This window comes from Cnephaeus nilssonii (assembly GCF_951640355.1).
Source record: "Cnephaeus nilssonii genome assembly, chromosome: 4".
Classification (NCBI taxonomy): domain Eukaryota; kingdom Metazoa; phylum Chordata; class Mammalia; order Chiroptera; family Vespertilionidae; genus Cnephaeus; species Cnephaeus nilssonii.
Genome location: NC_137075.1, coordinates 100,902,682 through 100,972,870, shown reverse-complemented (window position 1 = coordinate 100,972,870; position 70,189 = coordinate 100,902,682). Strand labels below are relative to the sequence as shown.

General features: G+C 52.5%; 2 protein-coding genes and 1 long non-coding RNA gene across 3 annotated transcripts; all 3 read right to left on the bottom strand.

The window, feature by feature from the left end:
- Positions 1–4,633: 4,633 nt before the first annotated feature.
- LOC307098317 (uncharacterized protein) lies at positions 4,634–24,429 on the bottom strand (the record flags this gene model as incomplete). The annotated part of the gene is made up of 10 exons (XM_079769007.1): positions 4,634–5,939; positions 9,316–9,491; positions 9,794–9,883; positions 11,780–11,901; positions 13,029–13,215; positions 19,931–20,074; positions 22,138–22,373; positions 23,072–23,206; positions 23,830–23,967; positions 24,415–24,429. The coding sequence occupies 10 exons, from the start codon at positions 24,427–24,429 to the stop codon at positions 5,821–5,823; spliced, it is 1,362 nt and encodes a 453-aa protein (XP_079625133.1). The 3' UTR covers positions 4,634–5,820.
- Positions 24,430–24,463: 34 nt separating this feature from the next.
- LOC307098893 lies at positions 24,464–30,418 on the bottom strand. Its single transcript, XR_013813479.1, has 3 exons — positions 30,331–30,418; positions 27,643–27,772; positions 24,464–24,560 (listed from the first exon to the last, which is right to left on the bottom strand). It is a non-coding gene; the product is annotated as an uncharacterized lncRNA (long non-coding RNA).
- A 19,994-nt stretch (positions 30,419–50,412) lies between these two features.
- Positions 50,413–69,128, bottom strand: LOC307098316 (uncharacterized protein; the record flags this gene model as incomplete). The annotated part of the gene is made up of 12 exons (XM_079769006.1): positions 50,413–51,702; positions 55,077–55,252; positions 55,556–55,645; positions 57,542–57,663; positions 58,791–58,977; positions 61,180–61,323; positions 63,386–63,621; positions 64,334–64,468; positions 65,081–65,218; positions 65,666–65,811; positions 68,873–69,002; positions 69,117–69,128. The coding sequence occupies 12 exons, from the start codon at positions 69,126–69,128 to the stop codon at positions 51,584–51,586; spliced, it is 1,635 nt and encodes a 544-aa protein (XP_079625132.1). The 3' UTR covers positions 50,413–51,583.
- Positions 69,129–70,189: the final 1,061 nt, after the last annotated feature.

Here is a 70,189-nt window from a genome sequence, read left to right as displayed (position 1 = left end):
CTCGTGCAGTTGCATCTGGTCCTCTTGGTTACCTCACCCTGTGATGCTCACCCGCGTGGCTGCCTCAGGAAGGTCCCAGAGCTGGGCCCTGTGACAGGCGAGGCTTGTCTGACTTTGGATTTCTACAAACAGGTCACTCGGGAGGTTGCTTGGGGCTGGAAAGAGAACTCTAGAGTTGGGGAGTCAGTCAGCCCCAAGTACAAGCATCACTGTGACTTCTAACTGGCTACGTGACCTTGGGCCAGTGAGCCGCTCATAGGAGCTGAGCCCCAATCCAGAGTGCCTTAGGCTGTGACTGGCTGGAGGAGTTGCATGAGGCAGGCAGACCAGTTCACAAGCCCCGGCCAAGACCCAGGGACAGGGATGTCGGGGGTCGTGGGATGAGCACAGTCAGCTAAGGTGGCCGGACAGATTCCAGACCCATTCCCAGGTTCAGGGGAGCTACCACCTGTGGCAAGTGGAGAGAGGAGGAGTCCAGCCCGCACCACAGGCTTTTGGCTTCGGTGATTGACAGCTGGTGTGCTTAGATAAGTAGGGAGCCCAAAGGAGCCAGGGAGAGTGGAGGAAGCCTGCCGCCCGGGCAGAAGGTCTAAGGCAGCCGACCTCAGGTCTGAAGCTCAGGAGTGGGCAGTGCTAGGGGAGCAGGTGGTCAGCCCTGCAGAGGCGGCCTGGAGGGCGCTGCCTCCACGGTGGAACCTGGGAGTGAGCACACAGGAGCGGTCAATGAGTGTTTGTGGAAGGAATGAGTGAGTGACAGAGCGACTGGCAAGTGTGAGCCCTGAAGGGCTGTCCCAGAAGGGAGAGAGTCAGGGGACAGAGGCTGGGAGCTCCGAGGGGTGACTGGCCAGTGTCAGATCCTGCAAAAGCCAAAGGCGCAGGGGAGGAGGCCTAAGGTGCCGCTGCTCAGTTTGGTTCAAAGCACTGGGGAGGGCAGCTCGCTGAGTGGGCGGCTCCCACAGCGGCAGGACCTGGGGAAAGAATGGAAAGGAGGGAGAGGAGGCTCCTTACAGGACAGGTTTGGTGAGGAAGGAAGGGCACATGCAGGCGGCCACTGCACAGAACACCACTAGGTCAGGCCAGGAGGGGATTGCTACATGCCTCCCTCCTTCTTCTGACACTTCCTGGTTGAGCAGCCTTGGGAAAATCCAATGGAGCTCTGTAAGCTGAGCTCCTGTTTGAGATAAATCCCAAATCAAAATGGGATTCAACTAATAGGAGCTTAAAATAAACGCTGTTGCCTGGTAAACAGGAAACCTCGCTTTCCATGCTCTGACCTTTGGCAAAGGGAGCTGGTGGATTCTGGGGGCTGGGAAGACTGGGGTGCTGATGCAGGGAGCCCAGAGAACCTACACCCCAAAAACGCCACCAGTGACGAGCGGTGAGGAAAACTAGGACTCAATTCTACATCTCATTTTATTACAAACCCATCCTTGTGTTCCAGAATCAATGGCCATTTAACATACAACCCAAAGCACTTTGACAATTGACCATGTTAACACTTCTTTCTCAGTATTTTAGCTCAAACGGAGAAAATCTTTGTAAAACCCCAATCTCCAAGTTTAGTCCAACCCACGATGAGCACCTTTAGTAGCAAGAGGAAACAACTGTGTCAGGAACCCGGCCGAACACACAGCAGCAGGTGAGACTCCCGACGCAAACAAATGACTCCCTATAGAACATAAACGTGGAGTGTCCCCCAAGAAAGGTACACAGAGGTCAGACTCCTGACAAACATGAATGACGCCCTATGGCAGTGATGGCGAACCTATGACACGCGTGTCAGCACTGACACCCGTAGCCATTTTTGATGACACGCGGCCGCTGAGGCGGCCACATGCCGAGGATGAAACATTTGCTGCTCCTGAGGATGAAACATTTGCGACTAGAGTTTTGGAGTTAGACTCTAACTCCAAGACTATATTCGCAAATGAGACTCTAGTCGCAAATGTTTCATCCTCTCCTATTAGACACTCTGTGCCGGAGGTCTGTAGGGCAATACAACAGAAGTCTGGCACAGAGCGTCTACTTCTGGGACTTCTGGTTAAGCTGGGATCTTTGCCCTACTTCTATGAGCAGAGCAGGGAGCAGCGGAACGCAGCGGGTGACGCATCTCTGGGGGCCCTGCCATTACCAGTAACCAAATAACAGTTAACCACAGCAACCATTATCTACTGTTCTGGGGTGTCATGGATTTCTAATCCATCATTACTGAGATAAGTGAGGGGGAGGCTGGGAGAGGCGAGGGTTTGTGGTGTGCTATGGGTGCCGTTTCCCGCCATTAGAAATAGCGGCAGCTATTTTAATTCACATAAGGAACACTATCTTGCTCCATAGTGCAGACGCCATTTCACCACTATTACTGTTGTGCATCCTTATTAACCCCTATTTCTGCTTATTAACCCTGCCCTTTCCTAAAAGACAGTTCTATGCACCATTTTGTGGTTAGTTAGGCTAGTTAACCCCTAATTGCCTGCAGGCCTAACAAGCTATCTATAATTCTATCTTCTGTCACTGCCCCCCTGATGGAGAACCCAAAAAATAAAAAGCTAAGGTTAAGTAAAGGAAGTGGTAGTAGCAGTGGCTGACCCTTTCAAGAGACATGGACCAAGATGTATGGCTTTATAGAAAAAAATGGCAGATCATTTTGCGTTCTATGTACTGAAATGGTAGTAAGCAGAACGTGGAATATAAATAGACATTTCGAAAACTAATCATACTCAGTTCTTGGAAAAAAGTGAGGATGAAAGGAAGGAATACATTTCCAGGCAGCTACACCTTTATAAGAGCCAATCTAATTCCATCCTTAAATTTATGAAAGGCTCTACAAATTTAACATCTGCAAGTTTGAGCATTGCTCACTCTACAGGTCAGCATGGAAAAGTGCTCAGTGAGGGAGAATTTATTAAAGAAACTCTCCTAAGATGTGCACCAGTTCTATTTCACGATATGCAGAATAAAGATGCAATTATTAAGAGAATATCTGAGTTACCACTCAGTACAAATATCATAAAAGAGCGAATAATGAAACTGAACACAAACGTACAACATCAATTAAAGAGAGACATAGGGAAGTGTAAATATTTTTCGATCTCTCTTGATGAAACTACTGATGTCACATCACATGCTCAGTTGGCCATTATTGGTCGATATTCTGATGGTCTCACAATGAGAGAAGAGTTGATAAAGTTAGTATCAGTGTCAACAAGTAAATCAGGAAGCGAAATATGTAAGGTTGTTATACAAACATTTTGTGACCTAAGCATTGATATCTCTAAAGTGTGACAGTGACGACAGATGGGGCACCAAATATGGTGGGGGGAAAAGTCGGATTTGTCAAATTGTTTACAGAAGCTATTGGACATCCGCTTGTGCCTTTTCATTGTATTATCCATCAGGAGGCTTTATGTGTCAAGGTAGGATTCACCGACTTAAATGACTTAATGTCAGTTGTTACATAAATAGTTAATTTAATAGCTGCTCGCCCCCTTCACAAGTGAGAATTTTCAGCACTTTTGCTGGAGGTTGATTCCACCTACAGTGGACTGCTGATGTACAATAATGTAAGATGGCTGAGCCGAGGCAAAGTTCTTGAGTGCTTTGTGGAGTGCTTTGAAGAAATTAAGGTATTTCTTGACCATAAGGATCTGGGAAACTTTCCTCAGCTTAATGATGATAAGTGGGTCAACACCCTGATGCTTTTTACAGATCTCTCTGTTCATATTAATGAACTGAATTTAAAGTTACAAGGTTTTGGCAAAAGTATTGACGTTATGTTTGGATACATAAAAGCTTTTGAGAGTAAAGTTAAAATTTTCAAGTGAGATGTAGAAACTAAAACTTTTAAGTATTTTCCTCAAGTAACAAAGTATTTTGAGAAGGCCAGTGCAGCTGTACAAAATGAAATGGAACTCTTGCATATGAAGTACCAGCATGTTTTAGACTCGTTACTTGAGCAGTTTAGTGATAGATTTAGTCAATTTAGAAGTCTAGAACAGACCATGAAAATAATTAAGTATCCTGATGTAGTAATCTACAGTAGTTTGGAATTAAATGGTTTCCAATGGATGCAAATTGATGATTTGGAGATGCAACTTGCAGAATTTCAAGACAGTATCTGGGCTCAGGTGTTTGTCGACTTGAGGTCAAAGCTTGAGAATCTGGAAAGGTGCCGCTTGGAGAATCAAGAGGAGTGCCACTACGAACAGGAAATTTGGAGTGCCTGGAACCGACTACCAGACACTTTTAGCACCCTGAAAAATATAGCAATGGCTTTACTCACAATTTTTCCCTCTACATACTTTTGTGAGGCCTTATTCTCAGCGTTAAATAATATCAAAATTAACAAAAGAAACAGATTGACAGATGAAGTTAGTAGCGCTTGCTTGGGCCTGAAGTGTACAAAATACCAACCTTTAATTGAAGATTTAGCCAATGAAATTCAGCAACAAAAAAGTCACTAATAGGCAGGTTAGTTAAAGAATTCCCCCTCCTCCTCACTTTTCTTAGTTCATGGCACCCCCACACAAGCTAAATAATATCGAAAGAAACCGACTGACGGATGAACAAAGAAGTCACTAAGCAGGTAAGTTAAATATTTAGGTTTTGGTTTATTAAATACAATTATAACCCTGAAATGGAGTGAAAATTGAGTTATCAGCTGTGAAAGTGTGCTTACATTTGGGGGACACCCTGTAGTACATATATTTGGGGGACACCTCAAAGCACATATTTCACGAGGCTGAACACATGTATGTAATATATTAAATGTGGTTTCTACCCCAGGAAGTCACTCAGAAACAATAAATAAAAGTCTCATCTCCATGGGGCACACTGGGGCACTGCAGCCACTTCCCAATCAGGCTGCACCAGCCTCTTGCACACGCTCCCTCTGCACACTGTGGCCACTTGCTGGGAGGGGGCGGGCAGGGCTTTTCTCTGCCCCATCACCCAGGCCGGGCAGACCCAGTGTTTATAGAAAAGTGAGCAGGGGAGGCAGGTCCCCCTGTGGCCCCAGGAGCCAGCTGGAGAGAGGCAAAGCCTGAGGCCACCTGCCTGGAAGACCACCCTGGCCTGCAGGACGTGGGGCCCAGGCCTGGCTTGGCAACGCTCTGGGTTAACAGTGAGCCTGACTCCAGGGTCCACCCAGGACCTCAAGGTCTTTGGAGTCTGGCTGGTCTGGGCTTCCCCTGGGATCACCAGGCTTCTGGGAAAGGGAGTCGAGTTTCCGGACCACGAGGGCCCAGCCCTGAGAGAGTGCGTGCGTGTGTGTATCTGCTCACCCGCACCCGCACACACACACACTTTAATGGAGGTGATGTAGCTAACACGCGTTCTAAGGGGCATGCTCACATAGTGTCTGCCTCTGGGAAGTCGGTTTGTCACTGCATTGTGAGCATCCACAGGCCACAGTGGGTTTGTTCGAATGATACCAGTGGCTGGAGGACCAGACGGAGTTCCACATGTGGTGTGTGACCCTTAGGGCTGGCGCAGCGTTGTCACTAACAGAACAAATGGAAGCAGCCCGGGAACCTCTTTCCTCGTTCTACAGCCGCTGCAGGCACCGGAAGCAGACAGGAGAGGAGGCCGTTGTCCTCAGAAGGCACGCTGGTAGTTTGAAGGCTCGGGAGCTGCTTTGGGGTCAGGAGGAGGGGGCCACTACGGGTCCTCTGGCTTTTCGGTACGGGTCACCGGTGGTTTTTTATGGGTGTTTGTTGTTTTTTTGGATGATTTTTTTGTTTGTTTGTTTGATAAATTAGGGAGGGTATTTGGTGAGGAAGTGGTAAAGGGAAAGGAATATCTAGTGCTTGGAAGAGGGAGAGCCTATTTGGAAGGGGATGGGATGTCAGAGGATGACCAGAACTGAAGGTGCTGCAACCAAGCCAGGCGGGCCGCTGGTGACTTGTCTTTTTTCTTCTTTCTGTTCTTTTTGGGCGGAGCAGCTAAAGTGTTATCCCCAGATAACCCAAGAGAAGAAGGGAAAAAGAAAACAACACAAAACAGCCAATCAATGAACTGAATAATAACAAATGACGCTACATTGGCTAAACGTACTTGGTAATCAGAATCCTGCCCAGCCCAGGAGAGATGGAAACAATACCCACGGCACAACCAAAATCAGGACTCGGTGAATCATTTAGGCTCCGACTCCGTTTTGTTAATTCAGTGGCACCCTTGTGCCAATGCTTTACTTAGCACGTGAGGAGAAGTCTCTATTGCTCTAGGAGCTGATGGGGTGGACGATTTTTCAGTTTCAATGTGTTAAATTATTAAATAAGGCTGTTTGTTAACTTAGGACTTGGCTTTTCTCACTCATCCTTTTTTAAAAATATGTTTTTATTGATTTCAGAGAGAGGAAGGGAGAGGGAGAGAGAAACGGAAAGATCAATGATGTTTCTATCATGGATTGGCTGCCTCCTGAATCGAGCCCGCAACCCACGCACGTGCCCTGACCAGGAAGTGAACCGTGACATCCCGGTTCATGGGACGATACTCAGCAAACTGAGCTACACCAGCTGGGCTTACTCATCCACTTTAATGACCGGCTCCCTGACACCTAGGCTCACACACAACTAACTCCTGCTCCTCTTCAAAGAGCTTGGAACACTTCATGGTATGTTTCTGTAGTAAAATTGTCTACCTCCACTATTCACTAATAATTTTTTCTTAAATCCTCACTGGAGGATATTTTTTCCGTTGATCTTTAGAGAGAATGTGGAAGAGGTGGGAGGAGAGAGAGAGACAGAGAAAGAGAGAGGGCGAGAGACACAGAGAGAGAGACACACACAGAGAGAAACATCCATGTGAGAGAGACACATGCACTGGTTGCTTCTCGCATGAATCCCAACTGGGGCCTGGGATCAAACCTGCACCCGAGGTACATGTCCTGGACCAGGATTCAAACCTGTGCCCCTTCGTTCCGTGCGTCGGCGCTCTAACCACTGAGCTAAAACCGGCCAGGGCTCGCTAATAATTCTTATACATCTAACATAACCTCTTAGAGAGGATAAGTTTGAAAATAATGAGAGTACCTACCTCTGCCAAAACAGATAAGGCTCTACCTCTTTTGGATGCCCAAACACCCTCAACATCAAGAATTATTCCTATTTAGCCCTAGCTGGTTTCGTTCCGTGGATAGAGCATAGGCCTGTGGACTACAGGGTCCCAGGTTTCATTTCGGCCAAGGGCACATGCCTGGGATGCAGCTCAAACCCCAGAACGGGGAGTGCAGGAGGCAGCCAATCAATATTTATTTCTCATTATTGATGTTTCTCTCTCTCCCTCTTCCTTCCTCTCTGAAATCAATAAAAAATATATTTTGAAAAAAATATTCCTGTTTAGATCCCTACACATCCTCTACTCTAAACCTACCCTTCATGACCTTTAAATTATAGTCTTATCAGAGCAGACAATTGGTCTAACTTTCTGAACATGTCATGTACATGGACATGAACATAACTGATTGACCCGATGATTTCTGATTGAGGGTTCAAGTCCATAGAGGAACCTCTGTTACTTCTTTCCTCACAGCGCCACCTGCTGACCACAGCTCACACCACAGGATAAGACTGACTACTCAATGCAGGGGCCCAGGCTGGTTCAGCATCTTCAGGGACCAAAGCAGCTTGAAGTGCAGGCAGTGCTCACAGGGGTTAAAGTTCAAGCCCCATAATCCGTCAGACCTGGGTTTGAAACCCAGCTCCACCACTTATTCTCTGGGCCAGTGCTTAACCCTGTCAAACCTCCCTTTCCCAGCTCTGAAAAGGGGATAGGAATCATGCCTACCTCACCTGGCAGTTAGACCTAAAGGCGATAGATAAAGCAGGTCAACTACCTAAAGGGTGCTGAGCCCAGGAAGCACCATTGCACGGCTGCTGTTACTAATATTTACCACTGACCGCTCATTCATGGGGCCAAACGACCGTTTGGATCAGTCAAGCATTTTTTCTCTGAAAGGTTTGCTAACTCAATTAGGCTGATTATATTCATTAAGTCAATTTAACACAAGTTGAGGTGATAAATGTCACAACATTTAAGGAGCCTGTATGAAATCCTGAGGCAACAGAACCCCTCTAGATAAAACAAATGTTAGCAAGCTTCACTATTTGCACGTAAGCATTTCACCTGCTGTAAAGAATGGGAATGCACGCATCAGTCCCCACACAGTGGGCATGCGTGTGCACACTTCACTTTTGCATCTTGAGTGCCACACCAGGACTTGAAGTGGTGAATGCTACCCGAAGAGGCTTGTGCACATGTCACACTCAGAAGGCGGCTTGTCAGAGGCCCTGGGTCCTGTCAGGTGGTGTAACGCCCGCCTCTGAGAGCACACGAGTCTCAGGCACGGCCCTGCTCCCCAGAAAGCCCTAGTGTCCTTCATAACATTTTGCTTTCTCAGGGGGCATGCTTGGCAGGTTTACAGGCAAATAATGTACACAATGATATTTAAAAGTGAATTAAAAGGAAGCCACCTTTAAGATGAGGGCTTTGTTTAATCGATTGCAAGATGCACATTTTCACCCCCAAACCTCACATCTCTGAAATCAGGATGCAGGTTCAAGCATCTCTCACAGTCACTGTCGGCTAGGTGGCACTTCTGACAAAATCGTCACTGCCACCACCCATTCATTTCTTTTTATGGGCACATAATCGTGCAGCTTCTAACTGACAGCTCTCAGATCTGATGAAACACATGCAGCACATGCAACTAGAAATCCATTGTGGAACCTCTGGCTCATGCCCATCCACAGCCCTAAATTGACAGGTACAGCGCCCTCTGGTGGGCGTACTCAAGGCCAGGAAGGTGGGAGAAGAGAACCGCACCTGCTATTCAGAGGGTCGGAAAGATCAGAGCCCCCGAGACCTTGCTGAAGACCTTGCACATGTCCACTACATGCTAAATGCACTAGGATCTCCCTCCAGAAGTGGCTTATCCTAGGCCTGGAAGATACAAGGAACCCCAAAAATATACACTCTTGAGCCCTCTCTGTGGTGACTGTATGGAGATCTGCTATGAACATTCCAGGACACACCACCTGTATGTGATGGGTGAGGGTCTCATGCTAAAGGAACTAAATTGTTCTGGGATGAAACTGCCCCAACACTGACTTTGGGCTTATATTTGCAGTGGGCTTAAGTTGCAGTGGGCTTATATTTTCTATCTGGTTGTTCACATATCTAAGGCGGGGAGCACACCCCTTCAGGCTCCTACACACGTGTGCACACCCAGCACGCCATCTGGTTGGTGCTGCCCTGTCCACGAAGGAGACCTGAGGCCTCCCCTTCATTTCCCGCCTGCGGCCAAGTCAGCCCTCCTACCTTTTCCCACAGGCACACTGTGGGTGTCTCGCTCTTCCAACCACTTCGAGCATGATGGCGTGGCCTCCATGGGCTCGGGAGGACTGTCGGGGTTCGGCTTGACTGGTTTTCTAGAATCGCTGTTTTTGCGTTTGAAGAATTTGACGATTGCTCTAGCTCGCATCCAGCGCTTTTTCCTATTAGAAGTAGAGGTTTAGGACACTGCCAACCTCACTGTCCCTCCAGTCGGGCAAGTGGCTATTAATTTGGGGTTCAGAAGGATGGAGCTCTTCACTAGCACCATGATCTTCGTATGTGGGGCGCATGGATAGAACACAACTTGCAGTGAATTCACACAGAGCCCACTCTGGACCTGCCATAGAGGGGAAGGTGCGGGCCAACAAACGGGTCCCGGATCTAGATGGCCACAGCTTTCCCCACTCATGAAAGGGCAAGCTCTCTGTTCTGGGCTTAAGTTACTGCCATTAAATCAACTCACTTCTTGTGAACCGGAGCCTGGGACTTGCGGGAATCCACTACTGTTCCCTCCTCCTCCACTTTTACTGTTGGTGAGAAATTTACTTTTTCTCTGTAAATAGAGGAGAAAGAAAAACAATCTGGTTTTTAAAATAAAACATGCAAATTGCCTCATCGGCCCAGCCTGGGACCTGGCCCAGAAGGACCGGCACTTTTCCTGGGACTCGGACATCACGGTGCTCATGGCCTTTATGATCGCGGAGTCGGGACTGTGAGGATGGAAGCATGTGACGTGGGTCCGGGCACCCTAACAGGTGAGGAGACCCGAAGCACCGAGGATCAGGCTGAACGTCATCTCAGGAGAGCAAGCCCCGAACCATGTGAAACTCAGGGTCGGAAACTGTGGTCCTTGACAGCTCAGACCCTAGTTTCCTCGCTAGAAAATGAGTCCTCTGGATCGAGGCAGCTGCTCAGACTCCGTCAGCACAAGGACATTTCTGCGAGTTCACCGTGAAGTAAACATCGCATGAGAAGTGATGGCTCCCAAACCACTAGACCACCCTGCTCTGCTCCCAGCGCCCTTGGCACTGTTCTTCTAGTCTGTGTTCTGCTCTTCCCACAGCCATGCTGCTTGGCCTTATGCTAGAGCGTTTCCCATATGGCTCTGACCAACCCTCCACCCCTAGGCGCACAAACTCACGCAGGGCAGCACCACAACCCTCCCAGGACTGGGGAACACTCTGCTCAGAGCAGGCTCAGCAAGTCTGACAACTCCCTGGCCTCCTACAGACACTGTCTAATGAAAAACCATTGGGCACCAGGCCCGGATCCTTCTAGCTGGCACCTGCCCAACCTCTGCTGGTCATTTTTACCCGCTGCATTACAGAGAGCCAACTTCAGGCCACAGTCATTTCTACCCCAAAACTACAGTGTGGCTTTCCATGTAAGCATCCTGGGTAGGTGGCCAACCACCTGTAGATGAGCAGAAGAATCTGAGAGAATAGTAAAGCAGCACCGTGACCCCGGGGAGCTGGGACAGTGCCCCCGTGGTCACTGTGACCATGTCCCTCTGTCCCACATGGCCAGCCATTCCTGACCTCAAGGAAGGACAGTCCAGCAGCACGGCACTGAGTGGGGAAGACCACCCTGGACCCACAAGATGCATCTCGGGTTACCTGACTTCCAACCACAAGGCTTCCATCACCAAGGCTCTTCCTCCTGCCCTCCTTTCTGGCAGCTCCTGGGCCTATAGGCCAGCTTCCCATCAACACTCACTTCCCTGTGAACCCGACTGCTTAGCCGGGCATGGACGCCTTCCACAGCTGGCTACCACCTGCTGCCGCCTTCCCTCCTGCCACTGCCTGCACCTTCCCTGCACCCAGGCCACCGGTGCTCCACCTTCACGTCCCCCCACTGGCCAGCCCTGTCCCCATCCGGGTCAGCAGCAGCACCCCAACTCCCACCACCATGTTTCCTTCTAGGCTTCTATGAAGCTCCTCAACATCTGTCTGCTGTTGCACACAGCTCTGCTCACATCCCATCATGCCTACTAGTTCCTGGCCACCAGGACACTGGCTCTGTGCACCTCGCAGGCCTATGCCAAAGCCAGGAATGTGTCCTGTTGGCAGAGGGAGGACAAACCACGGTGCAAAAATAACCCTCTCTCCAGCCTGTTAAGGGAAAACACACAGAAACGGCTCAGCCCACCATCTGAATTCCTCCCCTAGGCACCTCGCTTTACCGCTGTCATAGTTTTTAAATTGAATGAAATTCAAAAGCGGATGAAGAACCGTCTGGCAGTGGACAGTATCTTTGAAAAGCCAACCACCCCTACTTACAGAAATCGAGAACCATTCCAGGAAAACGAGAGGAGGATGCACTGGGAAGATGGTCTGTCCCTTGTCCTTGGGACACCAGTGTGCCCGCGGCTCTGCCCAGAAGGCCAAGGCCTAGGCGTGGAGCTGGAAGCCAGGACCCCTTTGTTGACAGGTCAGCCCACACCACTTACATGAGCCGAGCCTGGTCCTCATTCTCTGATAGAAGCTTCCTGTTCCTGTCCGTCAGTGTCTCAATCTGGCTTCTCAGGTTATCTTGTGCTTCTTCTAAGTTCTCCTTCTCAGAGGACAGCATCTAAAACACAGGGCAACAATGTCTCCCACACCATGCGCCCCTGTGATTCCACTGCTGGGAATCTGTTCCCCAAAGAAGAAACAGGCCACGTGCTCAAAGAGGCCACTGCGGTATGATCTACGCCAGTGGGAATGACCAACACAGCCAATGACATGGGGACAACCAAGTGCACTGTCCAATCAGCCAACCACGGCCCTCCTGTGGCCACCGAGCACTGAAAACCCAGCCGGTCTGAGCGGAGATGTGCCGCAAGTGCAAAATAGACAAAAGATTCTGAGGCCTTAATCACAATCTTAAAAAACAATGTAGAACATCTTATTAATAAGCTGCCCGACTTTATGGCTCAGTTGGTGGAGGATCCTGCCAGGCACCATGAGGTCCCTGGTGAGATGCTCGGTCAAGGACCTGCCCAGGTTGTGGGGTTGATCCCCAGTAGGGGTCTGCAGGAGGCAGCCCATCAGTGATCCTCTCTCATTATGGATGTTTCCATCCCTCTCGCCCTCAACCTTCCTCTCGCTGATATCAATAAAATTAAATATATATATATCTATATCTATATATCTATATCTATATCTATATAGATATAGATATATAGATAGATAGATATATAGATATATATTATATTAAAAATATTCTTTTTTCACAGACATAGAAACACATGGGGTAGGGGCTGGAAATGAATTTTGGGCTGAGGTTGGTCTGCTCCTGTTCTAGAATAGCAACTTTTGGCTTCAGACAAACTGGGTTGCAACCCACTACTTAAGAGGGACGAAGATGGGTACCCCAGCTCACAACATCATTGCAAGGATTAAATGAGAGGACACGGGGGAGCACAGAGCAAGGTGCTAGGCTGAGGGTTCGGAAATAAAACAGTACTTGGCTGTTTCCATGCACCACCCCGACCCTGCAAAAACCAAAGGTCAGGTGAAAGGTGTTTCTAACGCAACCCCACCAGTCATGGGGTTTGTCCCCTTTAATTGCCCCTGGCTTCCTCTCGGCCTCGGTGTGACATTCACACACAGTCTTTGAGCACAGACGCCAGTGAGGACCCATTCCGACCTGGCTGAGCCAAGGCTGTCGCCCAGGGCACAGGCCCGGTGTCCTGAGCCCACCAGCCCGGGCCTCACCTCGCACTGGCTGTGGAGCTTCCTCAGGGAGCCTTCCATTCTCTGCAGGTCCTCCTGGGCCCCTTCGTAGCGGGCCTGCCAGAGCCGCACTTCTTGCTGCAGCTGCTCCAGGGATGCCTGCATGTCTTTGCTCTTACTGCGCAGCTCCTTCTGCTCCCCCTCCACCAGCCGGTTCAAAAACTGGACTCTGGGGGTGGAGAGCCACAGGACCAAAGCTGAGGAGCACTCCCAGCCTCCGTCCCCGGTGTGCACCTTAATCAAAACCACAACCTCTCTGGGCCTCCGTTTTTCCCGTGTGTAAATGAGGATTGAAATCAGCGGTTTTCAAACTGTGTCCATTGGGGTTCTAGGAGGCTAGCCCAGCTGCCCACTGTGGGCTGGGGGAGGCAGGACAGGCAGGCTCGGACACCACTTCAATCCTTCCCATAGAGCACCCTGTGAGAGTCCTTCCCATGGAGGCTTGGGCACACCTGCCGACTTGGAACAAAGGGTTCTTTCGCTGAAATGCCTTTGAAATACGTGGAATCAGAACGGTTTTGCTCTAAATCTATATAAAACATGCCCAGCTCTTCTCCCCAATTCCAAGTCCCTTTCTTTTTTTTTTTTTTTTTTTAATTTCTTTATTGATTAAGGTGTCACATATTTGTCCTCATCCCCCCATTCCCATCCCACACCCCTCCCCTTGGATGCCCCAACCCTCTGTTGAGCTTAAGCATTGGTTAGGCTCATATGCATGCACACAAGACCTTTGGTTGATCTCTCCCCCCTCCCCCCACCCTCCCCTATCCTCCCTCTGAGGCCCGATAGTCCGATCGATGCCTCCTTGTTTCTGGTTCTGTTCTTGTTCATCAGTCTATGTTGTTCATCATTTCCCCTAGATGAGCGAAATCATGTGTCACTAGAGATATACTTATAAGAATTGAATGTGCGACGAGCAATAATAGTTATGCTGACAGGCAAATGAATCAGTCTGTAGTGAGTTTCTTTCTGGACCAACAGTTCTTTTGAGACCCAATATCAATGTCCACCAGTTCCCTGTGAGTACATGTCGGCACTGACCCCTCAGCTCTGGATGGTGGACAAATGGTGGTAATGCAGGTCCGACTCCCTCTGGTTTGGTCTCGGCCGGACCCAGGGGCACTGATTCACCCGGATCCAGGGGCCCACGGCCTCACCCGGACCCGGGGCCAGGCTCACCCGGATCCAGGGGCCCGCGGTCTCACCCGGACCCGGGGCCAGGCTCACCCGGATCCAGGGGCCCACGGACTCACCCGGACCCGGGGCCAGGCTCACCCGGATCCAGGGGCCCACGGCCTCACCCGGACCCGGGGCCAGGCTCACCCGGACCCGGGACCCAAGCTCACCCGGAGCCAGGGGCCCACGGCCTCACCCGGACCCGGGGCCAGGCTCACCCGGATCCAGGTGCCCGCGGCCTCACCCGGACCCGGGGCCAGGCCCACCCGGATCCAGGGGCCCGCGGCCTCACCCGGACCCGGGGCCAGGCCCACCCGGATCCAGGGGCCCGCGGCCCCACCCGGACCCAGGGCCAGGCCCACCTGGATCCAGGGGCCCGCGGCCTCACCCGGACCCGGGACCCAGGCTCACTCGGATCCAGGGGCCCACGGCCTCGCCCGGACCCGGGACCCAGGCTCACCCGGATCCAGGGGCCCGCGGTCAAACCCGGACCCGGGGCCAGGCTCACCCGGATCCAGGGGCCCACGGACTCACCCAGACCCGGGACCCAGGCTCACCCGGATCCAGGGGCCCACGGCCTCACCCGGACCCGGGACCCAGGCTCACCCGGATCCAGGGGCCCACGGCCTCACCCGGACCCGGGGCCAGGCTCACCCGGATCCAGGGGCCCACGGCCTCACCCGGACCCGGGGCCAGGCTCACCCGGACCCGGGACCCAAGCTCACCCGGAGCCAGGGGCCCACGGCCTCACCCGGACCCGGGGCCAGGCTCACCCGGATCCAGGGGCCCGCGGCCTCACCCGGACCCGGGACCCAGGCTCACCCGGATCCAGGGGCCCACGGCCTCACCCGGACCCGGGACCCAGGCTCACCCGGATCCAGGGGCCCGCGGTCTCACACGGACCCGGGGCCAGGCTCACCCGGATCCAGGGGCCCACGGACTCACCCAGACCCGGGACCCAGGCTCACCCGGATCCAGGGGCCCACGGCCTCACCCGGACCCGGGACCCAGGCTCACCCGGATCCAGGGGCCCACGGCCTCACCCGGACCCGGGACCCAGGCTCACCCGGAGCCAGGGGCCCGCGGCCTCACCCGGACCCGGGGCCAGGCTCACCCGGATCCAGGGGCCCGCGGCCTCACCCGGACCCGGGGCCAGGCTCACCCGGATCCAGGGGCCCGCGGCCTCACCCGGACCCGGGACCCAGGCTCACCCGGATCCAGGGGCCCGCGGCCTCACCCGGACCCGGGGCCCAGGCTCACCCGGATCCAGGGGCCCGCGGCCTCACCCGGACCCGGGGCCCAGGCTCACCCGGATCCAGGGGCCCGCGGCCTCACCCGGACCCGGGGCCCAGGCTCACCCGGATCCAGGGGCCCGCGGCCTCACCCGGACCCGGGGCCCAGGCTCACCCGGATCCAGGGGCCCGCGGCCTCACCCGGACCCGGGGCCCAGGCTCACCCGGATCCAGGGGCCCGCGGCCTCACCCGGACCCGGGGCCCAGGCTCACCCGGATCCAGGGGCCCGCGGCCTCACCCGGACCCGGGGCCCAGGCTCACCCTGATCCTGGGGCCCGCGGTCTCACCCGGACCCGGGACCCAGGCTCACCCGGATCCAGGGGCGCATGGCCTCGCCCGGACCCAGGGGCACGTGGCCTCACCCGGACCCGGGGCCCAGCCTCACCCTGACCCAGTTCCCAGCCTCACCCGGACCCAGGGGCACGCGGCTTCACCCGGATCCGGGACCCAGCGGAGTTTCGTCTTCTTGATCCCAATTCCTGTTGGTTAATTCCCTCTCAGCAATTCCTTCGGCCATTTTCTCAGAGTTCCAGGGCAGCCACCGCAGAACTCGTTGGGCGGCGGGCTCGGCAAAGCTCCGGTGTGCCCGGTGCGCGGCGGCGGGCTGGTCCGGGGTGGCTGCGTCGGCCCTTGGGTCTGCAGCGGTGGCCGGTCGCCGAGCGTGCGCACCTGGCCGCTTCCGGGGCGTTGAGATTCTTGAAGGACTCGGAGGTCAGCAAGCGCGTAGTCTCCCGCCCCATGTCTCCCAGGGGCTCATCTGTCCGTGCTCGGCAGCGAGTGAAGCCTTCCCCTCAGCCGGAGACCGCTGGGGGAACTGCGCCGAGCACGTTCCAGGCCGCCATTGTGTCGCCTGAGCCGTAGTTTTTAAAGTGTGGTCTTTGGGTCACCGGCATCAGCTTCATCCCGCGTACCCCTCTCTTTTATTCTAGTTGTATAGCATCCGCTCAGTTAGCCCTCCGGTGGTTCTGGATGGTGTCCGCTCCACTCTCCCGTTGTAGTCTCAAAACGGTTGTGGTAGGCAGCAATCAGGCTTCTGCCCTATGCCTCCATCTTGGTCCTTGTTTGTATAGTTAAGTCTTGATTGTTGTTGGTGTCACTGGGAGGAATTGTCCTCCAGGCCTATTGGCCGTGCGGACCCTCTGTGTCTATAAAGGAAGAGTTGCTGTGCGGGAGACACGCCTATGTGCCGGGTCTTGGTGCAGCAAGGCTTCGGCGCTCACTGCGTCTGCCTCTTGAATGTGTCCCTTATGGGAGTGGTCGAAATCTGATGTCATCTCACACCGACCACTAGATGCCTTCGTTTCTGGGTCTCCAATGGAGTGTAGGTCAGCTACTGCCTGTGGCCCCTCAGCAGGAATTACAGCATCCCTTATATTCGTGACCTGTTTCGGTGTCTTCCCCTTTTGGCTGCCTCCCTATCGCTCAGCTTCCCCAATCTCCCTAGGTGGTCGCTCTTGATACCCCCCTTTGTGGGCTGAGTGCAAAGTCTTGGTGTTGTTAAGCCTTGATTGCTGTTGGTACACTGGGAGGATGTGACCTCCAGTCCAATTGGCTGTGAGGATCAGCTGTGTCTATGCCGGGAGACAGCCCCATTCAACCAGACTTGCAAAATTGTAAAAGCCTCTGTGTTCAGCTTGGATGGGGCGGAGTTACAGGGCGGAGCCTACCGCCTTGGCTTCCCGTCAGCCCCGCCCTATGAGGTTCCTGTGTCTCAGTGTCCCTCTGTACTCCCAGCAAACACCTCTGAGAGAAAAGCGCCCTGGAGTTTCGCGCGCTGCCAAACAGTCTAGTTTCTCCCCCAATGAATCTGGATTCCCAGATTCTCTCCCGGAACTGGGTTTCCGTGTAGTCAGAATTGGGGCTCACCTCAGTCTGGCGCTTTTGTCTCCTTCCCTCCAGGGCGACTCAGCGGCACAGTCAACAGCCCATCCTCCGCGCACAATCCTGTGTGCGCCTCCGGTGCTCTGCTCTTCGCCGCCTCTCTGCATCTCTGCCTTACAGCCCAGCTTTCCCCAGTATGAGCATGGCTTCCCCGGGTCTTTCCCGGAACTGGGGTTCAGTGCAGTTGGAACTGGGGGTTCAGCACAGTCCGGAGCTTTTGTCTCCTTCCCGCTAGGGCAATCCAGCGGCACAGGCAACAGACCCTCCTCTGCGCACATTCCCGTGCGCGGCTCTGGCGCAACTCCTCTGTGTCTCCGCCCCACAGCCCAGACTCCCCCAGCATGAGCCCGGCTTCCCAGGGTTTCGCCGGGCACTGGGGTTCAGTGCAGTCGGAGCTGGGGTTCAGCACAATCTGGCGCTTTTATCTCCTTCCCGCCAGAGAACGCCAGCCAGGCGGCCAGCCGCCCCTTCCTCTCCGGCTCCGGCTTCCCCGCACGCGCGCGGGCTCGTGTCTCCGCCTGTGTCTCCATACCTCAAGCTTTTACGGCTTCTCTGATTTTCCTTGTGGTCCTCTCTTTCCTTCTAATTGTGGGCATTTCAGTCAGCCAGCTTTCCTGTGGTTCTGGATGATGTCCGTTTTGACTTTTAGTTGTGTTTTTGATATTGTTGTGCCCGGCTGTAGGTTAGGTGTTTAACCTATGCCGCCATCTTGGTTTCCCCAAGTCCCTTTCTAATTCCAACTCCTGAGACAAGTAAAATATGAGATTCAGGAGTGTTATGTAAATCCACTGAAATCATCATCATCATCATCATCATCATCATCGTCGTCGTCATCATAACTGCCCGACTGGATTCCAGGGAAAGATTTATACCAGAACACTCACATGACCATAGGCTCATGGACTCAATTTGAACACAGATGTGTCCTGTTTGGCCCACATCACCTGTCTTTTTCAATGTAAATTAATTAGTTCATTAATATTTAAAAATGTTTAAGTTTCACATCCACATTCAAATATCTAGCTTCTCAGAGGGTGGGGAGAAAGCATAAACAAAAGGCCCTGGCAGGTGTGGCTCAGCCGTTCCAGCATCAGCCCATGTACAGAAGGGTCATGGGTTCAAGTCTCAGTCCAGGGAACAGACCTGGGTTGCGGGTTTGTTCCCCAGTGTACTTGGGTTGTGTGCTGTAGATATCCAAGAGATGTGACACTCTCACATCGATGTTTCTCTCTCTCTCTCCCCCTCTCCTTCCCTCCCTTTAACTCTCCCTAAAAGTCAATGGAAAAATTATCCTGGGGTAAGGATTAAAATAAGAAAAATTAAAAAAAGGATGACCTGGCATCCCGGGTTTGACTCTCAGCTCACAGCCCTCAGAGGGTGTGTATTCTCCACGAGGGTCTGCTCTCATGCTGACACTCCTTCCCCACCTGCTGGACCTGCCTGGCCACTGGAGGCACCTGAGCTTGTAGCCCCGATACATGTTAAAACAAGGCTGTGGGAAGGAAGGCTTCATATGGTCATGCCTCTGGGTTGAGACAAGACCTGGATTTGAATCCTGACAAGGCCACTAACTAGGAGCATGAACTTGAACAAGTTACTTAATCTCTCTGAGCCTCTTTCCTCATCTGTTTTGTGTTTTTTTTTTAAGAAAGGAATAACAATAGTGCAGTCAATTCTCATGATTCACGGTATAATGTCCTATCAAGCCACCGAGAACACTCATTTAGTGGATACTGAATCTGTCCCCGCTGGTTCCTGTGAGTCTCTGGCCACATTTTGGTCAATGCATCAAGTCGTCAAGACGCCTTGTGTAATATACTCACAGCCAAGAGCACCACATTCGGGCCCAAAATGAGCCTCATGTGCCGCTGCTTTATTCCCCATGAGGCCCAGCGCAGCCTTGCACTTGGGGACACTAGACAGCACTTCAGCACTCCATTTGGGGGCCATTTCAAACAGCGATGTCACCACCAAAAAGACAAAAATAGAACTCCATGGCACTCAATGGACCACTGAAGGGACACTGGTTTGCAGTGTGAGAGCTGAAACAAGGCAGGAGCCAAAGGTCTTGTTCAACTTCATCTGCAAACGTGCCCATCAGGCGACTCCAGTATCTCACAGTCTGGACTGGCCCATGAAAGGCCACGGCTACCGATTTGGGGGTTCAAGTGCATTTCAGCGAGGAGGTGAATTCACCAGTAGGGAATGCATGAATGCCGAGGACCGAGCGTCTCTCCCTCACGGGATGGCTGCTGGTAGAGGATGAAGGGGCCCATGCCCAATACAGTCATCACCATCATCAAGGTGGGAGGGGAGGCCATCCAAGCCTAGACAATGCAGCATCCCAGTGTTGCTATCCTTCCATCCAGGCAGCTGGCGTGCCTTTACCTTGTGACCGTCCAGCTGTGACCATGACAGGGATGGGAAAGATACACCATTACCAGGAGACTCGCTTGAGCTTAGCTCAGTGGGTGCTGAGTGAGCTGATCTGAATGAAACCTGGCAGATGCCACAGCAGGGGCAGAGGCGGTTACCTATGGACCTCCTGCTGCAGCCTCTGCTTCTCTTGAGCAGCCTGGGCGTTCACCTCCTGCTGCTGTTTCAGAGCCTCCCTCTCGGTGCTCAGGAGGTTCCTCAGCTCCTGCAGTGCTGTCTCGTGCTGGAGCTGGTCCTGTTCCCTGAGGAGGGAAACACACCCGCTAGGCACCCACAGACAGGAGACTGCACAGCCTCTGTGAGCGGCTTCTCTCTGCAGAGCTGAGGGAGGCGGGGATGGACACGGGTCTCCTCCAGCCCGGGAGCTGAGTGTCCCTCCTCCCACACGACCCTTCTCCAGGGTCCCTTCCAGTCCCAGTCTAAGCAGCCTCTCTCCGTTAGCCCGCTAGGAACACCAACACTGTTTTCTGAACTCGCACGTCTCAAAGAAACTAGCACATATTCAGGGAATTCTACCCACGTGACAGCTGACCCCCCCTCACCAGGGCCAGATGAGCCCACCACCCACCTCGTGAACAGAGTCTCCCTGTGCTGAGCCAGGCAGCATGGGGGCCAGAGGCTTGCCTGCTGGGGCCCCAGCAGCTGCCAGGGGCCAGTGGCACACAGGCACGTGCAAACTCACACCCTGCTCCTCCAGGCACCCCAGTCCACACTTTCACTCTTCCTCAGATCCCCCTCAGCTCAAGGCTTTTATTTTCTCCCTGCCTCAGTATTTATAGGGTCCCGCACAGCCTCTCTGGAGGGCTGCAGAGAACAAGGGGGAGTCCCTGACCAGCCCATGGCTGTCCCTCCCACCTGCTGGATCCTCCCCTGTTCAGGGTGACTCGGCAGCTCCTCGTGAGTCATCCCCTTTCACTCATCCCACACAGATAAATCCGTATCCAGACCACCTTCCTGACTTTTCCACATCCAGACACAGGCTGACAGAGACCACCCAGGGTTCCAGGGTTTGCAGCCTCTGTCTGCAGCCCTCCGCCTCCACTCTACCACCCCCATCAACTGTACTAGTACCATCCACCTGGAGCCAAGACTTGGGGGGACTCAGACTTGGAAACCGGCAGTGACAGTTGCTGAAAGACAAGCGTCCTGTGGCCTTTAGCCACAGGTGGAGGCTGCCCCGACGTGGGTAGTGGCAAGTGGGGGTGGGGGATCTGCCTGGCTTTCAAGGCAGTGATCTTTCTCATCCAGGTTAACGATTCTGGAAAAAGTCATCCAGGGTTGACAAATCGGGCATGGACCATTAGGGTTCCCAACTCCTGCTTCCCTGTTGTGTCCTAGAAAGCACACGGATCAAGCACATTCCAAACGTTGGTAACCACCCTACAGCAAGGCAGAAACTGTGAGTCTCACTCCCCACTGAGTCTCCGGGACGAGGCTTGACACCCAGGAAATGTGTGCTGGGAACAAAGTAGTGAGGGTGCCAGTCAGGCGTCAAGTGAAATGAACACAGGGTCAGCAGCATGGGCTCCAGGCACATCCACCTCCCACACTGCAGCCCTGCTGCAGACAGACCAAGGGCTCCAGCTATCTGTGCAACCAGCAAAACCACTGAGTAACACAGGAGGTCTACCAAGCAAGGAGCTACCGGCAGAAGGACAATGAACTCTTCCTTCAGAGCCAGTCAGATTCCACTTGCACAAACCTTCCACATGTGAGCAGACATTAAGTATATCACGAGAGGCCCGGTGCACGAAATTTGTGAAGGGGGAGGAGGCGGAGGGGTCCCTCAGCCCAGCCTGGAACCTCTCCAATCTCAGACCCCTCGGACATCCCTCTCGCAATCCAGGACTGCTGGCTCCTAACCGCTCCCCTCCTCCCTGCCTGATCGCCCCTAAATACTCTGCCTGTCTGCCTGATTGCCCCTAATCACCTCTGCCTGCCTGCCTGATTGTCCCTAACCACCTCTGCCTGCTTGGCTTATTGCCCCTAACTGCTCCCTGGCTGGTCTGATTGCCCCTAACTCCTCCCCTGCCTGCCTGAATGCCCCTAAAAGTCTTTGCCTCAGCTACCGCACCCAGGATCCAGGCTTCCCTCCTCCAGCGAGCCGCAGGAGCCCAGAACCCTGGTTTCCATCCCTCTGGGCAGCTGCAGGCACCCGGGACCCCGGCGGCTTTGCTCAGGCCCCGGCTTTGTCAGGACATCCGGGAGGATGTCTGGTTGGACTAATTAGCATATTACCCTTCTAGGGCCTGAAGCATAAGGCCTGCAGAGCTCGCTAGTCACCCCAACAGTGGACGGCACCCACCTGAGTCTGAACGCCTTGCTCTCCATTGCTAGGGAACCACGCAGCAGGGTCTTGTGGCGGCTGTGCTCCTCCATGAGGGCCTGGTACTGCCCACACAGGTGCTCATGGAGCGCCCCCAGGCTCCCGTGGTCCTGCAGCAGGGCCTCATGGGCTTCAATCAGCTGCCCCAGCAGCTCGTACAGCTCCTCCAGCTCCCTGTCCTTGGCCTCCTGCTGGTTCTTGGAGGAAGGATCCACCTGCCGGGACGGAAAAGGTGATGATGCCTCATCGGGTGCAGGTCCTGGGAGTCAAAGACTCTGCATCCCCACACCCCCAAAAGCAGTGAGGGGCCAAGAGCAGGGCAAGTTGAAGGCACCAAAATAGCAGGGACCCTCAGGGCAGGCAAAACCCAGCTGTGCTGAAGACAGTTCTGCCAGCACTTAAGGAACTGTGCTGGGAAGGGCCCAGAGCATAGACGGACTATCACATGGTGCTACACTGACACCTGTGCCCCCTCCATACACGTGACCTTTTTTGGGAAACTTGTGCCCTGTCTCTGCATAAACTCATCGGGTGCCCTCTCTGACTACTTTGAAAAGCCTATTGGAAAAGAGAAGAATAGATAATGAGTAAGGATATAGAATATCTGAACAACATTACCAACCAATTTACCCAGATATTTACACAACAACCATGCACCCAAGACAGCCAGGAGCACCGCCCTTCCCCTCTCCCAAATCCTGCCAATCAAAACCAAGATGGCCAGTGTTCCTGGGAGGCAACACCTGTCCCTATCCCCTTGCCACGGCTGAGAAATGCTGGTCTGAGCTGCAGCTGAATGAGGAAACCAGTCACGCAGGAATCACTGATCAATGACCAGGACACACCTGTGATCCTGGACGCTCCCCCTTGCAGCCAGGGGTACCAGGGGAGGCATGTGCTCTGGAGGGCCTACCTGTGAGGCCTCCATCTTCAGGGTGACTACAGTGTCGAGCACCTGCTTTAGATCTTTCAACAGCTCTTTATTGATGGCTTCCAAGTTCTGGCCATTTTCCTTTTCGATCTGGAGTTGCATCTCCAACTCTGCCATCTGCAGAGCCAAAGACCCAGCCCGTGTCAAAGTCCATTTCATGGAGCGAACTTTAAAGCAAAGACCAAACGTGTCACCCCACAGAACACTTTCACAGGCCTTTTCTCAAGGAAAAACCTTCCTGCCCACTTGGGGAGGTACAACAGTCACTGCCAAGGCTGGCAGAGCGGGAAGAGGGAAGCCTGGCCCCTGCCTGATGTCACGGAGCCACTGCCCCAGAACTGGGCTCCCTTCCATGGCACTTGTTGTAGTGCCAGGCAGATCCACCCTGGAGGTGTGCCAGGGTTCTCAGGGGGACCCTGGACACATGGAGCGGGATCCTTGTTTGTCCCCGGGGCTGTCCCAGGTGCTGCAGGACATTTAGCAGCATCCCTGGCCTCACTGCACCACAGCCAGGAGCACCTCCCCTGTCTTCCCCCAAGTCCTGTCAATCAAACACAAGATGGCCAGTGTCCCTGGGAGGTGATACCTGTCCCCATCCCCCTGCTGCAGCTGAGGATTGCTGCTCTGAGCTGCAGGTGAGTGAGGAAACTGGTCACCCAGGAATCACTGATCAATGACCAGGACAGGGCTGTGATCCTGGACGCTCCCCCTTGCAGGCAGGGGTGCCAGGGGGCGCCTACCTGCAGGGCTCTGTCCGCCTTCAGGGTGCCAACTTCGTTGAGCAGCTGCTCTAGTTCGTTCACGAGCTCCTCAGTGAGAGTCTCCCACTCCTGGCTCTTGCCCTTTTCCAGCTGTAGCTGCAACTGCAACTCCTCCATCTGCAGGGCCAAGACCCAGCCGTAAAGCGGCCCCTCTGAGGTCCTACACACACGTGCGTGGCTTCCACCACTGATTCCCTCCCAGGCCCGCCCTGTGCTGACTAACAGGGCACTGTTCTCCTTTCCGTGAGCACTTACTATGTGCTGGGACCCCTTACCCACACTAACTCATACGATCCTCACACCACCTACACGAGGCACGTCAGTAACCCCATGTCACAGATGAAGATGAAGGCAATGGGGCACACAGACGTCCATAGTGTCCGCTCACTCTGCTGCAGGGACACGCCATGCTGCCTAAGGGACTCTGCTCCATGAGGACTCGTGTCCCGCTACTGGGGCTGCCCTGCATTCCACGTTTCTCCCAGCTGCGCATCCTCACCGACACCCGGGTGCTCCACCTGGCCACCTGCTTACCCGTATGTTCTAGACACCACCCATGCTTACCTGCTTCCGGAGCATCTGGTTCTCCTCCTGTAGCTCCGGGGACTTGACGCTCCTCTCCTGCAGGGCCTCGGAGCCACCCCGCAACTCCTGGGCCGTGCCCTCGAGGGTCTGTTTTTCATTTTTCAACTGTATGTTATGGTTGGAGGCTAAAGAGCAAAGTCCAGTCAGATCCCAGATTCCAGGGCCTCAGCTTCCACTCTCTGCCTCCGGCCCTGAGACAACCATCACCCAGAGCCCTAGGTCTGAGGGGCCTGGGATGGTCGGCTGGGTGCCCTCCATTGTTCACAGGGTGCTGTTGCTGTCGGCACCTGAGGGTTCCTCAGGCGGTTATGGCCCCTCTGCTGCCTCAGCGGGGGCCTGGTAGGGAAGCACCCCAGAGCTTAAGAAGAAAGAAGGTGACGGTGGAGAGGCCAATGCAAAACCTCAAGATGGTAAAACTGCTGGAACCACTTTTTACCAAGTTCTAACCAGATCCTCAAGTCAAGGATTTCAGAGACTAACAGAGATGGCAAAGAGATGGCGTTCGTTTTCTGTGCCAGCCCTCAGAGTGGTGGGGGTCTGGGTGGCTCAGCTAAGGGTGTGGGGGGCGTGATAATTGACCAGTATGTCTGCAGGTGGTAGAGGCTCTGGGGCAAGTATGCCCAGTACTTACCAGCCCTAGACCATCGGACAGAGATTTCAGTTTGTACTTTCACAATTGCATTGAACAAAGAATGAGACAGTATATCTAAATTGCTTGTAAAAGTCTAAGCGAGATCAACATAAGCTAAAGACAGAAGAAGGCAGATTTCCTCCTTTGCTTTTAAACAGCTTGAACGCAGAACAGAAAAGAAGCAGAGACCAGAAAAGAATGGGAGATCTTGGCCCCTTCCTGACACAAGCAGGGGCGTGACTGTAGGTAAATGAATGGATGAGGAGTCAGGATGCTCCCTCACCTGTCCCTCCAGGCCCACATCCTCAGCCCTGGGAACCTTAGCACACTGCACTGCTCCTAGGGCTGCACCCCACCTGCTTCCTGTTCAACCCCGAGGGGCTGGAAGCACCTAGCGGGGACGCTGGCTGTCACCGCAGCACCTGAAGTGGATGTTCCCATCGCCCACCAAGGAGAGCAGCACAGACCCAAGAAGCCAGGACAGACTGAAGACCCCAAGCAGCAGGCAGCTCAGCGGTGGAGCACATGAACCTCCGTGGCCCAACTCCACCTCTGCACACACCACAGACCAACACACATGCTGTCAACACATGGAAACACGCCAAGGGCCTCATCCTGACAAGGTGACCAATGACACTAAAAGCCGAAAACGCCACTAAGTCACACCCTGTGCTCATTCAGGTGGCACCTTTGCAGCATTCGTTTTAAAAATAACAGTTTTTAAACTGGGGTGAGCCCAGTCAGCGTGGCTCAGTGGTAGAGTGCCAACCTATGAACCAGGAGGTCATGGTTCAATTTAAGGTCAGGGCATATGCCCGGGTTAAGGGCTCCATGCCTAGTATGGGGCATGCAGGAGGCAGCCGATCAACGACTCTCATTCATATTTGATATTTCTCTCTCTCTGTCCCTCACTCTCCCTTCCTGAAATCAATTAAAAAATACATATGTAAGAAGGTTGAGGTGAAATATATACAACACGAGTTTTACCGTTTTGGCTATTTTTCACCGATGATTCTGTGGCATTAGATGCGTCCCCACTGTCCTGCAACTCACCCCGCCCACCTCCTGACTCACTCAGTGCCTCACACCTCGGCTCTGTGCTCCTGGGAAATGATCATGAGGGACCTCCAAGTGCAGCAGTGGAGCTCACGACCAGCCTCATTTCCTCTTCCCTAAGGCCAGCGCCTCCCAGGCTCTTGAGGTGACACCACAGTATACTGGGAAAACAACCGATGGTTGTCTACTGGGTGTTGTGCTACGAACACCCGAACAACCGGAGCAATGGGAATCTTTTAATTCAACAAGGACGATGAGGACAGCCATCCTGTGTTGGTGCCCCGGGGGCCAGGCACAAGGTAAAGCTTCACTGTCTCCTCTCATGAGATACGCATAGGAATCCTGTGAGGCAGCTTCACTACTCCCATTTCGCAGATAAGAAACCTGAGGTTTAAAAGAGGTCACCTGGCTAACAGGTGGAGGAGCCAGGACTTGAAGCCAGGCCTTTCTGACTCAAGAAGCCACCTGAAAGAGCTCACAAACTACACAGAGTGCCTGAGTCAGGGAGGCTGGCCAACCCCCCAGCCTCCCTGGTCTCTCACAGAAACATTAGGTCTGAGAGGTCCCTGCCAGCCGGCACCACTCCTGCCTTCCACCAGGCGGCAGTGTCCTCCCTATGAACCTGAACTCCCAGAGCAGGGATCTCTGATTTGCCCACCCTTGGTCCCAGGAGTGCTGAGACACCAAACCACAGAAAGAACAGACTTCGCACACAGATTCAGAGTTCAATGAACTGATTTTAGGTTTGGAACCGATGGGAACCCTTGAAGAGAAGGAATACCCAGCTGCTTTCAACAGCCTCCCCATGATGCTTAGGAATGTGGATCAGAATTGGAAAAGCAGCACCTCCCCCACCCACAAAGCCAACCCAAGGCCCTCCTGCACTCAGGTGCACATGTGATGTTGCTGAGCACAGGAACTGGCTACTTGTTTGCCGGTGCACTGCCTGCCTCGCCACCCATCTTCCCCTGGCCAACCTCACACCTCCTCTGGGGGCTGTGAGGGGGCACGCACAAGAGGGAGGGGAAGAGGCCTGGCTCCCCTGAGAAGGAGACACTTAGCAGCCCCTGCCCAGGGAGACAGAGAACAGACTGCACCCATCTGCCCGATTATGGGATGAACGGAGGAAATCATGCCCAGGGTTAGTGATACTGGAGGTTTGTTTCCTCTGGGGAAGGCTCCTGCCATGCAGAGTGTTCAAACCCCCATGACAGATCAAAGACATCCCCTGGGTGTCAGCGTGCTGTCATCTGGAAGCTCCTGGGACTGTTGGCATGGGAGCTGAGAAATCTGGCAACTTACTTTGTAGTTCTTGTCCTGACTTCAAGGCTGCCAGACCCTTCATGTTCCCCTTGGGTAGGATTGCAATGAAACATTTCCAAATGGCCCTTGAATAAAACCCTATTCACTTGGGGTGAGGATGGGCTCACACATGAGATTCAGAGCCAAGGGCTCAGCTCCCTGGATGAGGGAGAACGTGCAACCTGCCTGGCTCCCAGGCAGCAGGGGCTGCTACCCACCTTCTGACAGCTGCTCCATCTCCCAGCTCAGGTGGGCGGGTTGGTTCATCCTGGGGATGTGTTCAGCCTCGAGGGCCATGCTGTCCCCCAGCAGCTCCTCAAGGAACTGCTGGGGGATGTGTCCACGATCCTAGTGCACAAAGAGGGAGAGGTGAGGATGCCCCCATGCCATCCTCTGAACAGGCCCTCCCCCATGCACCCACCCTCATTCCCCAGGATGAAGGGCCTCTATGCACCTGCTCACTTCCAAAAACATAGCTGCACAGAAGTGACTCCAACACAGGGCCCAGCTGGGAGACCTACAGGCTCTAAACACACGCTGACCCAGTGACCTAGGTGATGAAGACGCCCAAAGTCTCTGAGTGGTGTTTGAACAAAGTGGCGTACAGCACAGGGCTTTAAAGCAAGTAATATGTTGAATGGCAGCTCTGCAGCCCCTTAGAAGGTTTAACATGTCTTGCAAAGGCTGTAGGGACTCCTAAAGCACAGCTTAAACAACATCCTATACACCAGCAGAGACCCTTTTTGCAATAGTCACTCACAGACACCCGTTGTTACAGAAAAGCAACACAGCAGTCAGGCCCTATCTGTTGTTCTGTTTGTTTGTTTGTTTGTTTAAGTATACATATACATACTAGAGGCCCAGGGCATGAATTTGTGCACCAGTGGGGTCCGTTGGCCTGGCCTGCGGCATCGGGCTGAAACTGGCTCTCAGACATCCCCCTAGGGGTCCCAGATTGGGAGAGGGTGGTTCTCGGGTGACACACCCCAGAACTGGTCTCCCTCCTCTCTGGTTCCGGGTGCGTCACCCGAGAACCCCACTACTAAGTGACAGCAGCTCGGCAGCTCCTGTGTTGAGCATCTGCCCTCTGGGGTCAGTGTGTGTCATAGCTAATGACCAGTCGTCTGGTCACCTTGGTTTTTATATATATAGATTGATCTCAGAGAGGAAGGTAGAGGGAGAGATAGAAACAGCAATGATGAGAGAATCATTGATCAGCTGCCTCCCACTGGCCACCCCTGGGCATGGAGCCTGCAATTGGGGCACTGGCCCCCGCCAGGAAGGCCCTGTTTGTTTTGAGGACCTTAAGTGTTGCCCACTCAAGCTGGTGAGCTAAGCAAGCAACTCTTCAGCGTCAGCAGGTCACTGCGTGGACAGCAATCCCAACCCACTAAGAGAAAGTCAGAGAAGGGCACAACATAACCCTAAAAGTGCCCCAATCCGTTGTACACGTGGCGAGAGAGTGTCTGACATGTACAGCCTTGTCTATTGGACGAGTGCACCAGGCATGGGACTTTGCTGAGCCGTTTCCTTTACAAGGAAGGAATTGGGCTAAGGGTGTATCCCGCGTTTCAGGGCTGAGTCTAGGCCTCTTGATTCCATAGTCACTCCACTGATCTGGGTGCTGGAAATAAATGGCTATTCGGGTGAGCTTTTGTTCAACACACAGTTCGTATATGAATAGTTCACACACGTCCTCTTGGAAAGCCAACAGCTCTTGGCAGCTCTCAGCAGTTTCCTGGACATGAGGGCTAAGACACAACTAATAATACTATGGGCTTCTGGGTGTCAGACACATGCTGCGTGTGGGACACATGCTGGGTCCCTCACAGGCCCCCTCACGGGAGGAGTCTGCTGGACTTACTCCTGTCCCAGTGCCCAGCACACATGGGGGAGCCATTCAGCTCTTTCCCCTCATTTCTGCTCCCGCCCCAGGAGCCCTCCCAGAACCACTCGGTGTCTTAGGGGGCTGAGTCTCCCCTGAATGCCTTCACAGTTTGGGAACACGCATACATGGGATGTGACCGTTGCTCTCAGTGGGCAGTTTTCCAAGGCTGGCCCCACTCATGGGTTCTAGTGACGGGGAGTGGGCAGTAGCTGCTGCTTTTCCATCTCGTGTTCATTTTCCCTGCAGGGGCCAGAACCCAAGATTCTTGGCAGAAGGGAAGCCGGGGACCTCCCATCAGTGGACACAGTTCTGATCAAGGCCTGGCAGCAGGAAGGGCTGGCTCACACACCCTGGATTCACCTGGGCACCATCTCTCTGCCCATCCCCAGCCCTGCACTGGGTGCCCTCTGTCCTTGCACATTCACTCTTCACAGCCGCCCCAAGGGGGAGGCAGGGACAGTCCCTTCTTACATATGAAGAGGCTCTGCACTCACCAACTCCGCGCTCACCGACTCTAAGTTCACTTGACTCTACGTTCACTGACTCTACGTCCACCGACTCTTCACACACCGACTCTTCACACACCGAATCCGCACCCACAGACTTCGCACCCACCAACTCCACGACTCCACACCTCCACACCCAACCGACTCCACGCCCACCGACTCAGCACCACAAATTCCGCTGTTTCCATAACGCCCATTCCAAACGGCCCTATGCCCTGCATTCTAAACGGCTCTGCCAGTGGCTCACGCCCCATGTTAACTGCTTTGGAATACACAAAAATTAGGACCCTCTCCTATGAAACTTAACATCTATCTGGGCATAGAAAATATAAAGAAACATAAAGGTTATAAATATATATATCCTACATCAATAAAAATAAAAATTGACCACTTCATTTTAATTTTGTCTATCCACATTTCTAAAAATTATTGCTTTCCATCAGCCAAATTACAGAAATTTGATCCATTGCTTTTAGATAACAACATATTTCTTTTATTTTGTGGAGTCTTACCTAGAGAGCTCAGCTCCGAAATTCTTCTCATCATCAACTGTGAATAGTTCATACATTAGAAAACCTGAACTCCACCAGTCAACTGCCTAAAAAACAATTTGACAGACCATTCATTAATGTGTAGTTTATTAGAAAAATGAACAAAGTAAAGCTGTATATTTGGAAAATACTTTATTTACTTACTTTTAAAAATACATATTTATTAAGTTCAGAGGGGAAAGGAGGAGGAGGGAGAGATAGAAACATCAATGCTGAGAAAGAATCATTGATCGGCTGCCTCCTGCACGCCCCATAAAGGGGATCGAGCCCCCAACCCGGGAATGTGCCCTGACCAGGTATCGACCTTGATTTCCTGGTTCATAGTTTGATGCTCAATCACTGAACCACACTGGCCGGACTGGAAAATATTTTATCAAAAAGATATTGTACATAGCTCTCTGTGCAAGGAGTATTAAATTAGCACATGCAAGAAAGTCATTTAGAGAACTAATATGCAGGTATCCTCAGAACAGAATTTAAACATTTAGGCTGTCAACCAATGCAGTAAAAGTGTTTTAATTATTTCTAAACTAGTAATGGTTTTACTTGGGTTAACTAAAAAACTCATTCTTCATTTAAAATAAATTTTAGGGAGAAACCAAGATGGCGGCATAGGTTAAACACCTAACCTACAGCCTGGCACAACAATTTCAAAAATACAGCTAAAAGTCAAAATGGTCATCATCCAGAACCACAGGAAAGCTGGCTGACTGAAATGCCCACAACTAGAAGGAAAGAGAAAACCACAAGGAAAATCAGAGGAGCCGTAAAAGCCTGAGGTATGGAAACACGGGCGGAGACACGAGTACGCGCGCGTGCGGGGAGGACGGAGCCGGAGAGGAAGGGGCGGCTGACGGCCTGGCCGGCGTTCTCCAGCAGGAAGGAGATAAAAGCTCCAGATTGCGCTGAACCCCAGCTCTGACTGCACTGAACCCCAGTTCCGGGCGAAACCCTGGGAAGCCAAGGCTCATGCTGGGGGAACCTGGGCTGTGGGGCGGAGGCACAGAGGAGCGGCGAAAGGCAGAGCTCCGGAGGTGCGCACATGAATGCGCACAGAGGACGGACTGTTGCCTGTGCCACTGAATAGCCCTGGCGGGGAGGAGACAGGGGCTCCGGACCGTGCTGAACCCCAGTTCCGACTGCACTGAACCCCAGTCCGAGCAAGACCCTGGGAAGCCAGGCTCATACTGGGGGAATCTGGGCTGTAAGGCGGAAATGCAGAGAAGCTGCGAAAGGCAGAGCACTGGAGGCGTGCACAGGAATGCGCGCAGAGGATGGTCTGTTGACTGTGCCGCTGAATTGCCCTGGTGGGAAGGAGACAAAAGCGCCAGACTGCGCTGAGCCCCAGTTCCGACTACACTGAAACCCAGTTCCGGGCGAGAATCTGAGAATCCAGATTCACTGGGGGAGAGACTAGACTGTTTGGCAGCGGGCGAAACTCCAGGGCGCTTTTCTCTCAGAGGTGTTTGCAGGGAGTACAGAGGGACACTGAGACACAGGAACCTCATAGGGCGGGGCTGACAGGAAGCCAAGGCTGTAGGCTCCACCCTGAAACTCCACCCCATCCAAGCTGAGCACAGAGGCTTTTACAATTTTGCAAGTCTAGTTGAATAAGGCTGTCTCCTGGCATAGACACAGCTGATCCTCACAGCCAATTAGACTGGAGGCCAAATCCTCCCAGTGTACTAACAGCAATCAAGGCTTAACAACACCAAGACTTTGCACTCAGCCCACAAAGGGGGGTATCAAGAGTGACCACCTAGGGAGATTGGGGAAGCTGAGCTATAGGGAGGCAGCCAAAAGGTGAAGACACCGAAGCAGGTCACGAATAGAAGGGATGAAGGAAAGTAAACTAATGGACGACACAGTGTTCAGAACCACATTTATAAGGTTACTTAAGAATCTTCTGGAGGACCAAGATGGCAGCATAGGGCAGACGCCTGATTGTTGCCTACCACAACAATTTTGAAACTACAACTGGAAAACAGAGCAGACACCATCCAGAACAATGGCCGGAGGAATTGCTGAGAAGGAATTGACCGATGGGAGTTGGGATCGGGAATACGAGGCCCCGCTGGGTCCCGGATCCAGGTGCACTTGCCCGGCGACTGGTCGCCGCTGCAGACCCGAGTGCCGCCGCAGCGACCTTGGACCAGCCCGCTGCCGTGCACCGGGCGCACCAGAGCTTCGCCGAGCCCGCCGCCCAGCGAGTTCCACGGCAGCCGCCCCAGAGCTTTGAGAAAATGGCCGAAGGAAATGCTGAGAGGGAATTGACAGACAGGAATTGGGATCAAGAAGACTAAGCCCTGCTGGGTCCCGGGTCCAGGTGAGGCCGCGCCCCTGGGTCCGGGCGAGGCCACACGCCCCTGGGTCCGGGTGAGGCCACGCGCCCCTGGGTCTAGGTGAAGCTGGATCCCGGGTCCAGGTGAGGCCGTGCGCCCCTGGATCTGGGTGAGGCTGGGTCCTGGGTCCGGGTGAAGCTGGATCCTGGGTCCGGGTGAGGCCGTGTGCCCCTGGATCCGGGTGAGGCTGGGTCCCGGGTCCGGGTGAGGCCGCGCCCCTGGGTCCGGGAGAGGCCACGCGCCCCTGGGTCCGGGTGAGGGCACACGCCCCTGGGTCCGGGTGTAGCTGGATCCCGGGTCCGGGTGAGGCCGTGTGCCCCTGGAACCGGGTGAGGCTGGGTCCCAGGTCCGGGTGAGGCTGCGCGCCCCTGGGTCTGGGCGAGGCCCTGCGCCCCTGGGTCTGGGAGAGGCCACGTGCCCCTGGGTCCGGGTGAGGCTGGATCCCAGGACCGGGTGAGGCCGTGCACACCTGGGTCCGGGTGAGGCCACGCGCCCCGGGGCCCGGGTGATGCTGGGTCCCAGGTCTGGGTGAGGCCGCATGCCCCCGAGTCCGGGTGAAACCACGCCCCTGGTCCAGGCGAGACCAAACCAGAGGGAGTCGGACCTGCATTACCATCCAGAGCTGAAAAGTCAGTGCCGACATATACACATAAGGAACTGGTGGACATTGAAATTGGGTCTCAAAAGAACTGTTGGTCCAGAAAGAAACTTACTACAGACTGATTCATTTGCCTGTCAGCATAACTATTATTGCTCGTCTCACATTCGGTTCTTATATTTCTAGTAACACATGATCTCACTCATCTAGGGGAAATGATGAACAACATAGACTGATGAACAAGAGCAGACCCAGAAACAAGGAGGCATCGATCGGTCTGTCGGGCCTCAGAGGGAGGGTAGGGAAGGGTGGGGGTAGGGGGGAGAAATCAACCAAAGGACTTGTGTGCATGCATACCAGCCTAACCAATGGTTAAGGACAACAGGGGGGTGGGGGCATCCGTGGGGAGGGGGAGGGGATGGGAATGGGGGGATGAGGACAAATATGTGACACCTTAATCGATAAAGAAATTTAAAAAAAAAAAAAAAAATAAATAAATAAAATAAAATTTCTGATGATACGCAGCCACTGAGGCGGCCACATGCCGAGGATGAAACATTTGCTGCTCCTGAGGATGAAACATTTGCGAAATAATGTTTTTTCCTCAAAGTGACACACTACCCGAGTTATGCTCAGTTTTTTGTCGAAGTTTGACACACCAAGCTCAAAAGGTTGCCCATCACTGATCTAGGCCATTCTCGGGAGCTGCATTCCCATGTGAGCTCCCATGCGCCAGGGTGTACAACTCTCAAACAGATTAGAACTTTGATATATTGACAATTACTTCTTTTATCATCATTATGCAAATCAAGATTTCAATAATGGTCGGATTTATGAACTTACGCCAGTGAGATATTAAGTGGATGCTACAATTTTAAATTCTCTGCTCCCAATTTTTGGGGCCAATGTTTCAGAGAAATGATGCAAAATTTATGAACCTAGAGCTATTTTAGGGAAAATACAAAACAATGACACAGAAAACAGGATGAGGTCCACTGAAACCACAAAAGAGTGAGTGCCAGCCTGGCACAGCGATGAGCATGTTGTATACATCATATCTCCTTTAACCCACTCAAAGTCATCATAATGTTCCATCAATTCCCATTGACTTAGCTGTATTTTGGACTTTCAATATGCAGAAATCTTAGGAGGAATATAAGGTTTTCTTTTCTAAATATTGGTTCCATGACCAGACTGGGGTGGCTCAGTTGGGTGGGTCATCATTCTGTACATGGAAGACTGTGGGTTCAATTCCCAGTCAAGGCACATACCTAGGTTGGGCGTGCAGTCCCCAGTGGGGGTACATATGAGACGCAACCAACTGATGCTTTTCTCTAACATCATCGATTCTCTCTCTCTCTTTCAAATCAGGAATCATATCCCTGGGATAGGATTTAAAGAAAGAATGGGTTCCATTACATCTTAGAAGGTAATTGTCAAATTTTAACTTCTAAATTCTTACCAAATTTCCCAATAGTTTCAAAGAATACCTTGAAGAGAACTAAACCGGCAATACAATTTTTTTATTTATACAAGTATTTTTACTGGCACCTGAACCTAGTTGGCCTGGCTTAGTGGCTGAGTGTTGACCTATGAGCCAGGTGCTCATGATTTAATTCCAGGTCAGGGCACATGCCCCAGTTGTGGGCTTAATCCCCAGTGTGGAGTAAGCAGGAGGCAGCCAATCAATGATTCTCTTATTGATGTTTCTCTCTCCCTCCACCCTCTCCTTTCCTCTCTGAAACCCATTATATATCCTATCTAATAATAGACAAATATGCAAATTGACCATACCTCCAACACACCCACAAGCCATGCCCACCATCCAATCAGAGCGAGTATGCAAATTAATCCAGACCAAGATGGCTACAGCCACAGAGAGCAAGGTTTCCTAGGTAACAGAGGAAGCCAAGCTTTCCGCCTGCCCTTGCCAGGCCTAAGCCTCCACTCAAGCTACAAAGTTTCGATTATAGAAGGTAAACAAATTCAAACAAATGGCGGCAGAATGGAGCTTGAGAGAGCAGGCCAGGGTTGTTCCTGGCAACAGGGGAAGCAAAGCTTTCCGCACACCCTGGCCGGGCCCAACCGCTTAAGGCAACAAAGTTTCAATTATAACCCCAACACAAATGGCTGCTGGCATTGGAGGGAGCCCCAGGCTTGGCTCCGCTCCAGGCTACAAAGTTTCAATTGTAGAAGGAAAATAAATTCCAGATACCAGTGCCTCCACTTGGCTTGCCAGGGGGCGTGGCTGGCCTGCAAACCACCACAGGCCCCTCGCTCAGGCTCCCCACACCCCAGGGGAACCCCACCTGATCTGGGATGCCCTTCAGGGCAAACCAGCTGGCCCCCACCTGTGCACCAGGCCTCTATCCTATCTAATAAAAGAGTAATATGCAGATTGCCCATCACTCCAACACACAATATAGCTGCCCCCATGTGGTCAAAGATCCTGCCCCCATGTGGACACAAGATGGCCACCACAAGATGACCAGCAGGAGAGGGCAGTTGGGAGGCACCCGGCCTGCAAGGGAGGGCAGTTGAGAAGGACCAGGCCTGCAAGGGAGGGCAGTTGAGAGGGACCAGGCCTGCAAGGGAGGGCAGTTGGAGGTGATCAACCCTGCAGCAGAGGGCACTTAGGGGTGACCAGGCCGGCAGAGGAGGGAAGTTGGGGGCAAACAGGCTGGCAGCAGAGTGGTTAGGGGGTGATCAGGCTGGCAGGCAGAAGCGGTTAGGGGCAATCAGGAAGGCAGGCAGGCAAGCAGTTGGGAGCCAGCACTCCTGGATTGTGAGAGGGATGTCCGACTGCCCGTTTAGGCCCGATCCTGGTGGGCCTAAATGGGCAGTCGGACATCCCTCTAGGGGTCCCATATTGGAGAGTATACAGGCTGGGCTGAGGGACAACACCCCTCCGTGAACGAATTTCGTGCACCGGGCCTCTAGTATATATATAAAGACCCACCCGGATTGGCTCAGTGGATAGAGCGTCAGCCTGTGGATGGGGCATCTTGGGTTCAATTCCAGTCAAGGGTGTACTTAGGATGCAGGCTCCTCCCTGGCTCAGGCCCTGGTTGGGGCATGTGCAAGAGACAACCAATGGATATGTGTCTCTCACATTGATATTTCTCTCAGTCTTCCCTTTCTCTTCCACTCTCTCTAAAAAGTAATTGGAAAAATATACTTGGGTGAGGATTAAAACAAAACAAAACAAAACAAAACTATATATATATTTTTTTCAAGGTGGAAAGAGGAAGGAGAGAGAGAAACATCAATGATGAGAGAGAATCATTGATCAGTTGCCTCCTGCACACCCAACACTGGAGATGGAGTCTGCAACCAGGAATCAAACCAGGGCCTCCTGGTTCATAGGTCCATGCTCAACCACTGAGCCACATTGGCCAGGCTGACTTCTGTGTTGTAAAGCTAATCTCTGGGCATTCAATACAGGGGAAGCTTCTTCTCTGTGACACTATGGCCTGTCTCTGGTGACCTTCCTCCCGCTCTTCCTCTCAAATGTCTGAATGTCAGTGATTCTAACCCTGAGGCTGGCCACCTCAGGGCCTCAGGACCTCCTCGGAGGGCTCAGACCACAACTCCTCCCAGTGACTATTACGGGATTTCAGAAGAGAGCCCATCTTCCTTTTTGAGCCTAGGTCTCCGGCATGTACTCCTGTCCACTGAAGGCCCAAGCTGAGAACATGGGCTGACTCTGGCCTTCCCTCCCATCCATACCCTACCTGGTCAGTCCTCACACCCACACCCACACCCACACCCACTCCAACTGAGCTAATCCTCCCACCGCCATCTCCGACCCCTGAAGGGGGGTACACCTGCCTGACCACATCCGTCTTATACATTGTAGCCAACGGGACCATTAGCACAAACACTTCCCGGGCCATTTTCCCACTCAGAACCCTTCAGGTGCCTCCAGGATAAAAGCCCAAGTCCTTGCAACGGCCTCCTCCCTGCTCCCCTGTGGGCCCCACATGAACCCTTTTCCTGGTTCTCACACATCCCTAGGGGCTTCCCCGCCGTCCCCTATCTCTGCTCTGCAGAAAAGGAAACAAGGTCAGAGCTATGCCCAGCCCTGCTTTCTACAAGGGGAAACTGAGGCTTGGAAGGCTCAGGTCACATTGCTGTCCAGTGGCTGAGCCAGAAGTCCAGGTGAGCTGATACCTAAGCCCCGAACCACATGACCTTCCTCAGTAAACATGTTTTAAGTAGATGAGCATTTAAAAAATCAATTCTTAAACTCACAAAATATCGTATTCTTAGCAATAAAACAAGGCTTGTTCACATCCTATATAATAAAAGCCCAGTGACTGAACTGTGGAATGACCAGAATGATGACCAGTCGCTATGATGCTCACTGACCACCAGGGGGCAGATGCTCAATGTAGGAGCTGTCCCCTGGTTGTCAGTGCACTCCCACAGTGTTAGCACTGCTAGGCTGATCAGGATGAATGGAGCTTCCACAGCAGGCAGATCCCTGCAGGCCATCCACCCCACCAGTACACGAATCCTGTGTACCGGGCCTCTAGTCTATCTATATAAAAGCCTAATATGCTAACTGTCCCTCCAACCGTTTGACCAGATGCTCTGACTGGTAGGTTAGCTTACTGCTGGAGTCCAGATGACCGGGACTGGGCCAGATGGGCCAGACATGCCCTGGAGCCCTCCCAAGGTCCCTTCCCGGCCCTAATGGTGCATCACTGGGGTCCCTGGGTCCGGCGTGTGCCCTCTCGCAATCTGGCACCCACTGGGGGATGACGGAGAGCCGAATCTGTGCACCGGGCCTCTAGTTTGAAAGATTAAAAAAATCAAATCACAGAAGCAGAAGATAACAGATTACTAGGAAATGAAACATAGCATTTCCCCACTTATTTCTATGTGCTGGTCAGCTTCTGAGGATTGAGGCACTTAGGAGGCAGGTTGAGTGACCCACGGTACCTGGTCTTGTCCTAGAACTTGCTGCCTTCCCTGCTGGCTTTGGCCTGGGTCTCTGTGATCACTTCTGGAGACATTTCTCAGCAGTAATAGGATCAGTTCCATATCTTTGTGCAATTCCCAGTAAGTTTTTCCAAAATGTCGAATATGAGGAGAGACTGTACCACGTGGAAGTCATACAAATGGGCAATGATGGTGAACAGGTTGCCACCCTCTTTGCCCTCGCTTCCCTTTTTATAGACGTCATCAAACTTCCTCACTGCGGTCTCCAGAAAGGGAGCTCTGGCCTGCACGAATGAAACAGACCAAACGTCATTGCCAATACCTGACAATCGTGACAGCAAGTTCCTCTCAGGGATCCTTCTTTTCAACAAGCTGAAGTGTTTATGCTGAAAGTGTCAGTACTTTTAAAATCAACGAATCCATATACACATGGTAGGATACACATGCCCACAGGGTATCCACTTTTTTTTTAGTGTCTTTTTCAAAAATATATTTTATTGATTTTTTTACAGAGAGGAAGGGAGAGGGATAGAGAGTTAGAAACATCGATGAGAGAGATACATCGACGAGCTGCCTCCTGCACACCCCCTACTGGGTATGTGCCTGCAACCAACGTACATGCCCTTGATCAGAATCGAACCTGGGAGCCTTGAGTCTGCAGGCCGACACTCTATCCACTGAGCCAAACCGGTTAGGGCAAGGTCATCCACTTTAAAAGCCCGTATGCGTGTACAGTATGGATACACGGTCACACGGACTGTTGGATGTAGCACAGAACAATCCGCCAGAGCACTGGAGCCTCCCCTGTAAGCACACCCTCTCGTCTTCTAGGTCAAGGTGGACTGCCTCAGCCAGCAGCCATCTGGCTCACTGGAAAAAGACCACCGCCTAGCTCTGTCTGCAAGGCTGCCCATCTAACAGCACTCCCTCTGAAGGCGCGCTGAGCCTGGAGGAGACATGGAGCGGTGTGGAAGGTCCAGTTGGGAAGTGACACCTGCACAAACGCAGACCTGCGGGACCTGGGAAGGAAGACCTTGAGATAGAACTGGAAGCTGTGACCAGCCACTCGGCCACTAGACGTAAAAGGTTAAACTCCGAGGATCAGGAGCTGGAAGAGGAAACCTGGAGGGGAAGAGCAGGTTAAGGGGGGCTGCTTCAATTGTGGCTGCAGGTGAGCTCAGCCAGAGAGGTGAGAGTGTGAAACACACGTGACATTGCTGAAGGGCAAACACTAAATGCTAGAAGACTCCAGAGAAAGGCGCAGATGGGCAGGAGGGAGTGACCTCACAGAGGCCAGCGCCCAGAGACGGGGGTTCTCTGTGGGTAACAAATAATAATGTAATCTGTAAACTCCCTACTGGAGCCCCTTCACGAAAATCAACCTGAAGAGCACACTATGACCACAACATTATGCTCAAATATATCTTAAAAAAGAGAAATTAGCCCAGTCGGCATCACTCAGTGGTTGAGAGTCGACCTATGAACTAGGGACTCGAGGTTTGAATCCTGGTCAGGGCACAGGCCCAGGTTGCAGGCTCAATCCCCAATGTGAGGCCAGCCGGAGGCTGCCCATCAGATTCTCTCTCATCATTGATGTTTTTCTCTCTCTCCCTCTCCCTTCTTCTCTGAAATCAATAGAAAGATATTTTTTAAAAGGAAAATTAGAATTCTGCAGACATAAAAATAATTTATGTATAAAATACTCAGGTTGAACGTTTTCAACACATGGACAATCATTTTCATGAAGCATGATTGAAATTACTTAACTTCATCAAATATCTGAAATTCTGAATGTATTTGATGTCCTCAATATAGACTATAACTTAGGAGAGCATTTAAAACGAGCAATACCATTCCTGTTGCTGAAGTTGCTAATCACGTACATGAGTTCCGATGGGACTTGCACACAACTCTGCAGAGACCTCATGTTTGATTGATAAATGACTCATGAGCAGCTCAGTGACGGACCCCGGGCTCGTGACACAGTCTGGGTCCCACGAGGACGCTCCTGTCACCACAGAACTGGAGCTTAATGGCCGCCGCCCCCGGAGAGCTCATGGCTCTGCACAGGTTTCAGGGGCCGCCATGCGCCCAGGCACCAGGATGAGGCCCCGCATCGAGTCCTTCCTGGTGTCCTCAGGCCAGGAGAGCAGGTTGGCGTGGGAAGCGGCCCCGTGACCTCCTGTGCTCAGTCCAGTGGACGCCGGACCTGCAGCAGGTGGCCAGGGCCGATGGCTTTCACTAAACTCGGTGACATTCCGTCTGAGCCCAGAGCCTCTGGCTGAGGAGGGTCCCGGTCCGTCACGGGAGGACTTGGGCCCGGGCAGCCCTGGAGCAGCGCCCTGAGCGGGGCCACACAGGGCAGAGGCGGCGCCGGCTCCATCTCCCTCTGCGGGGAGGGCGGCCTGGCCTGTGAGGAGGAGTCTTCCTCAGAAACAAACCCGACTCAGAAGGCGCCTCCCTCAGCGGCGGGTCCACGCAGAGCGGGGAGGCCCACCCCCCCCCCCCCCCCCCCGGGGCCCCCACTCCCCATCTTTGCTGCAGAAGCTGACGGACTCCCCGCAGTGAGCTCGTCTCCCCGCGGGGCTGCCCTCCGGGGTCGCCCCACCAGCTCCCCTCCCCCCGCAGGGTCAGCCGCCTCAGGGCCCCGCCCGCCGCCCCAGGGTCCCCTGCTGTCAGCAGCCACTCTGGCCAGGCACTCCTAAGCCCCTGGACCCTGCCATCTTCCTGAAGCACCTGGTTACTTCCTGCAGGGGCGGGACTTCCGGGCGGAGAGCGGGCTCTGTGAGGGGCGGGGCGGGGCCCCCTGCTGGCGGGCGGCGGCAGTGCAGGGAACCGCGCAGCTGCAGTGTGTCTCCTCCAGCCAAGCTGTACCAGGAGGAGGTGGTGAGTGCAGAGATGAGGTCTCCCTTCATCCTGGGAAGCCCTGCAGGTCCTGGCACAGAGGCCTCTTCCCGCCCTGCCACGGAAGGGGCCGTGCTTGTCGCAGGGCGTGCATCTTGTCACACACGGGTGCACTGACGGGGGAGAGAACATGCCCATAGGAAAATGTGTCCCTGTGCCTGGGCGTGTGTTTACCAGTATTTACAGGAAATTCCTACTCTGCTGTTCTGAGACTGGTGTTTCCACTCCACCTTGGGCCGCGTGATACCTCTTCTGAGGTGTGTTCTACAGTGTCCCCAAATCCATGCGGGTGGGAGATAGTGACCGTGGCCTTATTTGGGAACAGGGCCTTTGCAGATGTAATCACGTTCAGAGGAGGCCTTGGGTCTTGGATGGGTGGGCCCTCACTGCAGTGACAGGTGTCCTTGTAAGAGGGAAATTAGACTCACTCGCAGAAAGAAGGTCATGTGACTTGGACGCAGACATGGGTGGGGAGGATGGGTCTCCAAGCCAGGGAACCAGGACAGCTGGCAGCACCAGAAGCTGGGAGAGATTTTCCCTTGCAGCCCCAGAAGGACCAACCTTGCGCTCACCCTGATTTCCGGGAGTGAGCATTTCACAGGCAGTGTGGAGAGCTCTGTTCCCAGCCCACCTGCCCAGTCACTGTCTCCTATGCTCTGGAGAGAAGCCACAGGAGAGGAAGGGACTCCCAGCTGCAGCCTCCAGGCTGGGTGTGAGGAGCAGGTGGAGGGGGTGCCTTGGGCACTGGGTTATCCCTGCCTCCCTGGGCACCTCCCATCCTGTGCCCTGACAGGTGGACCCGGGCTGGTGTCTGCCAGAGGGCTGAGGACCTGTGTGCAGGGCTGTGCAAGGGAGACTCAAGAGCAGGCGTGTCTCCCGTCTGTCCCACCTCCTCCATTGCTGCGTGCAGATACTCAACACCCTCACTACCTCCACCCAGGTCTCTACAGGGTCTCCCTTCTGTCTTACACCCTGGAGCCCATGCCTGTCTCTCATCCAATGATTTCTCTGGTTGCAGTTGGGAAGAGGGAGTCTGTCACCCTTTTTGTCAGCACATGTTACAAATGAAGTAAATCTGTTTATTCCCACAGAGTGCTTGGAAGGGGTCTGGCCCACAGTAGCTGCTCAGTGAATGAATGTCAGCGCCCTCCCCAGGCATTCAGGGCAGTTGTTGGACAGGAACTTCTGCTTCTCTGGAGCTGGTGAAAGGGCTGGTTACAAACATACAACATCCCATGAATGACACAGGGGCTGTCGGGTGTGCAACAGGGCAAGTGGTAGGGCCAGGGTGCTGGTGTGCACGCATGTGTGCATGAGTGTATGTGCATGAGTGTGTGCGTGTGCATGAGTGTGTGTGTGCATGTGTGTGTGTGCATGAGGGTGTGTGTGTGTATTTTGAAGATTTGCCAGTGCTTCACAGGTTATCATCTAGAAATAGCTTAGGGAAAATGCAAGAAGGTACCCTGTGGGCAAGGGCTCCTGGCCCACAAGTCTCATTGGCACAAACCACACTTTACATCTAATAAAGGTGCTGATGGCTCTGAGTCTCCAGGAGTCAGCAGGATGTGGGAACGTGAGCCGGAAAGCCGTCCTGGTCACACTGCAGAAGGTTCAGGCGAACTTGTATCCTTGTCACACGCCTCAGAGCCCAGGAGGCCCAGGCTCTCTCTCTCCTTTGATCAGGTTGGAGACAGAGCCCCTGGCACAAGGGCTCCCTCTAGAAAGCCTGCTCGCCCTCTGGCTTCACACGATGGAGGCCAGTGGAAGGAGAAATGCTTTTCCTTTCTCTGGAGGCCTCTTGGAGAAAGGGGAGGGGCGGGAACGGAGAGGGTTCGTGTTTAATGCGAATGAAGTTTTAGTTTTGTAACATGGAAAAAGTTCTGGAGATGGGTGGGAGGATGGTTGTACAGCAGCTGTTAATGCCACTGAACTGTGCTCTTAACCTGGCTACGTGGTCAGTTTCCTTGTGTGTGTTTTTCCACCATTAAGATGGAAACCAAATGGCCTGCCCATTCTCTGCCATCCTGTCCTGTGACTTTGCTGCCTCCCGTCCTCTCCAGCGCTGCCACTGGCCACTCCTCACACCCACCTCTGCCCCCAAGCCAGCTGCCCCTCAAGATGAGGCACTGACCCCTGCAGGCAAGCTTCACAGCTAATCACCATGACCTTGGAGGGGCCAACACTGGACTCCCACTGGCAATGGGGCGTGCGGGACGCGCATCCACGGGGAGCACAGAACATCACAGGCCCTTACAGGAGGCCCCGGCTCCTCCTAAGGCGGTGAATGTATTTCATCTTTTCTCTTCACGCCTTTAGAGCAGGGCTTACCAGCCTCTCCTCGCTGCACAGGCCCCTGTAGCCCATCAAGGCCAGCCCTGGGGTGTCCATCCTGGGTTTCAAGAGCACCATTGCCTCTCTGAGGCCTGACAGCACCAGCTTTGCCCTTGGCCCCTGTACATTGCTCACCAGCACATGCTTGCATCTCACTATGTGAAGGAGACAGTGCAGCCTGGTGGTTAAGAGCCAGGTCTCTCTGCTCAGACCTGCTGTGGTTCAATTCCTGGCTCAGCCAACTGGTCTTGGGCAAGGTACATAAGCTGGTTGTTCTGCAGTTTTCTGATCTCTAAAACAGGGGTCAGAAGACCTTCCTCAGTACTGTTATCAGGATGAAATGGAGCTAATCCATCCTGTCCAGGAAGCATTGGCATTGAGAAGACCAATTGGTAACCACTCTATCTGGCCGGTCCAGCAGTTTTATTCAGCCACTAGCTGAGATGGCCATGTATATGTAGATATGTATGCATATCACATGTCTGTGTAGACATATACCCATGTCATATGTATGTGTAGATATAAGGATGCCTATTAACAGATGAGACGGGTCCCTACAATCTCCTTTTCCACCCGTACCTGTCGCTGCACTGGCCAGCTCCTGCCCACAGTAAGCACATGATGCTGCCACCAGAAGCTGTCAACAGCCATCCTGTGTGAAGCACCAACATCCTGTTGGAAGGAGCCCGAGGAGGCAAAGCAAAGAGAATCCCCATCTCAGCCTCAGCGGGAGAACGCAGCTCTCCGAGCCATGTCTTTAAGCAGTCTGTGCTCGCATCGGCAGCCCATATACTAAAACTGGAACCAGTTATATAAGCAATCTCCCCTACAAGCTCACAGTCGTGCTGGTTCGCCCGGTGGTGTGGCTCAGTACTTGTACATTGACCCATGAACCAGGAGGTCACAGTTCAATCCCTGCTCAAGGCACATGGGCACTATCCCCAGTAGGGGGCGTGCAGGAGGCAGCTGACCAACTGTTCTCTCTCATCACTGATGTTTCTATCCCTCTGGCCCTCTCCCTTCCTCTCTGAAATCAATTAAAGATATATATGTAATCATGCTGGTTTAAATGTAAAAGGGATAATTGCTTGGATAACAAGACACCTCAAATACTCAAGTTGCACAAACATACAAGGATCCCTTGTTTTTCACTCTCCACGTACCTGCAAAGTCGCCATCCTGGTTAAACGCACACATCGACAGATGAACAGATTCTATTTCTACCAAGGAGTTTCCAAGCTAAGCCGCCAGCCCGATGCCTTCTCGCCCCACCATGGAGGCTGCTCTTGGGCTGGCAGCTTGGTCTCCTGTGAGCTTCCCTCACACGTCATTGAAACGTCTCTTCAGACTCATCCTGTGCTAAGTCATCTCCTGCCTTAGGCTGCGAGGCCACTGCAGAAAAGGATTACTCAGCTCACACTTAAAGGTGGAAGGCACTCGGCACTGTGGGGACACAGTAACTGTACCAGCAGGTTTGAGGAAATCATTCGGAAATGACGCTGTAAGTCGGGGATAAGCAAAATTTACCTCAGTAATATAATATGCATAAAAGCGATAAGATTTTTCTAACTTTTATTTAAAACACATTTTTATTGATTTCAGAGAGGAAGGGAGAGGGAGAGAGAGAGAGAAACATCAACGATGAGAGAGAATCATTGATCGGCTGCCTCCTGCGTGCGCCCTACAGAGGATGGAGCCCACTACCAGGGCATGTGCCCTCACTAGGAATTGAACCATGACCTCCTAGTTTGTAGGTCGATGCTCAACCACTGAGGAACACCACCAGGGCCCAGCAGCATATTTTGAAGGGAGGGGTATAGGTAGGACCATGTTGACACTATTGTGTGAAATATCTCCAAATATCTTGAGTTCAGGGCAGCCATTACCCTAAGTAAACCAATGAGGCAAAAGTGAGAAGGAATTAAAATCGAGACTACTTATAAAATAAAAATTGCTGAGGTCCCTGCTGCCACCCTAGTGAGGGCAGAGTGATAGCATGTTCTCGCCAGGAGGCGGGGGCCTGGCCTCCAAGACCCCTCGGGGCTGGTACTGAGCAGGCAGTCTGCCTAGGGGAGAGGGGACAAGTGCCAGGCAGGAGACACAGACAAGCCCTTGATTTTGGTCACAGCTTGTGACCTCAGCACCCTTGGACACACACATATACACACACGCATGTGCTTCAGTGTGTGTGCATGCAAACACAAACAAACACACTCACATACACACACACACTCTAGACTGCTGACCTGTTGCTGGGCCGGAGAGCAGCACAGCTCGTGCAGTTGCATCTGGTCCTCTTGGTTACCTCACCCTGTGATGCTCACCCGCGTGGCTGCCTCAGGAAGGTCCCAGAGCTGGGCCCTGTGACAGGCGAGGCTTGTCTGACTTTGGATTTCTACAAACAGGTCACTCGGGAGGTTGCTTGGGGCTGGAAAGAGAACTCTAGAGTTGGGGAGTCAGTCAGCCCCAAGTACAAGCATCACTGTGACTTCTAACTGGCTACGTGACCTTGGGCCAGTGAGCCGCTCGTAGGAGCTGAGCCCCAATCCAGAGTGCCTTAGGCTGTGACTGGCTGGAGGAGTTGCATGAGGCAGGCAGACCAGTTCACAAGCCCCGGCCAAGACCCAGGGACAGGGATGTCGGGGGTCGTGGGATGAGCACAGTCAGCTAAGAGGGGTGGGCAGATTCCAGACCCATTCTCAGGTTCAGGGGAGCTACCACCTGTGGGAAGTGGAGAGAGGAGGAGTCCAGCCCGCACCACAGGCTTTTGGCTTCGGTGATTGACAGCTGGTGTGCTTAGATAAGTAGGGAGCCCAGAGGAGCCAGGGAGAGTGGAGGAAGCCTGCTGCCCGGGCAGAAGGTCTAAGGCAGCCGACCTCAGGCCTGAAGCTCAGGAGTGGGCAGTGCTAGGGGAGCAGGTGGTCAGCCCTGCAGAGGCGGCCTGGAGGGCGCTGCCTCCACGGTGGAACCTGGGAGTGAGCACACAGGAGCGGTCAATGAGTGTTTGTGGAAGGAATGAGTGAGTGACAGAGCGACTGGCAAGTGTGAGCCCTGAAGGGCTGTCCCAGAAGGGAGAGAGTCAGGGGACAGAGGCTGAGAGCTCCGAGGGGTGACTGGCCAGTGTCAGATCCTGCAAAAGCCAAAGGCACAGGGGAGGAGGCCTAAGGTGCCGCTGCTCAGTTTGGTTCAAAGCACTGGGGAGGGCAGCTCGCTGAGTGGGCGGCTCCCACAGCGGCAGGACCTGGGGAAAGAATGGAAAGGAGGGAGAGGAGGCTCCTTACAGGAGAGGTTTGGTGAGGAAGCAAGGGCACATGCAGGCGGCCGCTGCACAGAACACCACTAGGTCAGGCCAGGAGGGGATTGCTACATGCCTCCCTCCCTCCTTCTTCTGACACTTCCTGGTTGAGCAGCCTTGGGAAAATCCAATGGAGCTCTGTAAGCTGAGCTCCTGTTTGAGATAAATCCCCAATCAAAATGGGATTCAACTAATAGGAGCTTAAAATAAACGCTGTTGCCTGGTAAACAGGAAACCTCGCTTTCCATGCTCTGACCTTTGGCAAAGGGAGCTGGTGGATTCTGGGGGCTGGGCAGACTGGGGGGCTGATGCAGGGAGCCCAGAGAACCTACACCCCAAAAACGCCACCAGTGACGAGCGGTGAGGAAAACTAGGACTCAATTCTACATCTCATTTTATTACAAACCCATCCTTGTGTTCCAGAATCAATGGCCATTTAACATACAACCCAAAGCACTTTGACAATTGACCATGTTAACACTTCTTTCTCAGTATTTTAGCTCAAACGGAGAAAATCTTTGTAAAACCCCAATCTCCAGGTTTAGTCCAACCCACGATGAGCACCTTTAGTAGCAAGAGGAAACAACTGTGTCAGGAACCCGGCCGAACACACAGCAGCAGGTGAGACTCCCGACGCAAACAAATGACTCCCTATAGAACATAAACGTGGAGTGTCCCCCAAGAAAGGTACACAGAGGTCAGACTCCTGACAAACATGAATGACGCCCTATGGCAGTGATGGCGAACCTATGACACGCGTGTCAGCACTGACACCCGTAGCCATTTTTGATGACACGCGGCCGCTGAGGCGGCCACATGCCGAGGATGAAACATTTGCTGCTCCTGAGGATGAAACATTTGCGACTAGAGATTTGGAGTTAGACTCTAACTCCAAGACTATATTCGCAAATGAAACTCTAGTCGCAAATGTTTCATCCTCTCCTATTAGACACTCTGTGCCGGAGGTCTGTAGGGCAATACAACAGAAGTCTGGCACAGAGCGTCTACTTCTGGGACTTCTGGTTAAGCTGGGATCTTTGCCCTACTTCTATGAGCAGAGCAGGGAGCAGCGGAACGCAGCGGGGGACGCATCTCTGGGGGCCCTGCCATTACCAGTAACCAAATAACAGTTAACCACAGCAACCATTATCTACTGTTCTGGGGTGTCATGGATTTCTAATCCATCATTACTGAGATAAGTGAGGGGGAGGCTGGGAGAGGCGAGGGTTTGTGGCGTGCTATGGATGCCATTTCCCACCATTAGAAATAGCGGCAGCCATTTTAATTCACATAAGGAACACTATCTTGCTCCATAGTGCAGACGCCATTTCACCACTATTACTGTTGTGCATCCTTATTAACCCCTATTTCTGCTTATTAACCCTGCCCTTTCCTAAAAGACAGTTCTATGCACCATTTTGTGGTTAGTTAGGCTAGTTAACCCCTAATTGCCTGCAGGCCTAACAAGCTATCTATAATTCTATCTTCTGTCACTGCCCCCCTGATGGAGAACCCAAAAAATAAAAAGCTAAGGTTAAGTAAAGGAAGTGGTAGTAGCAGTGGCTGACCCTTTCAAGAGACATGGACCAAGATGTATGGCTTTATAGAAAAAAATGGCAGATCATTTTGCGTTCTATGTACTGAAATGGTAGTAAGCAGAACGTGGAATATAAATAGACATTTCGAAAACTAATCATACTCAGCTCTTGGAAAAAAGTGAGGATGAAAGGAAGGAATACATTTCCAGGCAGCTACACCTTTATAAGAGCCAATCTAATTCCATCCTTAAATTTATGAAAGGCTCTACAAATTTAACATCTGCAAGTTTGAGCATTGCTCACTCTACAGGTCAGCATGGAAAAGTGCTCAGTGAGGGAGAATTTATTAAAGAAACTCTCCTAAGATGTGCACCAGTTCTATTTCACGATATGCAGAATAAAGATGCAATTATTAAGAGAATATCTGAATTACCACTCAGTACAAATATCATAAAAGAGCGAATAATGAAACTGAACACAAACGTACAACATCAATTAAAGAGAGACATAGGGAAGTGTAAATATTTTTCGATCTCTCTTGATGAAACTACTGATGTCACATCACATGCTCAGTTGGCCATTATTGGTCGATATTCTGATGGTCTCACAATGAGAGAAGAGTTGATAAAGTTAGTATCAGTGTCAACAAGTAAATCAGGAAGCGAAATATGTAAGGTTGTTATACAAACATTTTGTGACCTAAGCATTGATATCTCTAAAGTGTGACAGTGACGACAGATGGGGCACCAAATATGGTGGGGGGAAAAGTCGGATTTGTCAAATTGTTTACAGAAGCTATTGGACATCCGCTTGTGCCTTTTCATTGTATTATCCATCAGGAGGCTTTATGTGTCAAGGTAGGATTCACCGACTTAAATGACTTAATGTCAGTTGTTACATAAATAGTTAATTTAATAGCTGCTCGCCCCCTTCACAAGTGAGAATTTTCAGCACTTTTGCTGGAGGTTGATTCCACCTACAGTGGACTGCTGATGTACAATAATGTAAGATGGCTGAGCCGAGGCAAAGTTCTTGAGTGCTTTGAAGAAATTAAGGTATTTCTTGACCATAAGGATCTGGGAAACTTTCCTCATCTTAATGATGATAAGTGGGTCAACACCCTGATGCTTTTTACAGATCTCTCTGTTCATATTAATGAACTGAATTTAAAGTTACAAGGTTTTGGCAAAAGTATTGACGTTATGTTTGGATACATAAAAGCTTTTGAGAGTAAAGTTAAAATTTTCAAGTGAGATGTAGAAACTAAAACTTTTAAGTATTTTCCTCAAGTAACAAAGTATTTTGAGAAGGCCAGTGCAGCTGTACAAAATGAAATGGAACTCTTGCATATGAAGTACCAGCATGTTTTAGACTCGTTACTTGAGCAGTTTAGTGATAGATTTAGTCAATTTAGAAGTCTAGAACAGACCATGAAAATAATTAAGTATCCTGATGTAGTAATCTACAGTAGTTTGGAATTAAATGGTTTCCAATGGATGCAAATTGATGATTTGGAGATGCAACTTGCAGAATTTCAAGACAGTATCTGGGCTCAGGTGTTTGTCGACTTGAGGTCAAAGCTTGAGAATCTGGAAAGGTGCCGCTTGGAGAATCAAGAGGAGTGCCACTACGAACAGGAAATTTGGAGTGCCTGGAACCGACTACCAGACACTTTTAGCACCCTGAAAAATATAGCAATGGCTTTACTCACAATTTTTCCCTCTACATACTTTTGTGAGGCCTTATTCTCAGCGTTAAATAATATCAAAATTAACAAAAGAAACAGATTGACAGATGAAGTTAGTAGCGCTTGCTTGGGCCTGAAGTGTACAAAATACCAACCTTTAATTGAAGATTTAGCCAATGAAATTCAGCAACAAAAAAGTCACTAATAGGCAGGTTAGTTGAAGAATTCCCCCTCCTCCTCACTTTTCTTAGTTCATGGCACCCCCACACAAGCTAAATAATATCAAGACCAACGAAAGAAACCGACTGACGGATGAACAAAGAAGTCACTAAGCAGGTAAGTTAAATATTTAGGTTTTGGTTTATTAAATACAATTATAACCCTGAAATGGAGTAAAAATTGAGTTATCAGCTGTGAAAGTGTGCTTACATTTGGGGGACACCCTGTAGTACATATATTTGGGGGACACCTCAAAGCACATATTTCACGAGGCTGAACACATGTATGTAATATATTAAATGTGGTTTCTACCCCAGGAAGTCACTCAGAAACAATAAATCAAAGTCTCATCTCCATGGGGCACACTGGGGCACTGCAGCCACTTCCCAATCAGGCTGCACCTGCCTCTTGCACACGCTCCCTCTGCACACTGTGGCCACTTGCTGGGAGGGGGCGGGCAGGGCTTTTCTCTGCCCCATCACCCAGGCCGGGCAGACCCAGTGTTTATAGAAAAGTGAGCAGGGGAGGCAGGTCCCCCTGTGGCCCCAGGAGCCAGCTGGAGAGAGGCAAAGCCTGAGGCCACCTGCCTGGAAGACCACCCTGGCCTGCAGGACGTGGGGCCCAGGCCTGGCTTGGCAACGCTCTGGGTTAACAGTGAGCCTGACTCCAGGATCCACCCAGGACCTCAAGGTCTTTGGAGTCTGGCTGGTCTGGTCTTCCCCTGGGACCACCAGGCTTCTGGGAAAGGGAGTCGAGTTTCCGGACCACGAGGGCCCAGCCCTGAGAGAGTGCGTGCGTGTGTGTATCTGCTCACCCGCACCCGCACACACACACTTTAATGGAGGTGATGTAGCTAACACGTGTTCTAAGCGGCATGCTCACATAGTGTCTGCCTCTGGGAAGTCGGTTTGTCACTGCATTGTGAGCATCCACAGGCCACAGTGGGTTTGTTCGAATGATACCAGTGGCTGGAGGACCAGACGGAGTTCCACATGTGGTGTGTGACCCTTAGGGCTGGCGCAGCGTTGTCACTAACAGAACAAATGGAAGCAGCCCGGGAACGTCTTTCCTCGTTCTACAGCCGCTCCAGGCACCAGAAGCAGACAGGAGAGGAGGCCGTTGTCCTCAGAAGGCACGCTGGTAGTTTGAAGGCTCGGGAGCTGCTTTGGGGTCAGGAGGAGGGGGCCACTACGGGTCCTCTGGCTTTTCGGTACGGGTCACCCGTGGTCTTTTATGGGTGTTTGTTGTTTTTTTGGATGATTTTTTTGTTTGTTTGTTTCATAAATTAGGGAGGGTATTTGGTGAGGAAGTGGTAAAGGGAAAGGAATATCTAGTGCTTGGAAGAGGGAGAGCCTATTTGGAAGGGGATGGGATGTCAGAGGATGACCAGAACTGAAGGTGCTGCAACCAAGCCAGGCGGGCCGCTGGTGACTTGTTTTTTTTCTTCTTTCTGTTCTTTTTGGGCGGAGCAGCTAAAGTGTTATCCCCAGATAACCCAAGAGAAGAAGGGAAAAAGAAAACAACACAAAACAGCCAATCAATGAACTGAATAATAACAAATGACCCTACATTGGCTAAACGTACGTGGGAATCAGAATCCTGCCCAGCCCAGGAGAGATGGAAACAATACCCACGGCACAACCAGAATCAGGACTCGGTGAATCATTGAGGCTCCGACTCCGTTTTGTTAATTCAGTGGCACCCTTGTGCCAATGCTTTACTTGGCACGTGAGGAGAAGTCTCTATTGCTCTAGGAGCTGATGGGGTGGACGATTTTTCAGTTTCAATGTGTTAAATTATTAAATAAGGCTGTTTGTTAACTTAGGACTTGGCTTTTCTCACTCATCCTTTTTTAAAAATATGTTTTTATTGATTTCAGAGAGAGGAAGGGAGAGGGAGAGAGAAACGGAAAGATCAATGATGTTTCTATCATGGATTGGCTGCCTCCTGAATCGAGCCCGCAACCCACGCACGTGCCCTGACCAGGAAGTGAACCGTGACATCCCGGTTCATGGGACGATACTCAGCAAACTGAGCTACACCAGCTGGGCTTACTCATCCACTTTAATGACCGGCTCCCTGACACCTAGGCTCACACACAACTAACTCCTGCTCCTCTTCAAAGAGCTTGGAACACTTCATGGTATGTTTCTGTAGTAAAATTGTCTACCTCCACTATTCACTAATAATTTTTTCTTAAATCCTCACTGGAGGATATTTTTTCCGTTGACCTTTAGAGAGAATGTGGAAGAGGTGGGAGGAGAGAGAGAGACAGAGAAAGAGAGAGGGCGAGAGACACAGAGAGAGAGACACAGAGAGAGAAACATCCATGTGAGAGAGACACATGCACTGGTTGCTTCTCGCATGAATCCCAACTGGGGCCTGGGATCAAACCTGCACCCGAGGTACATGTCCTTGACCCGGATTCAAACCTGTGCCCCTTCGTTCCGTGCGTCGGCGCTCTAACCACTGAGCTAAAACCGGCCAGGGCTCGCTAATAATTCTTATACATCTAACATAACCTCTTAGAGAGGATAAGTTTGAAAATAATGAGAGTACCTACCTCTGCCAAAACAGATAAGGCTCTACCTCTTTTGGATGCCCAAACACCCTCAACATCAAGAATTATTCCTATTTAGCCCTAGCTGGTTTCGTTCCGTGGATAGAGCATAGGCCTGTGGACTACAGGGTCCCAGGTTTCATTTCGGCCAAGGGCACATGCCTGGGATGCAGCTCAAACCCCAGGACGGGGAGTGCAGGAGGCAGCCAATCAATATTTATTTCTCATTATTGATGTTTCTCTCTCTCCCTCTTCCTTCCTCTCTGAAATCAATAAAAAATATATTTTGAAAAAAATATTCCTGTTTAGATCCCTACACATCCTCTACTCTAAACCTACCCTTCATGACCTTTAAATTATAGTCTTATCAGAGCAGACAATTGGTCTAACTTTCTGAGCATGTCATGTACATGGACATGAACATAACTGATTTACGGGATGATTTCTGATTGAGGGTTCAAGTCCATAGAGGAACCTCTGTTACTTCTTTCCTCACAGCGCCACCTGCTGACCACAGCTCACACCACAGGATAAGACTGACTACTCAATGCAGGGGCCCAGGCTGGTTCAGCATCTTCAGGGACCAAAGCAGCTTGAAGTGCAGGCAGTGCTCACAGGGGTTAAAGTTCAAGCCCCATAATCCGTCAGACCTGGGTTTGAAACCCAGCTCCACCACTTATTCTCTGGGCCAGTGCTTAACCCTGTCAAACCTCCCTTTCCCAGCTCTGAAAAGGGGATAGGAATCATGCCTACCTCACCTGGCAGTTAGACCTAAAGGCGATAGATAAAGCAGGTCAACTACCTAAAGGGTGCTGAGCCCAGGAAGCACCATTGCACGGCTGCCGTTACTAATATTTACCACTGACCGCTCATTCATGGGGCCAAACGACCGTTTGGATCAGTCAAGCATTTTTTCTCTGAAAGGTTTGCTAACTCAATTAGGCTGATTATATTCATTAAGTCAATTTAACACAAGTTGAGGTGATAAATGTCACAACATTTAAGGAGCCTGTATGAAATCCTGAGGCAACAGAACCCCTCTAGATAAAACAAATGTTAGCAAGCTTCACTATTTGCACGTAAGCATTTCACCTGCTGTAAAGAATGGGAATGCACGCATCAGTCCCCACACAGTGGGCATGCGTGTGCACACTTCACTTTTGCATCTTGAGTGCCACACCAGGACTTGAAGTGGTGAATGCTACCCGAAGAGGCTTGTGCACATGTCACACTCAGAAGGCGGCTTGTCAGAGGCCCTGGGTCCTGTCAGGTGGTGTAACGCCCGCCTCTGAGAGCACACGAGTCTCAGGCACGGCCCTGCTCCCCAGAAAGCCCTAGTGTCCTTCATAACATTTAGCTTTCTCAGGGGGCATGCTTGGCAGGTTTACAGGTAAATAATGTACACAATGATATTTAAAAGTGAATTAAAAGGAAGCCACCTTTAAGATGAGGGCTTTGTTTAATCGATTGCAAGATGCACATTTTCACCCCCAAACCTCACATCTCTGAAATCAGGATGCAGGTTCAAGCATCTCTCACAGTCACTGTCGGCTAGGTGGCACTTCTGACAAAATCGTCACTGCCACCACCCATTCATTTCTTTTTATGGGCACATAATCGTGCAGCTTCTAACTGACAGCTCTCAGATCTGATGAAACACATGCAGCACATGCAACTAGAAATCCATTGTGGAACCTCTGGCTCATGCCCATCCACAGCCCTAAATTGACAGGTACAGCGCCCTCTGGTGGGCGTACTCAAGGCCAGGAAGGTGGGAGAAGAGAACCGCACCTGCTATTCAGAGGGTCGGAAAGATCAGAGCCCCCGAGACCTTGCTGAAGACCTTGCACATGTCCACTACATGCTAAATGCACTAGGATCTCCCTCCAGAAGTGGCTTATCCTAGGCCTGGAAGATACAAGGAACCCCAAAAATATACACTCTTGAGCCCTCTCTGTGGTGACTGTATGGAGATCTGCTATGAACATTCCAGGACACACCACCTGTATGTGATGGGTGAGGGTCTCATGCTAAAGGAACTAAATTGTTCTGGGATGAACCTGCCCCAACACTGACTTTGGGCTTATATTTGCAGTGGGCTTAAGTTGCAGTGGGCTTATATTTTCTATCTGGTTGTTCACATATCTAAGGCGGGGAGCACACCCCTTCAGGCTCCTACACACGTGTGCACACCCAGCACGCCATCTGGTTGGTGCTGCCCTGTCCACGAAGGAGACCTGAGGCCTCCCCTTCATTTCCCGCCTGCGGCCAAGTCAGCCCTCCTACCTTTTCCCACAGGCACACTGTGGGTGTCTCGCTCTTCCAACCACTTCGAGCACGATGGCGTGGCCTCCATGGGCTCGGGAGGACTGTTGGGGTTCGGCTTGACTGGTTTTCTAGAATCGCTGTTTTTGCGTTTGAAGAATTTGACGATTGCTCTAGCTCGCATCCAGCGCTTTTTCCTATTAGAAGTAGAGGTTTAGGACACTGCCAACCTCACTGTCCCTCCAGTCGGGCAAGTGGCTATTAATTTGGGGTTCAGAAGGATGGAGCTCTTCACTAGCACCATGATCTTCGTATGTGGGGCGCAGGGGATAGAACACAACTTGCAGTGAATTCACACAGAGCCCACTCTGGACCTGCCATAGAGGGGAAGGTGCGGGCCAACAAACGGGTCCCGGATCTAGATGGCCACAGCTTTCCCCACTCATGAAAGGGCAAGCTCTCTGTTCTGGGCTTAAGTTACTGCCATTAAATCAACTCACTTCTTGTGAACCGGAGCCTGGGACTTGCGGGAATCCACTACTGTTCCCTCCTCCTCCACTTTTACTGTTGGTGAGAAATTTACTTTTTCTCTGTAAATAGAGGAGAAAGAAAAACAATCTGGTTTTTAAAATAAAACATGCAAATTGCCTCATCGGCCCAGCCTGGGACCTGGCCCAGAAGGACCGGCACTTTTCCTGGGACTCAGACATCACGGTGCTCATGGCCTTTCTGATCGCGGAGTCGGGACTGTGAGGATGGAAGCATGTGACGTGGGTCCGGGCACCCTAACAGGTGAGGACACCCGAAGCACCGAGGATCAGGCTGAACGTCATCTCAGGAGAGCAAGCCCCGAACCATGTGAAACTCAGGGTCGGAAACTGTGGTCCTTGACAGCTCAGACCCTAGTTTCCTCGCTAGAAAATGAGTCCTCTGGATCGAGGCAGCTGCTCAGACTCCGTCAGCACAAGGACATTTCTGCGAGTTCACCGTGAAGTAAACATCGCATGAGAAGTGATGGCTCCCAAACCACTAGACCACCCTGCTCTGCTCCCAGCGCCCTAGGCACTGTTCTTCTAGTCTGTGTTCTTCTCTTCCCACAGCCGTGCTGCTTGGCCTTATGCTAGAGCGTTTCCCATATGGCTCTGACCAACCCTCCACCCCTAGGCGCACAAACTCACGCAGGGCAGCACCACAACCCTCCCAGGACTGGGGAACACTCTGCTCAGAGCAGGCTCAGCAAGTCTGACAACTCCCTGGCCTCCTACAGACACTGTCTAATGAAAAACCATTGGGCACCAGGCCCGGATCCTTCTAGCTGGCACCTGCCCAACCTCTGCTGGTCATTTTTACCCACTGCATTACAGAGAGCCAACTTCAGGCCACAGTCATTTCTACCCCAAAACTACAGTGTGGCTTTCCATGTAAGCATCCTGGGTAGGTGGCCAACCACCTGTAGATGAGCAGAAGAATCTGAGAGAATAGTAAAGCAGCACCGTGACCCCGGGGAGCTGGGACAGTGCCCCCGTGGTCACTGTGACCATGTCCCTCTGTCCCACATGGCCAGCCATTCCTGACCTCAAGGAAGGACAGTCCAGCAGCACGGCACTGAGTGGGGAAGACCACCCTGGACCCACAAGATGCATCTCGGGTTACCTGACTTCCAACCACAAGGCTTCCATCACCAAGGCTCTTCCTCCTGCCCTCCTTTCTGGCAGCTCCTGGGCCTATAGGCCAGCTTCCCATCAACACTCACTTCCCTGTGAACCCGACTGCTTAGCCGGGCATGGACGCCTTCCACAGCTGGCTACCACCTGCTGCCGCCTTCCCTCTTGCCACTGCCTGCACCTTCCCTGCACCCAGGCCACCGGTGCTCCACCTTCACGTCCCCCCACTGGCCAGCCCTGTCCCCATCCGGGTCAGCAGCAGCACCCCAACTCCCACCACCATGTTTCCTTCTAGGCTTCTATGAAGCTCCTCAACATCTGTCTGCTGTTGCACACAGCTCTGCTCACATCCCATCATGCCTACTAGTTCCTGGCCACCAGGACACTGGCTCTGTGCACCTCGCAGGCCTATGCCAAAGCCAGGAATGTGTCCTGTTGGCAGAGGGAGGACAAACCACGGTGCAAAAATAACCCTCTCTCCAGCCTGTTAAGGGAAAACACACAGAAACGGCTCAGCCCACCATCTGAATTCCTCCCCTAGGCACCTCGCTTTACCGCTGTCATAGTTTTTAAATTGAATGAAATTCAAAAGCGGATGAAGAACCGTCTGGCAGTGGACAGTATCTTTGAAAAGCCAACCACCCCTACTTACAGAAATCGAGAACCATTCCAGGAAAACGAGAGGAGGATGCACTGGGAAGATGGTCTGTCCCTTGTCCTTGGGACACCAGTGTGCCCGCGGCTCTGCCCAGAAGGCCAAGGCCTAGGCGTGGAGCTGGAAGCCAGGACCCCTTTGTTGACAGGTCAGCCCACACCACTTACATGAGCCGAGCCTGGTCCTCATTCTCTGATAGAAGCTTCCTGTTCCTGTCCGTCAGTGTCTCAATCTGGCTTCTCAGGTTATCTTGTGCTTCTTCTAAGTTCTCCTTCTCAGAGGACAGCATCTAAAACACAGGGCAACAATGTCTCCCACACCATGCGCCCCTGTGATTCCACTGCTGGGAATCTGTTCCCCAAAGAAGAAACAGGCCACGTGCTCAAAGAGGCCACTGCGGTATGATCTACGCCAGTGGGAATGACCAACACAGCCAATGACATGGGGACAACCAAGTGCACTGTCCAATCAGCCAACCACGGCCCTCCTGTGGCCACCGAGCACTGAAAACCCAGCCGGTCTGAGCGGAGATGTCCCGCAAGTGCAAAATAGACAACAGATTCTGAGGCCTTAATCACAATCTTAAAAAACAATGTAAAACATCTTATTAATAAGCTGCCCGACTTTATGGCTCAGTTGGTGGAGGATCCTGCCAGGCACCATGAGGTCCCTGGTGAGATGCTCGGTCAAGGACCTGCCCAGGTTGTGGGGTTGATCCCCAGTAGGGGTCTGCAGGAGGCAGGCCATCAGTGATCCTCTCTCATTATGGATGTTTCCATCACTCTCGCCCTCAACCTTCCTCTCGCTGATATCAATAAAATTAAATATATATATATCTATATCTATATATCTATATCTATATAGATATAGATATAGATATATAGATAGATAGATATATAGATATATATTATATTAAAAATATTCTTTTTTCACAGACATAGAAACACATGGGGTAGGGGCTGGAAATGAATTTTGGGCTGAGGTTGGTCTGCTCCTGTTCTTGAATAGCAACTTTTGGCTTCAGACGAACTGGGTTGCAACCCACTACTTAAGAGCGACGAGGATGGGTACCACAGCTCACAACATCATTGCACAGATTAAATGAGAGGACACGGGGGAGCACAGAGCAAGGTGCTCAGCTGAGGGTTCGGAAATAAAACAGTACTTGGCTGTTTCCATGCACCACCCCGACCCTGCAAAAACCAAAGGTCAGGTGAAAGGTGTTTCTAACGCAACCCCACCAGTCATGGGGTTTGTCCCCTTTAATTGCCCCTGGCTTCCTCTCGGCCTCGGTGTGACATTCACACACAGTCTTTGAGCACAGACGCCAGTGAGGACCCATTCCGACCTGGCTGAGCCAAGGCTGTCGCCCAGGGCACAGGCCCGGTGTCCTGAGCCCACCAGCCCGGGCCTCACCTCGCACTGGCTGTGGAGCTTCCTCAGGGAGCCTTCCATTCTCTGCAGGTCCTCCTGGGCCCCTTCGTAGCGGGCCTGCCAGAGCCGCACTTCTTGCTGCAGCTGCTCCAGGGACGCCTGCATGTCTTTGCTCTTACTGCGCAGCTCCTTCTGCTCCCCCTCCACCAGCCGGTTCCAAAACTGGACTCTGGGGGTGGAGAGCCACAGGACCAAAGCTGAGGAGCACTCCCAGCCTCCGTCCCCGGTGTGCACCTTAATTACAACCACAACCTCTCTGGGCCTCCGTTTTTCCCGTGTGTAAATGAGGATTGAAATCAGCGGTTTTCAAACTGTGTCCATTGGGGTTCTAGGAGGCTAGCCCAGCTGCCCACTGTGGGCTGGGGGAGGCAGGACAGGCAGGCTCGGACACCACTTCAATTCTTCCCATAGAGCACCCTGTGAGAGTCCTTCCCATGGAGGCTTGGGCACACCTGCCGACTTGGAACAAAGGGTTCTTTGGCTGAAATGCCTTTGAAATACGTGGAATCAGAACGGTTTTGCTCTAAATCTATATAAAACATGCCCAGCTCTTCTCCCCAATTCCAAGTCCCTTTCTAATTCCAACTCCTGAGACAAGTAAAATATGAGATTCAGGAGTGTTATGTAAATCCACTGAAATCATCATCATCATCATCGTCGTCGTCGTCATCATAACTGCCCGACTGGATTCCAGGGAAAGATTTATATCAGAACACTCACATGACCATAGGCTCATGGACTCAATTTGAACACAGATGTGTCCTGTTTGGCCCACATCACCTGTCTTTTTCAATGTAAATTAATTAGTTCATTAATATTTAAAAAATTTTAAGTTTCACATCAACATTCAAATATCTAGCTTCTCAGAGGGTGGGGAGAAAGCATAAACAAAAGGCCCTGGCAGGTGTGGCTCAGCCGTTCCAGCATCAGCCCATGTACAGAAGGGTCATGGGTTCAAGTCTCAGTCCAGGGAACAGACCTGGGTTGCGGGTTTGTTCCCCAGTGTACTTGGGTTGTGTGCTGTAGATATCCAAGAGATGTGACACTCTCACGTCGATGTTTCTCTCTCTCTCTCCCCCTCTCCTTCCCTCCCTTTAACTCTCCCTAAAAGTCAATGGAAAAATTATCCTGGGGTAAGGATTAAAAAAAGAAAAATTAAAAAAAGGATGACCTGGCATCCCGGGTTTGACTCTCAGCTCACAGCCCTCAGAGGGTGTGTGTTCTCCACGAGGGTCTGCTCTCATGCTGACACTCCTTCCCCACCTGCTGGACCTGCCTGGCCACTGGAGGCACCTGAGCTTGTAGCCCCGATACATGTTAAAACAAGGCTGTGGGAAGGAAGGCTTCATATGGTCATGCCTCTGGGTTGAGACAAGACCTGGATTTGAATCCTGACGGGGCCACTAACTAGGAGCATGAACTTGAACAAGTTACTTAATCTCTCTGAGCCTCTTTCCTCATCTGTTTGTTTTTTTTTTTTTAAGAAAAGGAATAACAATAGTGCAGTCAATTCTCATGATTCACGGTATAATGTCCTATCAAGCCACCGAGAACACTCATTTAGTGGATACTGAATCTGTCCCCGCTGGTTCCTGTGAGTCTCTGGCCACATTTTTGTCAATGGATCAAGTCGTCTAGACGCCTTGTGTAATATACTCACAGCCAAGAGCACCACATTCGGGCCCAAAATGAGCCTCATGTGCCGCTGCTTTATTCCCCATGAGGCCCAGCGCAGCCTTGCACTTGGGGACACTAGACAGCACTTCAGCACTCCATTTGGGGTCCATTTCAAACAGCGATGTCACCACCAAAAAGCACAAAAATAGAACTCCATGGCACTCAATGGACCACTGAAGGGACACTGGTTTGCAGTGTGAGAGCTGAAACAAGGCAGGAGCCAAAGGTCTTGTTCAACTTCATCTGCAAACGTGCCCATCAGGCGACTCCAGTATCTCACAGTCTGGACTGGCCCATGAAAGGCCACGGCTACCGATTTGGGGGTTCAAGTGCATTTCAGCGAGGAGGTGAATTCACCAGTAGGGAATGCATGAATGCCGAGGACCGAGCGTCTCTCCCTCACGGGATGGCTGCTGTTAGAGGATGAAGGGGCCCATGCCCAATACAGTCATCACCATCATCAAGGTGGGAGGGGAGGCCATCCAAGCCTAGACAATGCAGCATCCCAGTGTTGCTATCCTTCATCCAGCCAGCTGGCGTGCCTTTACCTTGTGACCGTCCAGCTGTGACCATGACAGGGATGGGAAAGATACACCATTACCAGGAGACTCGCTTGAGCTTAGCTCAGTGGGTGCTGAGTGAGCTGATCTGAATGAAACCTGGCAGATGCCACCGCAGGGGCAGAGGCGGTTACCTATGGACCTCCTGCTGCAGCCTCTGCTTCTCTTGAGCAGCCTGGGCGTTCACCTCCTGCTGCTGTTTCAGAGCCTCCCTCTCGGTGCTCAGGAGGTTCCTCAGCTCCTGCAGTGCTGTCTCGTGCTGGAGCTGGTCCTGTTCCCTGAGGAGGGAAACACACCCGCTAGGCACCCACAGACAGGAGACTGCACCGCCTCTGTGAGCGGCTTCTCTCTGCAGAGCTGAGGGAGGCGGGGATGGACACGGGTCTCCTCCAGCCCGGGAGCTGAGTGTCCCTCCTCCCACACGACCCTTCTCCAGGGTCCCTTCCAGTCCCAGTCTCAGCAACCTCTCTCCGTTAGCCCGCTAGGAACACCAACACTGTTTTCTGAACTCGCACGTCTCAAAGAAACTAGCACATATTCAGGGAATTCTACCCACGTGACAGCTGACCCCCCTCACCAGGGCCAGATGAGCCCACCACCCACCTCGTGAACAGAGTCTCCCTGTGCTGAGCCAGGCAGCATGGGGGCCAGAGGCTTGCCTGCTGGGGCCCCAGCAGCTGCCAGGGGCCAGTGGCACACAGGCACGTGCAAACTCACACCCTGCTCCTCCAGGCACCCCAGTCCACACTTTCACTCTTCCTCAGATCCCCCTCAGCTCAAGGCTTTTATTTTCTCCCTGCCTCAGTATTTATAGGGTCCCGCACAGCTTCTCTGGAGGGCTGCAGAGAACAAGGGGGAGTCCCTGACCAGCCCATGGCTGTCCCTCCCACCTGCTGGATCCTCCCCTGTTCAGGGTGACTCGGCAGCTCCTCGTGAGTCATCCCCTTTCACTCATCCCACACAGACAAATCCGTATCCAGACCACCTTCCTGACTTTTCCACATCCAGAGACAGGCTGACAGAGACCACCCAGGGTTCCAGGGTTTGCAGCCTCTGTCTGCAGCCCTCCACCTCCACTCTACCACCCCCATCAGCTGTACTAGTACCATCCACCTGGAGCCAAGACTTGGGGGGACTCAGACTTGGAAACCGGCAGTGACAGTTGCTGAAAGACAAGCGTCCTGTGGCCTTTAGCCACAGGTGGAGGCTGCCCCGACGTGGGTAGTGGCAAGTGGGGGTGGGGGATCTGCCTGGCTTTCAGGGCAGTGATCTTTCTCATCCAGGTTAACGATTCTGGAAAAAGTCATCCAGGGTTGACAAATCGGGCATGGACCATTAGGGTTCCCAACTCCTGCTTCCCTGTTGTGTCCTAGAAAGCACACGGATTAAGCACATTCCAAACGTTGGTAACCACCCTACAGCAAGGCAGAAACTGTGAGTCTCACTCCCCACTGAGTCTCCGGGACGAGGCTTGACACCCAGGAAATGTGTGCTGGGAACAAAGTAGTGAGGGTGCCAGTCAGGCGTCAAGTGAAGTGAACACAGGGTCAGCAGCAAGGGCTCCAGGCACCTCCACCTCCCACACTGCAGCCCTGCTGCAGACAGACCAAGGGCTCCAGCTATCTGTGCAACCAGCAAAACCACTGAGTAACACAGGAGGTCTACCAAGCAAGGAGCTACCGGCAGAAGGACAATGAACTCTTCCTTCAGAGCCAGTCAGATTCCACTTGCACAAACCTTCCACATGTGAGCAGACATTAAGTATATCACGAGAGGCCCGGTGCACGAAATTTGTGAAGGGGGAGGAGGCGGAGGGGTCCCTCAGCCCAGCCTGGAACCTCTCCAATCTCAGACCCCTCGGACATCCCTCTCGCAATCCAGGACTGCTGGCTCCTAACCGCTCGCCTCCTCCCTGCCTGATCGCCCCTAAACACTCTGCCTGTCTGCCTGATTGCCCCTAATCACCTCTGCCTGCCTGCCTGATTGTCCCTAACCACCTCTGCCTGCTTGGCTTATTGCACCTAACTGCTCCCTGGCTGGTCTGATTGCCCCTAACTCCTCCCCTGCCTGCCTGAATGCCCCTAAAAGTCTTTGCCTCAGCTACCGCACCCAGGATCCAGGCTTCCCTCCTCCAGCGAGCCGCAGGAGCCCAGAACCCTGGTTTCCATCCCTCTGGGCAGCTGCAGGCACCCGGGACCCCGGCGGCTTTGCTCAGGCCCCGGCTTTGTCAGGACATCCGGGAGGATGTCTGGTTGGACTAATTAGCATATTACCCTTCTAGGGCCTGAAGCATAAGGCCTGCAGAGCTCGCTAGTCAAACCAACAGTTGCCGGCACCCACCTGAGTCTGAACGCCTTGCTCTCCATTGCTAGGGAACCACGCAGCAGGGTCTTGTGGCGGCTGTGCTCCTCCAGGAGGGCCTGGTACTGCCCACACAGGTGCTCATGGAGCGCCCCCAGGTTCCCGTGGTCCTGCAGCAGGGCCTCATGGGCTTCAATCAGCTGCCCCAGCAGCTCGTACAGCTCCTCCAGCTCCCTGTCCTTGGCCTCCTGCTGGTTCTTGGAGGAAGGATCCACCTGCCGGGACGGAAAAGGTGATGATGCCTCATCGGGTGCAGGTCCTGGGAGTCAAAGACTGCATCCCCACACCCCCAAAAGCAGTGAGGGGCCAAGAGCAGGGCAAGTTGAAGGCACCAAAATAGCAGGGACCCTCAGGGCAGGCAAAACCCAGCTGTGCTGAAGACAGTTCTGCCAGCACTTAAGGAACTGTGCTGGGAAGGGCCCAGAGCATAGACGGACTATCACATGGTGCTACACTGACACCTGTGCCCCCTCCATACACGTGACCTTTTTTGGGAAACTTGTGCCCTGTCTCTGCATAAACTCATCGGGTGCCCTCTCTGACTACTTTGAAAAGACAATTGCATGAAAAGACAATTGCAAAAGAGAGGAATAGATAATGAGTAAGGATATAGAATATCTGAACAACATTACCAACCAATTTACCCAGATATTTACACAACAACCATGCACCCAAGACAGCCAGGAGCACCTCCCTTCCCCTCTCCCAAATCCTGCCAATCAAAACCAAGATGGCCAGTGTTCCTGGGAGGCAACACCTGTCCCTATCCCCTTGCCACGGCTGAGAAATGCTGGTCTGAGCCGCAGCTGAATGAGGAAACCAGTCACGCAGGGATCACTGATCAATGACCAGGACACACCTGTGATCCTGGACGCTCCCCCTTGCAGCCAGGGGTACCAGGGGAGGCATGTGCTCTGGAGGGCCTACCTGTGAGGCCTCCATCTTCAGGGTGACTACAGTGTCGAGCACCTGCTTTAGATCTTTCAACAGCTCTTGATTGATGGCTTCCAAGTTCTGGCCATTTTCCTTTTCGATCTGGAGTTGCATCTCCAACTCTGCCATCTGCAGAGCCAAAGACCCAGCCCGTGTCAAAGTCCATTTCATGGAGCGAACTTTAAAGCAAAGACCAAACGTGTCACCCCACAGAACACTTTCACAGGCCTTTTCTCAAGGAAAAACCTTCCTGCCCACTTGGGGAGGTACAACAGTCACTGCCAAGGCTGGCAGAGCGGGAAGAGGGAAGCCTGGCCCCTGCCTGATGTCACTGAGCCACTGCCCCAGCGCTGGGCTCCATTCCATGGCACTTGTTGTAGTGCCAGGCAGATCCACCCTGGAGGTGTGCCAGGGTTCTCAGGGTGACCCCTGGACACATGGAGCGGGATCCTTGTTTGTCCCAGGTGCTGCAGGACATTTAGCAGCATTCCTGGCCTCACTGCACCACAGCCAGGAGCACCTCCCCTGTCTTCCCCCAAGTCCTGTCAATCAAACACAAGATGGCCAGTGTCCCTGGGAGGTGATACCTGTCCCCATCCCCCTGCTGCAGCTGAGGATTGCTGCTCTGAGCTGCAGGTGAGTGAGGAAACTGGTCACCCAGGAATCACTGATCAATGACCAGGACAGGGCTGTGATCCTGGACGCTCCCCCTTGCAGGCAGGTGTGCCAGGGGGCGCCTACCTGCAGGGCTCTGTCCGCCTTCAGGGTGCCAACTTCGTTGAGCAGCTGCTCTAGTTCGTTCACGAGCTCCTCAGTGAGGGTCTCCCACTCCTGGCTCTTGCCCTTTTCCAGCTGTAGCTGCAACTGCAACTCCTCCATCTGCAGGGCCAAGACCCAGCCGTGAAGCGGCCCCTCCGAGGTCCTACACACACGTGCGTGGCTTCCACCACTGCTTCCCTCCCAGGCCCGCCCTGTGCTGACTAACAGGGCACTGTTCTCCTTTCCGTGAGCACTTACTATGTGCTGGGACCCTTTACCCACACTAACTCATACGATCCTCACACCACCTACACGAGGCACGTCAGTAACCCCATGTCACAGATGAAGATGAAGGCTATGGGGCACACAGACGTCCATAGTGTCCGCTCACTCTCCTGCAGGGACACGCCATGCTGCCTAGGGGACTCTGCTCCATGAGGACTCATGTCCCGCTACTGGGGCTGCCCTGCATTCCGCGTTTCTCCCAGCTGCGCATCCTCACCGACACCTGGGTGCTCCACCTGGCCACCTGCTTACCCGTATGTTCTAGACACCAACCATGGTTACCTGCTTCCGGAGCATCTGGTTCTCCTCCTGTAGCTCCGGGGACTTGATGCTCCTCTCCTGCAGGGCCACGGAGCCACCCCGCAACTCCTGGGCCGTGCCCTCGAGGGTCTGTTTTTCATTTTTCAACTGTATGTTATGGTTGGAGGCTAAAGAGCAAAGTCCAGTCAGATCCCAGATTCCAGGGCCTCGGCTTCCACTCTCTGCCTCCGACCCCGAGACAACCATCACCCAGAGCCCTAGGTCTGAGGGGCCTGGGATGGTCGGCTGGGTGCCCTCCATTGTTCACAGGGTGCTGTTGCTGTCGGCACCTGAGGGTTCCTCAGGCGGTTATGGCCCCTCTGCTGCCTCAGCGGGGGCCTGGTAGGGAAGCAACCCAGAGCTTAAGAAGAAAGAAGGTGACGGTGGAGAGGCCAATGCAAAACCTCAAGATGGTAAAACTGCTGGAACCACTTTTTACCAAGTTCTAACCAGATCCTCAAGTCAAGGATTTCAGAGACTAACAGAGATGGCAAAGAGATGGCGTTCATTTTCTGTGCCAGCCCTCAGAGTGGTGGGGGTCTGGGTGGCTCAGCTAAGGGTGTGGGGGGCGTGATAATTGACCAGTATGTCTGCAGGTGGTAGAGGCTTTGGGGCAAGTATGCCCAGTACTTACCAGCCCTAGACCATCGGACAGAGATTTCAGTTTGTACTTTCACAATTGCATTGAAAAAAGAATGAGGCAGTATATCTAAATTGCTTGTAAAAGTCTAAGCGAGATCAACATAAGCTAAAGACAGAGGAAGGCAGATTTCCTCCTTTGCTTTTAAACAGCTTGAACACAGAACAGAAAAGAAGCAGAGACCAGAAAAGAATGGGAGATCTTGGCCCCTTCCTGACACAAGCAGGGGCGTGACTGTAGGTAAATGAATGGATGAGGGGTCGGGATGCTCCCTCACCTGTCCCTCCAGGCCCACATCCTCAGCCCTGGGAGCCTTATCCCACTACACTGCTCCTAGGGCTGCACCCCACCTGCTTCCTGTTCAACCCCGCGGGGCTGGAAGGACCTAGAGGGGACGCTGGCTGTCACCGCAGCACCTGAAGTGGATGTTCCCATCGCCCACCACGGAGAGCAGCACAGACCCAAGAAGCCAGGACAGACTGAAGACCCCAAGAAGCAGGCAGCTCAGCGGTGGAGCACATGAACCTCCGTGGCCCAACTCCACCTCTGCACACACCACAGACCAACACACATGCTGTCAACACATGGAAACACGCCAAGGGCCTCATCCTGACAAGGTGACCAATGACACTTAAAGCCGAAAATGCCACTAAGACACACCCTGTGCTCATTCAGCATTCGTTTTAAAAATAACAGTGTTTAAACTGGGGTGAGCCCAGTCAGCGTGGCTCAGTGGTAGAGTGCCAACCTATGAACCAGGAGGTCATGGTTCAATTTAAGGTCAGGGCATATGCCCGGGTTAAGGGCTCCATGCCTAGTATGGGGCATGCAGGAGGCAGCCGATCAACGACTCTCATTCATATTTGATGTTTTTTTCTCTCTCTCCCTTTCTCTCTGAAATCAATTAAAAAATACATATGTAAGAAGGTTGAGGTGAAATATATACAACACAAGTTTTACCGTTTTGGCTATTTTTCACCGATGATTCTGTGGCATTAGATGCGTCCCCACTGTCCTGCAACTCACCCCGCCCACCTCCTGACTCACTCAGTGCCTCACACCTCGGCTCTGTGCTCCTGGGAAATGATCATGAGGGACCTCCAAGTGCAGCAGTGGAGCTCACGACCAGCCTCATTTCCTCTTCCCTAAGGCCAGCGCCTCCCAGGCTCTTGAGGTGACACAACAGTATACTGGGAAAACAACCGATGGTTCTCTACTGGGTGTTGTGCTACGAACACCCGAACAACCGGAGCAATGGGAATCTTTTAATTCAACAAGGACGAAGAGGACAGCCATCCTTTGTTGGTGCCCCGGGGGCCAGGCACAATGTAATGCTTCACTGTCTCCTCTCATGAGATACGCATAGGAATCCTGTGAGGCAGGTTCACTACTCCCATTTCGCAGATAAGAAACCTGAGGTTTAAAAGAGGTCACCTGGCTAACAGGTGGAGGAGCCAGGACTTAAGGCCAGGCCTTTCTGACTCAAGAAGCCACCTGAAAGAGCTCACAAACTACACAGAGTGCCTGAGTCAGGGAGGCTGGCCAACCCCCCAGCCTCCCTGGTCTCTCACAGAAACATTAGGTCTGAGAGGTCCCTGCCAGCCGGCACCACTCCTGCCTTCCACCAGGCGGCAGTGTCCTCCCTATGAACCTGAACTCCCAGAGCAGGGATCTCTGATTTGCCCACCCTTGGTCCCAGGAGTGCTGAGACACCAAACCACAGAAAGAACAGACTTCTCACACAGATATATAGTTCAATGAACTGATTTTAGGTTTGGAACCGATGGGAACCCTTGAAGAGAAGGAATACCCAGCTGCTTTCAACAGCCTCCCCATGATGCTTAGGAATGTGGATCAGAATTGGAAAAGCAGCATCTCTCCCACCCACAAAACCAGCTCAAGGCCCTCCTGCACTCAGGTGCACATGTGATGTTGCTGAGCACAGGAACTGGCTACTTGTTTGCCGGGTGCACTGCCTGCCTCGCCACCCATCTTCCCCTGGCCAACCCCACACCTCCTCTGGGGGCTGTGAGGGGGCACGCACAAGAGGGAGGGGAAGAGGCCTGGCTCCCCTGGGAAGGAGACACTTAGCAGCCCCTGCCCAGGGAGACAGAGAACAGACTGCACCCATCTGCCCGATTATGGGATGAACGGAGGAAATCATGCCCAGGGTTAGTGATACTGGAGGTTTGTGACCTCTGGGGAAGGCTCCTGCCATGCAGAGTGTTCAAACCCCCATGACAGATCAAAGACATCCCCTGGGTGTCAGCGTGCTGTCATCTGGAAGCTCCTGGGACTGTTGGCATGGGAGCTGAGAAATCTGGCAACTTACTTTGTAGTTCTTGTCCTGACTTCAAGGCTGCCAGACCTTCCATGTTCCCCTTGGTAGAATTGCAATGAAACAGTTCCAAATGGCCCTTGAATAAAATCCTATTCACTTGGGGTGAGGATGGGCTCACACATGAGATTCAGAGCCAAGGGCTCAGTTCCCTGGATGAGGGAGAACTCGCAACCAGCCTGGCTCCCAGGCAGCAGGGGCTGCTACCCACCTTCTGACAGCTGCTCCATCTCCCAGCTCAGGTGGGCGGGTTGGTTCATCCTGGGGATGTGTTCAGCCTCGAGGGCCATTGTGTCCCCCAGCAGCTCCTCAAGGAACTGCTGGGGGATGTGTCCACGATCCTAGTGCACAAAGAGGGAGAGGTGAGGATGCCCCCATGCCATCCTCTGGACAGGCCCTCCCCCATGCACCCACCCTCATTCCCCAGGATGAAGGGCCTCTATGCACATGCTCACTTCCAAAAACATAGCTGCACAGAAGTGACTCCAACACAGGGCCCAGCTGGGAGACCTACATGCTCTAAACACACGTCGACCCAGTGACCTAGGTGATGAAGACGCCCAAAGTCTCTGAGTGGTGTTTGAACAATGTGGCGTACAGCACAGGGCTTTAAAGCAAGTAATGTGGTGAATGGCAGCTCTGCAGCCCCTTAGAAGGTTTAGCATGTCTTGCAAAGGCTGTAGGGACTCCTAAAGCACAGCTTAAACAACATCCTATACACCAGCAGAGACCCTCTTTGCAATAGTCACTCACAGACACCCGTTGTTACAGAAAAGCAACACAGCAGTCAGGCCCTATCTGTTGTTTTGTTTGTTTGTTTGTTTAAGTATACATATACATACTAGAGGCCCAGTGCACGTATTTGTGCACCAGTGGGGTCCGTTGGCCTGGCCTGCGGGATCGGGCTGAAACTGGCTCTCAGACATCCCCCTAGGGGTCCCAGATTGGGAGAGGGTGGTTCTCGGGTGACACACCCCAGAACTGGTCTCCCTCCTCTCTGGTTCCGGGTGCGTCAGCCGAGAACCCCACTACTAAGTGACAGCAGCTTGGCAGCTCCTGTGTTGAGCATCTGCCCTCTGGGGGTCAGTGTGTGTCATAGCTAATGACCAGTCGTCTGGTCACCTTGGTTTTTATATATATAGATTGATCTCAGAGAGGAAGGTAGAGGGAGAGATAGAAACAGCAATGATGAGAGAATCAATGATTAGCTGCCTCCCACTGGCCACCCCTGGGCATGGAGCCTGCAATTGAGGCACTGGCCCCCGCCAGGAAGGCCCTGTTTGTTTTGAGGACCTTAAGTGTTGCCCACTCAAGCTGGTGAGCTAAGCAAGAAACTCTTCAGCGTCAGCAGGTCACTGCGTGGACAGCAATCCCAACCCAGTAAGAGAAAGTCAGAGAAGGGCACAACATAACCCTAAAAGTGCCCCAATCCGTTGTACACGTGGCGAGAGAGTGTCTGACATGTACAGCCTTGTCTATTGGACGAGTGCACCAGGCATGGGACTTTGCTGAGCCGTTTCCTTTACAA